Below are 72,089 nucleotides of genomic sequence, written 5' to 3' on the forward strand. Positions count from 1 at the left end.
ATTTTGCAATGGTGGTTTCAGTACAAACTATATTCTTATCCTCCTTAGGCTATTAAATACAGTTATCTGTGAAGTTTCTTCTGGACCTGGCATTAAGTTTTTTCATTTGGAATTCTTTTTTACTCTGATTCTTTTATTCTTTTTCATCAAAATTGGATATTCTTATTTATATTTTCTGTTTATTTTCTACCATTTGAATGAAATCTAGGGAGAAAGGGGATGTAAATATATGTGGCTAACTCATGCTTACTTTTTCCAAATATTTCATTTAAAAATTTATTTACTTTTGAATTAAAATCTCAATTCAGCCTTTAAAAACTAAGGATTTGAGTATCTGCCCTACCTATCTTAAGGGGCTAGTATGACTAATATAAGCATATACATAAGCAAGTATTATTATAGATTTAAGTTAGTATTCACATTAAACTAATCTAGAGATAAACCCTTCATATTTCAGCAGTTGTGACTTAAGCTGCATTCTCAATTTATAAATAAAAGTATAAATTGTATCAGCATGAGATGTTCACGGTTTTTCATAGAAGATGTGTGGCTTACATGATACCCACAGAAAGTCTTCCAGTGAAGATATATTACCATGACTGTCCCCAGAGCTTATGAAGTAAATTCCCCCAAAGCCATGCACATAGCAAGGATAAAAATAAAGGTTATCTATGTTTATTACTTGGCTGTCACTATCGAGTCCCACAGTTTTTCATACTTCATGTTCAAATTTCTCAAAAAAACAAAATTAGAATTCAAATATTGAAAGAGGCATAGACTAATTTAGTAAATTAGTATACTTATACATATTTATATGGATTTATACACACACACACACACACACACACACACAGAGAGAGAAAGAGAGATAGACATTTATACACTGTAGGAGCGGGAAAAAAAATCTTCCTCTACTTATTTAAAGTTCTCCAGTAGGAACGCTGCAAAATAGATGGGCCAAAGACAGATTAACAAAAGAAACACAGAAGATTATTAACATGTGCATTGCATGGGTAACTCAGGGGAACCTAGAGATTAGTAAAGGAAAGGATCTTTTAGAAGTTAGGCTTACATAATGTTTTAGGTTAAAGGAAAGAGGGTTTGGGGCTTCTTGACCAGGGAGGTATGTTATGTGAGGGTAATTAGAAAAAGCTTTGTAAACAAGGGTCGCTTAGTAAGGTTTGTTATGCAGATTTAAGTTAGTACTCTCTCCACTAACAAGTTGTGTCTTCCTCTTCCTGGTAGGGAGGAGAGAGACACCTCTACGGATGGAAATTTCCTTTTTAAATGTACATTTTCTATACAAGAGGAAAATCTGTACTCTGTTTTTAGAGCTTTTCCTAGTATGCTGGTTGCTAAGGGCCTTTAGCTCAAAATAATTCACATGCTAAAGAGGCATATTTTGGAGTTGACTATTCTGGCTTATATCAATGCATAATTTGCTAATATTTATGCACATCTATGCTGAGATATCTATTAAGTAAAATTTATCTATTTATATACCTACTTGTCAATATACCTTAGGAGGGAAAAAGAAAGGAAACACATCAATATTTAACAGAGCTGACTTTAAATATTGATTTGATGGGATTCAAGACATGCTACCCCAAAATATGGCACCTTCACATTTGAGAAAACCACAGAAGCAGCAAGGTCTCTCTGATTTTCTCCCTGCCTTTCTTCCCTGAAGCAGGTCATAAAACCTAGGAAGAATTCTCTGACCTTCTCCTGAAGCAGGTCATAAAACCCAGGAAGAATTCTCTGACATTCTCCTGAAGGAAGTCATAAGACCTTCATTTGGGAAGTGCCCTCCCTATACCCAAAGGAAAGGAACAGAGAAGAATTTCAACAAACAGGCCTTGCTTGGTTTCCTATCATTTATTATCCTTGAACATGTTTTTTGTTTTTTATCCAATTATATTTCCCCAGTACTACATACTTCATCATCAAACCTAGCATAAAAAACATACATGTCTACCCATGTCTTCAGGTCTTCATTTTCTTATAAACGTTCATGTGTCATGTAAAACTTACATTAAATAGATATGTATAGTTTTCTCTTGTTAATTTGTCTTTTGCTAAAGGTGCCTCAGCCATAAACCTAAGATGATTAGGAAAGATACTTGGTTTTTCCAACAGGTTATTCTACAGGTGGTTTATATTTTGTACTGTATACTATATATGTGTGTGTGTGTGTGTGTGTCTGTGTGTGTGTGTGTATTTCAATTCTTCAAGATTTCTGTAATGATTATACATTTTATATTCATAAAATAATATATAATTTATTTTTAAACTGAAATTCAGCTGATATAGGACTATCATGCCACAGAGATAAAGAGCTCTTATTATTACTGTATTGGGACACAACAAATTTTGAAAGATCTGCTCTTTTAGTTTACTAAATATTGACTTTAGCAAATCAATCACTTGTCTAAAAGATTTTATTTGGTTTGAAGTAAGTAGGAATAACCTTATAAAGAATGAATCATTCTTCTCTCAGTTTCAGAGTTAGTTTTAAGATATGGTAAATGATAAGTAAAGGGACTGCTTTCATTCCTTTTACCAAGAATGCATGGCTCAGAACATGAGAAAAGTTAGAAATAATTTTTGATTGCTCAGTTCTCTGGGACCCAATGTTTTTTAAAAATAAGTAACAATGGATACTGAAAGACTTTTTATTTCCACGGCGCTTTAACATGATTTATTCAAATTTGATATGAGGAGTGGACAAAGATAAACTTTTCACTAGCATTAGAAAAATAAAGAATAATAATTACTTAAGCTTCTAATCTTTAACATTTGTCTATAGAAATTAACTACTTCTTCACATGTGTTGTGAAACAGCCATTGAGCAGTGCTCACATTTCAAACATTTTGCACGTGTATAGGCTTCACATCAGAGCCAAGCATAGTGAATGTATGAATCGAATTGAATAATCCTTGATGAATACTTATTTTGCATAATCCAAAATATAGCTGCTGTTGTTGTTTTCAAGAGGAAAAAACATTTTTTTCTACTTTAAAATCCATTGACTGTAAGAAGAGAAGACACAACAATAAAACAACTTCCAGAACTAAAATCAGAATAATGGCAAATTCATACTTTAGTATTTTACTGTAGCATTTAGTATTTAGTATCTTACTTTATATAATACTGTAAAAAAATATTTCAATTAAGTTATTATACTTAAAAGATTAGAATTATATATATTTCCTGAAAAGCATTGAGTAAATTTACTTATTTCCACTAGCTGTTAACACCATTATTGTTATTGTTAATTCATTTTGTTTGTTTGCCAAATGTGTCAAGATTTTTTAAATTCTATCCTGAAAAATAAAAATGATTAAATATAATTAATTCTGCCACAGTAAAAGGCAATGAGATGGCATGTAATAAACAATTTTGCTGAGCTTTATTTCCCATTCCTGGGTGATAACCTCTAAATCTTTGGAATTTTTCAAGTGGTAGCAGTATCTTTTGTTACTCATGGTGGATCCCTAGGACCACACCTGATAGTTTATGCTAAAGAGCTGACACTGAATGGAGGTTGGTTACCCAGAAAGACCATTCATGGGAATGGAAGGCTGGGGCTTTCAGCTTCATGATATCAGCCTACCTTTCAGAAGGGGAGGGAGGCTGAAAATTAAGTAGAACCACATGGCAAATGATTTAATCACGACTACATATCAAAGCTGCAATAAAATCTCTGGACAAAGAACCTTGGATAGCCTCCCCTGGTTGTCAATTCTCTGCATATTGTTGTAAGTTTATGTGCCAGGAGGGTAATATGACCCGCGAATTATGGAAGGATCATTTTGGGGATGTTGCCAGACCTCACCTTATGTGTCTATCCCTTTGGCCTGTTTTTATTTGTATCATTTTGTTCTAATAATAATGTGATCATAAGCAGAGTACTTTCCTACATTTTGTCAAATCTGAGGGAATAGTGAAACATCCCGAATCTGTAGCTAGCTTGTGAGAAGTGAGAATGGTCTAGAGACATCCAAACTTGTGGGTGCTATCTAAAGTAAGGGCAAGCACGTGTAGGACTATGTCCTTAACTGTGAAGGACAGTAGTCTAACTCCTTGTAGTTAGTGTTAGAACCTATTGCAAATGGAAATTCAATATCCATTTGAGACAAGAGAAATTCTCTTCCCAATTCTCCCTTTTGCCAAATTACTATGACTCATCTAAGTTTCCATTTCAATTTTTTGGTATAAGAGGAATGCCTGCTTTCTTTAGCAAATAGGTTAGATTGCCTGATCTGATTTACTAATGGCTACAATCTTTATTCCAGACAAGAGCTAAGATAGAAACTCATGTTTGTCTACTTCTTAATATATTCCATTATCAGGATTTCACTGGATGCCCAGCCTCAAGATGACATCAAAATTACTCTTTCTATAATCTGATATTTTCCATCTTTTTTTCAATTAAAGTCGATGTCAATAGAAAACAAAAATGAAGGGAAGGTAAAATAAACATATTGAAAAAAAACAGAAGAAAGGAAGAAAAATAAATGAGATAAATATTTATGTACGACTAGTATATTGTCTCTGAAAACAACTCTAAAAGTAAGCCCACAAATTATTTGAAACAATGCAACATCACCTGAGGAAAAAGTGTTGCTTTCTAATTATTCTATTTTGCAAAGTATTTGTTTTGATATTTAAATTCAAATGTGAGTAAGTTCAGTCTCAATGCATTATTTCATTCTTTAAAAGTTATTGGTAAATGAAATGTGCAGAAGCTGGGTGGTGGTTACAATTCACTATATATATATTCATATATATTTATATATTCAAATATTCATATTTTTATATATTCATATTTTATCTATATCCATATTATAAATTCATATATATATTCATATAGAGAAAGAGGACATGGTATCAAATGCAGGCTATGTCAGTTATGTTTGGTCATCACTAAAGCAAAAATCTGAGATATTGTTAACCTTTAAGGCAACAGTGGGGAATTTAAAGAGAACAAAAATATGGTTTAAAAAAACAGTGCTAATTGCATATTAAAGAAATAATGCTTTTTTTCTGATAAAATGTAGCTCAACAGAAAAATGTTCTATATAAAAGCAGAAAGAAATTAATGATGCCAAAGTTATTTATATCCATTTGCCTTGAGTAGTAGGTAGCAAAATGGAATTGCCTAAGTCTCTCTTTTTTAAAAAAAGATGATTCTGTGATGTGGCTAAATAATCTGCCATACAAGCTCCTAGATTTCCAGATATTCATGCAAACCATTGTGTAATATGTGTTAAAATATTAATAAAATAAAATTATAGATGAATAAACTATAAATGTTGTGTATCATTCTATCATTTAATAAAACTTTAGATGTATTTTATGTGACTGTTGAGTTTGTTCTGTTTTGTCAATTTCTTCATGCATTTAAATATTTTATTCTTCTATTAGTCTGTTCAGGGTGCCATGAAAAAATACCAACAGACTGAGTTGCTTAACCAACAGAAATTTCCTTTCTCACAACTTTGGAAGCTAGAAGTCGCAGATTAACGTGCCATCAGGGTTGGGAACTGGTGAAGGCTCTCTTTCTGGTTTGCATATGGCCACCTTCTTACGATGTCCTCACATGGCATTTTCTATGTGCACTAGTGGAGCAAGAAAGGTTTCTGGAATCTCTCCTCTTCTTATAACAACATGAATCATGTTGAATTTGGGTCCCATCTTTATGATCACATTTTACCTTAATGACCTTTCCAAAGGCCCTATCTCCAAATACCATCACATTAGGGATAAGGGTTTCAACTTACACAGTCGGAGGGGACAGAATTCAGTCCACAGTAATATTACACAATAAAATGATTTATTGTCTCATAATCCCAGGATCTATTCAGGAAACTTTTTAATTAAAATTAGATCTGAGAGAGTTGCTTGCTTGTAGATAAATTTGGGAAATAAGACTCTTCAAAAGTCATTTTCTCAGTATACAATGCTGAAAATATAGTGACTTATTTTTTTGCATAATATGAACACTTGCATTTCCATTATATCCCTGAAAGAGGGGAACATGAATACTATTTCATATCTAACAGAGAATAAAAATTGCCCATCAATCATATTTTGGTAATTTTACCAATATGACAAATCAAATAGCAATAAAGCCAGAACCAAGTACCTCACTCCTTATTGTTACTAGAAACAGTCTGCAATTTTGCCACCATTTTTAAAGCAAGATAGAATAGAAGTCAAGGGAATTCAACTAAATTGGAAGAGTTAGGAGGAAAGAAAGATAGTGAATAACTGATCTTATTTATGTTAATGATTTTGACAGTACTATTATCCCTAAAGTAAAAGTCTACTCCTCCCAATTAGAAAATTATGAGATTTTCTATTTATTTATTTATTTATTTAATTTTTGAGATGGAGCCTCACTCTTGCCCAAGCTGGAGTGCAGTGGCACGATCTTGGCTCACTGCAACCTCCACCTCCCAGGTTCAAGCAATTCTCCTGTCTCTGCCTCCTGAGCAGCTGGAATTACAGGCATGTGCCACCATGCCCAGCTAATTTTTGTATTTTTAGTAGAGTGAGGTTTCAGAATGTTGGCCAGGCTGGTCTCAAACTCCTGACCTCAGGTGATACACCCACCTTGGCCTCCCAAAGTGCTGGGATTACAGGAATGAGCCACCGTGCCAGACTGAAAATTATGAGATTTTCAATAGCCTATTTTCTCAGGTTTATAACGGGGGATAAAGAACATCTTAGTTGAGAAGATAAACTACAAGGAGGGCATAGAACCTAAATTTAATTATTTTTATATAGTGCATGGAAAAATAGATCTAAGTGATCCCAAAGCAGATGTCAGTACTAAGAAGCAGCAAAATAAAGTGCCATTTGAAAATTACCCTTGACTTTATATTACTAGGCAAGTATCTAATTAAGTTCATGTATGTTAAATAGATGAGTTAAAAATCATTCTCATTTTGCATAATAAAATAACAAAGCTAGAGATAGAGTGCTTTGGATTGTATTCTTCCTCATAAGAAACCTTTATACTAACTCAGAAATCAAGCACTTCTATGAAAATCCTTTGTAGAAAGTATAACATGAATGGATTACCATTTATTTTCAGCATAGCCTAGAAATTGAACAGGTGGTAGACTTACTACCACTGTGATTCAGACAGCTGCATTGACTTTCAGCAATTTAAGGCACAGGATAGTGCAATTTAAAGAAGGTTGTGTCACATACAGGAGTTATTGTACAACACATGCATGGTGATGTATATTTTGTAGGAAATCATGAGCTATGGCCACTAAAGTCAATGTCCTATTATTTGGAAATTCTTCCATAAAAAATGTTTTGCACACCAGTGATGCATTTGGCTTAACTTGTTGGGATGTTAGGCTTTGGACCCTTCAACTTCTGTTGCTTGGTACCAAAGCCCACATTTGGATGAAGTAGACAATAATACTTTAAATTTTTCACCTAAGATTTTTTAAATCAGCAACTTGAAGTATTAAGGTGCCTCCAAATATTCATATCCTGATGCCTAGAATCCCAGATTTTCAATTTCTCTACCTTGGTAAAGCAGCTGCTGATCATATAATCTATCTTACTGACACAGGCACACTACCTTGGGAGTAATTCAAACACTGATTAAGAGTAATCAAACACTGATTAAAACATCAGGACCCTGACTCCTGAAATGTAGTCATTTTATATAGCTAGTTGCTGTAAGCAGAGTATTTAGTAATCAGTGGTTTTCATTGCTGTGAAGGGTAGAAATTATTAAGAATTTTAACTTCTGCTTATATCATTCTCTTTCATTTAAGTAGTTTTAAGTCTAAAATTAAGTTTTTAAATCTTTTGTGTGAGGAAACCCACTTACTTTGGAGGAGATTATTTTATATTCACTGTCCATATATTCTGAAGAAGTTTTTGCACAATGATTTTTAAGACAAGGTCTGCTAACATGCTGCTTTTAATTTATCACATAAAAGTGAAGAACACTTGTTAATAAATCTATAATTAACTGTCTTTAGGTGTCCATGGTCTCAAACATTAGTAGGGTTTTGATACAAGCTTGGTAATTATTCACTTGTTAGTGTCTTTGTTTCAACCTCTTGATATTGTATAAATTCATCTTGCCACCACAGTGATCAACCTACAAAACCCATAATTCCCAGAAAATTGTATTGTTTTTAGTAAAATATACTACAAATACAAATAAGAATGTATTTGGATATATCAAAGAAAATACAAGATATTTTAATTATGTATGCCTTGACTGATTCTCCAAGAGGTTTACAGTTAAATGTATTGCAGGAATTTTAGTGAAAATATCAACTTGTTTGGTTGTCTTAATATTGATAATAGTGTTGGAGGTAATGGGGAATTGAAAACAAAATATAAGAAGGGCTCTGACTGACCTTTTGAACATTTGGTAAGACCAACTGCTTCTGGGTAATGAATTACTTGATTAGAACACTATGTTTTGTAGCAATAAGCCTATGGCTACAGCTATTTTTTTGAAAGTCAACTATTTGTCCAGAAAAAAGATGTGAATGATTTCAATGAGTATATTTTACAGCATTCCCTAGGTCCCCAAGTAGCACTGTTGGCAGAAGTGTCTGTAGGAGAAGAGGCAAATCCATAGCAAGAATTAGTATCTATACGAGTCAGAACAACCTTCTCCTTCCTTCCTGATTAAAAAAGTCTTGATATGACAAGCTGCTTTCAAGTGCTTGGCTAGTCCTCACTAAGAATAGTTATACACTGATGACTCATAGTATTTTCCTGTTGTTGGTTGGTTGGACACACAGCAGTGGCAGGAAATAAATTAGCCCCAATCAGGAGAAGCCCATCTTGCTTAGCTCAAGGAAGATTTCTGAGCCCCTTCTCAGCAATGAGCACTGTCTAGAGACAAGATACATGGGACACTGGTATTCTATACTTTATACTCATTGTGAAAGATACATTCACATGTCTCTTCTTTAAACTTCTTTGGCATATTCTAATCACATTCTTCCCATATTTTGTCTACCTCCCCAAACCATGAGCCACTGCCCCAAATTTAATACAGACTTGCACCTCTGGCCATCTCTTCATCTAAGCAAAGTAGCCAAGATGTAGTAGAAAATATCTACCCATTTCAAGAATTTCCTTTTACCATCTTTCAGTATCATCTCAAATTGCCATGGAAATAATAAAACAATACACTTTCATATCTGTAAGAATATCTTGCAGATATTTTCTTCCCCAGTGATGTACTTAGAGAAAACTCAGTAGGAGACCATAGGTGTGGATGAAGATAAATAAATCAATGTGTATGTGTGTGTGTGCACACTGGAAGTGAGGTAAGGCATTTAAAATCTGATCTTTAATTCAATTTCAAGTAAGCAATACAGTATTATTAACTACAGTGATCATGCTGTCCATTAGACCTCTAGAACTTATTGATCTTATAACTGTAAGTTTTGTACCCTTGACCAGCATCCCCCCATCTTCCCCATTCCCCTAGCTCCTGGCAACCACTGTTCTCCTCTCTGCTTATATGCTTTAGATTCTACACACAAGTGAGATAATACAGTATTTGTATTTCTGTGTCTGGCTTATTTCAATTAGCAAAATATCTTCCAGGTTCATCCAAGTTCTCGCAAATAGCAGGATTTCCTTGTTGTTGTTTTATGGCTGAATAACATTCAGCCGTGTGTGTATGTGTGTGTGTATGTGTGTGCATTTTTATATGTATACTACTTATTCTATTCATTCAGCCTTCAACAGACACTTAGGTTGCTTTCATGTCTTAGCTATTTTTAAAATTCTGCAATAAACCTGGATGTATAGTTCTCTCTTCAAGATACTGATTTTATTTCCTTTAGACATATACCCAGAAGTGGAATTGCTGGATCATATGGTAGTTCTATTTTTAACATTTGGGGAAACTCCATACTCTTTTCCACAATAGCTATCCCAAAGTACATTCCCACCAACAGTGTACAAGAGTTCTCTTTTCTTCAAACCCTCATGAATACTTGTTATTTTCTGACTTTTTGATAATAGTCATCTTAGCAGATATGAAGAGATATCTCCTCGTGGCTTTAATTTGCATTTCTCTGATGATTCATATTGTTGAGAATCTTTTCAACATTCACTAGCAATTTTCATGTCTTCTCTGGAAAAATGTCTATTCAGTGTAAGTCTCTTATTGTTAAGTGAGTGAGTTCTTAATATATTTTGGATATTAACTCCTTATCAGCTATATGTTTTGCAAATATTTTCTCCCATTTCATGTTTTGCATTTTCTTTTTGTGAATTGTATCCCTTGCTGTGCAGAAGCTTTTTAGTTTGGTATAGTCCCACCTGTTTATTTTGGTTTTTATTACCTATGCTTTTTGTGTGATATTCAAAATAATCATTGCCAAGACTAGTGTCAAGGAGATTTTTTTTTTTTTTTTACATTTTCTTCTATGAGTTTCACAGTTTCAGGTCATATGCTCATGTCAATAGATGCAGAGAAAGTATTGAAAAAATTCAACATTATTTCATAACAAAAACCCAACAAATTAGATATAGAGAGAATGTATCTGAACACAATAAAGACCACATATCACAAGTTCACAGTTACGATCATACTCAACTGTGAAAAATTGAAATATTTTCCTCTACAGTCAGGGACAAGATGATGGTAAGCACTCTCTCCACTTCTAGCAAGATGGTACTGCTGGAGGTCCGAGACAATGCACACAAGTGAATGAATAACAATAACAAAGTGAAAAAAAATCAAAATTTGTAAATAGGCAAGTGATTAGAATCATTCAAATAGATGTAAGCAATGTATGTATGCCTTAATGAGATAATAGGAAATTTTCCTGGAAAGCCAATAAGTAGCCAATCAAAATGTAGGCAAAAAAGAGCATTATGGGGATTGTGTGAGAGGGAAGGGAATCAGGCTTCCTGATAAGCAGTATCCAGTAGCCTTGTTGTTCCCAACAGAAAATCATCCAAAAGTATTGAACTTAAAGAGGTCAGAATTTTGGTTCAAATGAAGATTTGGAGAAGCAGAAGAAGATCGCTATGAAAAGAAATACATAAATTCTCTATCTTTAAAATTTGTAATAAAGACATACCTTTGATATAATCTATAAATATATTGACTTATGAGTAAAGATAAACGTAAAAACTGCAGCTAATTTAGAACTTTGTTTCTACTGATCTCTGAGATGTGTTTCTGTATAGGGTTGGGAAGGGGAAGCGATGCATCTTATAATGTTTTAATTAGATAGCATCTGTTTGAATTAAGTTCTTCATGGTACATACTACCTGTAGGTGAACACAGCTGTCTCTCCCCATGAAGAAACATCTGTGATGATATTGCTATTGTCTATCCTATGAAATACCTATAAAGAGACAAAATTATGTATAAAGATCATTTCAACACAATGTAAAGGTGATGAGAGAGTTTAAAAAATACAGCAGTAACACTAAATTCCAACCTGTTCTCTGGATGTCTCATCCATCCAGAATGAAACATCATCAACCTCAGATGAGGTTTACCTGACAAAATGTTACATATAAAAGTTAAATCTAATTTGTTAAACTCTCTTCATGAGAGAGTAACAAAATTCATGAGATTAAATATTCTACCCAGATATCTATTAGCTACTTACTCTTCACTATTAGGAAGCACCACCTCCTTTAATCTTCCTGTGGTTGTATCTTGTAGCAAGGTTTCTCTTATAGGTAGAAAGTGGTTTATATGGTATAAAACTAAAATGAGGTACTCTATTCATCAACATATGTCCCAAAATAGAACCTTGTTTCTGTTAAGTTCTGAGATATATGACAAAATGCTAAACTCAAAATTCATAACTATTTGGATTATATTCTCATATATTTGGTTTTTTTCATCAGTCTTTAAAATTATCAGAATTTTAGAACTATAAAAGTCTTTAAAACATATATATATATATATATGTACTCAGGTATGCCACAATACCAGGAAGTGGGTTTGAATATCACTTGTAACTTTTGCTCCTTTCACAGTATGGAAGATAGCTTTCCTTTAGCTAAAAATAAATAGTTTATTTAAAGTTTATTAGAAGTTGGTTAATGGGACCAATGAAGGAAAATTTGCACACGTAGATTATGCTATCAGGTTTTCTTTTTCACTAGTTCTTCAACATTCTTGGTGCCATTTTTGATACATATGTTTCATTGAAGGTTCTACTTAAACGTGATAAATACTACTAATAAAAAGAATTACTAATATCTTAGTACATTACACTGATTCTAGCCCTTAAGAAAAAAAAAACACATGACATAGAAACTATACAAGCTTAAATAACATTATTTTCTTCTGCATTTCTCAAAATTGGTAAAATAAGTTTTGTTTACCAAAATCCCTCTGAGATAGCATAAAAACAATTACATGGAAAACATTTTTGTCCAGGAAGATTATAATCAATCAATGACAGCAGCATAACTTTATAAAAATAGAAATGAGCTAGTTCTCAGCAGAACTGGTTTTGGCCATTAAACTTAACTCATGTAACCTTTCTGGGTTTCAGTTTTCTCATATGTAAATAGGCACAGTTACATTCACTTTCATTTCCCTTCTTGAGTGTGCTGAGAATAAAATGATTAGCATAACACCTATAAAAGTTTTTGAGAAAATTCAAAATTTGATGATAAAATTTAAGATAATGCTGCACAGTCAAGACATGATGGAAATGTCAACAGAGGCTGAGGCTTCTTTCCATTCAATGAAGAGGACCACAGAAAGATGATCATACCGAGGATGCACAACGGGAAATTTTGATGAAAAGCCCTTAAAAATACCCACTCTCCAAGACTACTAATATATTTTGTATGGGTAATGAAACCTGGCCAACAGAATCAGAGGTGATTAATCATTGTGTGTCCTTAATGTAAATGAAGAACAGAATGAGCAATAATAGCACTGCGTGGAGTAATTACTAAGAATATTAAAGAGGTAAGAATGGCTTGGCCTTACAAAAATTCAGTCAACAAATCTGAAGAAAAATATTCCCTCAATGCCCATTTACAATCATTTGACTAAAAGCAAGGAGATAAATACCTATTTATTGTGATTTGGAAGACAAGGAAAAGTCACAAAACAACTTTGATCATACAGTAAATAAAATTTTAATTATAATATAACTTCTTAATGATCTTTTATAAAGGAGTCATCTTTAATCCTCAAGGTATGCAAATATTTTAAAAGATATCTATGAAAGTATAGCCAGCTCATCTATAAATATAGACTTTCTTTTCATAAAAGTAAAAAGTGCAATTGCTATATTTTCCAGCTTATATTGAAGAGTTGCTCATTGAGGACTTCCTCTGGCATTTCTACAAAAAACATATATATTTAACCTTTTTCTAACATAACTGTTATTTCACTCTTTTCTGCAACAGAATAGCAATATCTGGGGGATAGTCATAATTATTAAATTTGATGGTTGGTACATACATGAAACATGTATATTTAATGAATTACATGTTGCCAAATTTTGATAAGCAAATTACATTAGGTATTTCGCTCAATTCAACGCATATTTTCTGAGTAGAAAACTCATGCAAAAACACTTAGAAAGGTACTAGATACAAAAATAAAAAGGCCAATCTCTGCCCTCAGAAGACTTTTCAAGAAGTATAATGCACATATACATACAAAGACTACAATAAAATAATGACAGGATAAAGTAACATTAGTAAAAACAGTTAGAGATTAAACCTCTATTGTGGGAGGAAGAGTTCCCCTAAATATGTGGTATTTGTAGTTGGATAAATAATAGCAATAACTTAGATTTTATTGGTAACAAAAAGACATTTGAAATTGACATGGACACATACACAATATTTGAGAATCAACAAGTAGTTCTATTTTGTTGCCTAAAAGAATTTGGGTGACATCGGAATAAAAAAGAGAAAAGTTTACTTTTAGAACACTAGGTGGAGAAGAGTCTAGAGGCATAACTTTTAGCTAGGAAGCTATCACAGTGGATTTGTTTAAAGATCCTGAGAATTTCTTGTAAGGAGATGGTGTAGAGAAATCGGCGGCTGACAATTTACTGACAATTTATTAACTGTAAGGTATAAAGAAAGACAATGCCTGCAAAACTGATGCCAATGTTTTCAGCCAGGTGTCAGAAACAGAAATGGGAAACAGATTTGAGATTGAAAAATGGTGGGAGTATACTGAAATTTAGCTTCCAGCAAGATAGCCATCTTTTGATAATTTCATGTATGTATGTATCACAATATTCCAAAATCTATTCCTCCATAAAAGCAAAAAATAAACTGGAAATCCTGCTTAAGTCAAAATTTTTGGAACTCTAGAAACTAAAACTTACAGCAGCCATGGGAACGCATAACCAAAAAAAGCCTCAATAAATAAATTAATCCATAAATAAATTATGAAAATCTCAGTAAGAAAAAAGAGTTTTGTGACATTTAACTTACCCTGTTCCCACTCCCACTCTCAGTTCATTGGTTACCTTGAAGATAACAATCATATTCCTCGTTCAGGTATTGGTGCACAAAGTTGCAGAACGAAATTTACCTGCCAAGAATTGTGCTAGTGTGTTTTGATCTATGTGTTGGCTCAATAGAGGATGTCCAAAGGATTGATCTTTGATCCACCTCAGAACAGTCTCAGTTGAGGCAGCTGCTCAGGACACATGTGTTTAAAGCCTTTAAGAGGCAAATGTATTAGCCATTATTGCCTGGGACAGTGGCTAATTGTGGGGAAAAAACAATAGACTAAACAAACATCTTGAAGGAAAGCTGGGGAATACAATTCCTTGGGGATTAGGGCTTTGAAAATCTCCAAAACGTTTACGGGACTCTAGAAAACCATGAACACATAAAGATACGCACATGCTTAGGAAAGGTCGGAAAATGCCCTAAGCTCTTATGTCTGGGTGGCATTTAAGCTTTGTGGAAATCAGAAGTAAAGGCTCAGACAGACTTGTAAACTACCTAGCAGTGTCTCAAAGGCATGTGTGACCATTCAAAAAGCCTATGTTCAGAAATTGGAACATGTTTTTCTCAGTCCCAGACACTTAAGGAAACTTCTGGCCAACCCTAGCTAACAACAGAGCTAATGAAACAGATTCTTCAACAGCCACACATATCAAAAAATATATATACTACAAAATAAGTTCAATAAAGTTACTAAAAAGGCACATCTACAAGAAGCAACAACTACAAACCCTGAAAGAAAGATGATGTTTTCCAAAAATTAGTACATTATAATATACATAATATTCTATTTTCAACAAAATTTATAAGAAACACACAAAAAGTAGTATGGTTTCTACATGGGAAAATTCAAAAACTATAAAAACCCTTCCTGAGAAAGATCAGATACTGCAGTTACTAAATTAAGACTTTAAACCAACTATTTTAAAAATGCTCAAAAGATGTGCAAATAACCCAAAATTACCATGAGGAAACTTTCTTACCAAGTAAGGAAAATGAATAAAGATACATAATTTATAAAAATGAATGAAACAAATTCTGGAGACAAAAACTACAAAACTGAAATGGAAAAGGAAAAACACTAGAGAGTTTCACTGGCCAATCTGAGCAGGCAGAAGAAAGAATAAAGCAAACCTAAAGATAGGTTAATTGAGATTATTTGATCTGAGAATATAAATTAAAAAAATGAGACAAAATAAATAGACACTAAGAGTCCTGGGACACTATGATGTGTTACCAATATCTACATAATAGAGTTCCAGCAGAAAAGAAGACGAAAAGGGGGACAGAAAGAATATTTGAATAAATAATAGCTGATAGCTTCCTAAATTTAATGAAAAACATTAATCTATACAGCTGAAAAGCACAATGAATTCCAAATAGAATAAACTCAAAGAGATCCACACCAGACATGTTATAATCAAACTTTTGGAGGACAAAGAAAAAAAGAAAATCTTAGAAGCATTGAGAGAGAATCAACTTGCCACATACAAGAGATTCTCAATGATAATAATAACTAATTTGTATCAGAAATTATAGAAGCTAGCAAGTAGGGGAATTATATTTAAATTGCTAAAGACAAAACTCTTAACCAAGAATTCTGTATTTGGTAAAACTCTTCTTGCAAAATGAAGGAGGCATTACAGATAAATAAAAATTGAGATAGTTTGTCATTAGTAGACCTTTCCTACTAGAAATGTTAAAGAATGTCCTTTAGGCTGAAATAAAAGAAAATTAATAATCTGAATACATACGAAGAAAAGAACACCAGTAATGGCAATTTCATAAGCAGATATGCATGTCAGGATTGATATATCTTTTGTTTGAAACTCCTCTTATTTCCTTATGATTTAAAAGGCAAGTACAAAAAACAGTATTATAAATCCGTGTAGATAAAAACACAGTGTATAAAGATAATATTTGTGACAACAACATATTGAGGGGAGAGGGCTATATTTTCATATACTAATGAAACTAAATTGTTACTAATGTGAAATGAATTATTATAAATTAAGATGTTAATTATAATTCTAAAAGCAAATACTAAGAAAATTACTCAAATATGTATAGTAAAAGAAATGCTAAGGCAATCAACATGGCACACTAGAAAATATCTATTTGACACAAAAGAAGTCAGTAATAGAGAATCTGAGGAATGACAAAGAATATAAGACATATAGAAAACAAATTACTAAATGGTGGAAGTCATTTGTTTCCAGTAACTATATTAAACAATAATATATTATACAATTAAAAAGAAGAGATTGAAAGGAAGGAACACACATACACATACACACACACACACACACAAACACACACACACCAACCTAATCCAACTATATGCCATCAACAAGAGACTCATTTCAGATTCAAAGATGCAAATAAGTTGAAAGTAAAAGTATAAAAAAAGATATTCCATGCAAACAGTAATACAAAACAATTTGGAAAGGCTATGCTAATGTGTAGCAATATAAACCTTAAGACAAAACTGTTGAGAGACAAAAGAAGACAGTAAATAATAATAAAAGTGTGTATCCATTAAGACAGTATAAAATTATAGGAACATATGCACATTTCAATGGAGCCCCAAAATACATGAAACAAAACGTAACTGAATTGAACGAAGAAATATATATTTAAATAAAGATTGTTGAAGACTTTAACATCCCACTTTTATTAGTGAATAAAACAAGATAAATCACCAAGGAAATAGAAAGCATAAAAACACTATACACCAATTAGATCTAACAGATGTCTATAGAACTATCCACCCAACAACAGATTACATGGTTTTCTTTAGTGCATGTGGCATATTCTTCAGAATAGACCATATTAGGCCATTAAACAAGCCTCAATAAATTAAAATTTGAAGTCATACAAAGCATATTCTTTGATCACGATGGAATAAATTTAGAATAATAAAAGAAAATTTGGAATATTTGCTGCTATGCGGAAATTAAACAACATAATATTAAATAATTAATAGCTCAAAACAATCTGTTGATTGTTTCTTTAGCTGTGAAGATGCTTTTCCATTTAATTTCCTTTTATTTATTTTTGTTTTTGTTGCATTTGCTTTTGGGTCTTAGTCATAACTTCTTTGCGTAGGTCAATGTCTAGAAGAGTTTTTCCCAGGTTTTCTTCTAGAATGTTTATGGTTTCAGGTCTTAGATTTAAGTCTTTAATCCATCTTCAGTTTATTTTTGTATATGGTGAGAGACAGGGATTTAGTTTCATTCTTTCTGCATGTGGTTATCCAATTTTCCCAGCACCATTTATTGAACAGGGTGTCCTTTCATGAATATGTGTTTTTGTATGCTTTGTCAAAGATCAGTTGACTGTAAGTATTTTACTCTATTTCTGCTATCTCTATCCTGTTCCATTGGTCTATGTATCTACTTTTACACCAGTACTATGCTGTTTTGGTTTCTACAGATTTGTTGTATAGGTTGAAGTTGAGTAATGTGATACCTTCAGATTTGTTCTTTTTGCTTAGAATATTTTGGCTATTCTGACTCTTTCTTGGTTCTATATGAATTTTGGATTGTGTTTTCTAATTCTTTGAAAACTGATGTTGGTATTTTGATAGCAATTGTATTAAATATGTCGATTGTTTCGGGTACTGTGGTTATTTCAATGATATTGGTTCTTCCAATACATGAGCACGGGATACATTAATTATCATTCATTTGTGTCATCTATGATTTCTTTCGGCAGTGTTTTGTAGTTCTTGTAGAGATTTTCACCTCTTTAGTTAAGTATGTTCCTAGGTATTTTATTTTATTTGCAGCTAATGTAAAAGAGACTGAATTCTTTGATTCTTAGCTTGGTCGTTATTGTTGTATAGCAGTTATACTAATTTCTACAAGACATTAAATGAAGAATTGGTACCAGTCCTACTTAAACTATACCAAAAGATTGAGAAAGAAATGAAATAACCAAAAAATAAAGAAAAAAAAAAACAACTATAGACCAACATTCCTAATGAATATAGATGCAAAAATCCTCAACAAAATAGTAGCAAACCAATCCAAAAAGATATCGAAAAGATAATCCACCATGATCATGTGGATTTCATCCCAGGGATGCAAAGGTGGTTCAAAATATGCAAGTCAATACATGTGATTCATCACATAAACAGAATTAAAAACAAAAACCATATGATCATCTTAATAGACATAAATAAGCCTTCAATAATATCCAGCATCCCTTTATAATAAAAACTCTCAACAAACCAAGCATAGAAAGAACATACATTAAAATAATAAAAGTCATACATGACAAACCTACAGCCAACATCATACTGAATAGGGAAAAGTTGAAAGCGTTACCCCTAAGAACTGGAACAAGACAAAGGAGGCCCACTTTCACCCCTTGTATTCAACATAGTATTGGATGTCCTAGCCAGAAAAATCAGGTAAGAGAAAGAAATAAAGGACATCCAAATTGGAAAAGGGAAGTCAAACTATCTCTGTTTGCCAATGATATAATGATATATATAGAAAATCCTAGAGACTCCTCTAACGGAATCCTATATTGGATAAATGAATTCAGTCAAGTCTAAGGTTATAAAACCAATGTTTGTTTTCAGTTGAGTTTAGATCAGTTGTTCTCTCATGTAAGGGGTAGAATGATTTTCATTGAATGTCAGACCTTAAGTATGGAATTTTGTAATCTCTGGGTGATTTTTTTTTCCTCTTACCTAGAGAGTTCACCTATATCTTTGCTCGAAAGATGGAACCACTAATCACCTTAATCTAATTTGGCATCATCATGACTAAAAGTTAGATTACATTTTGAATTAAGTCTCTACTCTTTGGTTCACCATGGCTCTAGAGCATAGACTTCAAGAGGTTCCAGCTGCGAACCTGGGTTGCTCTGTAACTCTGATCTGCATCCAAGCTGCACTGTGATTCAAGGGCCTTGAGTATCTATGGTCTTTGGTCTTAACCATGGCTACAAGATCTCTTTCTCCATGCTTCTTAGTATTAGACCATTTCTCAAGTGTTGCTGAGATTCTCAACTTTTTACTCTGTTCTCAGAATTGGAAAATATTATGAGGCAAATAGCTGCTGCAAAATGTCCTACCAAATTCCAGCACAACTCCCATTTTCTTGAAATTGTATTTCCTCAAGTCCTAGTTGCCTTACAAGCTCTCTGTTACCTTCAAGTACAAAGGAGATTTTAATTTTCTCTCACACAAAAGTCCACATGTCACTGCAAGTTTATTGTCCTTTGGCTATGATTAAAACACTGATATTAATAGCGTATGCTTCTTATGTATGTTTGCTTATAATACCATTGCATATATGCAACTCTTACTATTTCAAATAAATTATTTTTCCTAAGGCAGCCTTCTTACATAATCCATTTATATATCAGCCTAACCTAAACCTGAGACAATAGTCAGGACTTAATCATTGTTTATAGCTTGATTCACTGATGTAAAAGAACTGACACCTGTGTTGTTGAATTTGCTCTTCTTGCATTCTTCTTTGTATAATAACTTCAGGGAAGTTGGTATAACTTACAATAGGGAGATAATACCTTATAGATGTAGAAAAATAAAACCTAGAGCAAAGATAATATGCTCTATACATTGTAATTCCTAGAGCAAAATATAAGCATAATAAAATGAAGAAAACATTTGACTCCTATAACTCTGATTTTTCTGAAAATAGCTTCAATATTACTCCTCATAATTTGTCAGTATTGCCAATTTTAAAATACCTAGGTATTTATTAGCCAGCCCAGGCTGCAAAAACAAAAGACTGTGGACTGGGTAGCTTAAAAAACAGAAATTTGTTTTCTCTCAATTACAGATGCCAGAAGGTAAAGATCAAGGCTCTGACCAATTCAGTTTCTGGCAAGGGTATTTTTCCTGGCTTACAGACAGCCTGCTTTTTACTGTGTTCTCACATGGCCTTTCCTTTGTGCATGTGCATGAAAAGAAAGAGAAAGGGCTCTCTGGTATCTCTTCTTACAAAAATACTAATCCTATCAGATCAGGGCCCCTCCCTTATGACTTCATTTAACCTTAATTACTTCATACAGCACCCATCTTTAAATATAGCATCACCATCGGTTAGGGTTCAACATATAAATTTTGAGGAAACACCAACATTAAGTCCATAACAAAGTATATAATTAGAATGCTAATTTGACTTCATTTTGTTCATGCAGATTTTTATTTAGAATTTAAATGAGAAAAGTCAAAAGTAAAGGGAATTCCTATAAATGTACAAATGAATACGTCTTAGGGCTATATATTAATTATGTGGTGATCTTCTAAGACATCAGAGATCTAAGCCAGGGCAGAATTCAAAATTCTTCTTTGTATTTTATGCACGCTTATGCTTTCTAATCAAGAATTATTTCTAGCTAAAAGTCTTCAGTTTCTCCAATAAACATCATAGAAGTTTCTTTAAATATAAGACCACTTTCCACAAAGAAAAATGTGTAATAACCTTAGAATATTTATTTCATACCAAAAAGGCAAATAGTCTATATAATTTACCACCACAATTATCTGGAATAAGTTATTATTGCTATGATTTTATAGTTGAGAAGCACGATATTTGGAGAGGTTCAAGTGACTTGCCAAAGGAGTTATAACTAATAATTTGTTGGGGAGGGGTTTTAAGCCTACAAGATATACTCCACTCTGATGATAGTTTCTTTTGCTGTGCACAAGCTCTTTAATTAGATCCCATTTGTCAATTTTGGCTTTTGTTGACATTGCTTTTGGTGTTTTAGTCATGAAGTCTTTGCCTGTGCCTATGTCCTGAATGGTATTGCCTAGGTTTTCTTCTAGGGTTTTTAAAGTTTTAGGTCTTATGTTTAAGTATGTAATCCATCTTGAGTTAATTTTTGTATAAGGTGTAAGGAAGGGGTCCAGTTTCAGTTTTCTGCATATGGCTAGCCAGTTTTCCCAATGGCATTTTTGCAATCTATCTATCTGACAAAGGGCTAATATCCAGAACCTACAAGGAACATAAACAAATGTACAAGAAAAAAACAACCCTATCAAAAAGTGGGCAAAGGAAATGAACAGACACTTCTCAAAAGAAGACATTTATGTGGCCAAGAAACATATGACAAAAAACTCATCATCACTGGTCATTAGAGAAATACAAATCAAAACCACAATGAGATACCATCTCATGCCAGTTAGAATGGCAATCATTAAAAAGTCAGGAAACAACAGATGCTGGAGAGGATGGGGAGAAATAGGAACACTTTTGCACTGTTGGTGGGAGTGTAAATTAGTTCAATCATTGTGGAAGACAGTGTGGCAATTCCTCAAAGATCTAGAACCAGCAATAACATTTAACCCGTCAATCCCCCTACTGGGTATATAAGTCATTCTACTATAAAGACACATGCATACTATGTTTATTGCAGCACTAGTCACCATAGCAAAGACTTGGGAACCAACCTAAATGCCCATCAATGATAGGCTGGATAAAGAAAATGTGACACATATACACCATGGAATACTATGCAGCCATAAAAAAGGATGAGTTCATGTCCTTTGCAGGGACATGGATGAAGCTGGAAACCATCATTCTCAGCAAACTAACACAAGAACAGAAAATCAAACACTGCATGTTCTCACTCATAAGTGAGAGTTGAACAATGAGAAGACATGGACAGAGGGAAGGGAATATCACACACCAGAGCACGTTGCAGGGTGCGAGGCTAGGGGAGGGATAGCATTAGGAGACATACCTAATGTAGATGACAGATTGATGGGTGCAGCAAACCACCATGGCACATGTATACCTATGTAACAAACCTGCATGTTCTGCACATGTATCCCAGAACTTAAAGTATAATAAAAAAGTGGTAAGAAAAAAAAGAAAGATATACTCCAGAAACCTCACTTGATATACTTTCTTATGGCGCAAATTCATAAAATTTAATTCACACTATGGCAAAGAATCATAAAAAGTCAATAAAATTTTACTTTTCATGTTGTGTAGATGCCTCACCTCTAGATAAACTGTTACTCTTATGTACAATTTTATTTTTCAAATGTATTTCTTTTTGGAAAACATAGATGGCTGTTACTTTTAGTATGACAGTCTCTTCTTTTTGATTGAAATTTTAGAGCATTTACATTTATTATTCATATGTTGGGGTTTAGATATTTAATCTTGCTATTTGTATTTATTTTGTCTCATTTATTCTTTTTAAAAATGTTTCAACTTATATTTCAGATACAAAATGGGATCCATCTCACATCTGTCAGAAAGGCTGTTAATAAAAAGTCAAAAACAACAACAACAACAACAACAACAACAGATGCTGGTGAGGCTGCAGAGAAAAGGAAATGCTAATACACTGTTGGCGAGAATGTAAATTAGTTCAGCTACTGCAGAAACCAGTCTGGAGATTTCTCAAATAACTTAAAACGAGATACCATTTGATCAGGCGATCTCATTACTGGGTACATATCCAAGAGAAAATAAATCATTCATTTGTTCTTTTTACTCCTTCTCTCTTCTTTTTAGATTTTTTTAATGATTCATTTTATCGTCTTTATTGACATATTAGCTATACCTGTTTATTAATAAGTGGCTGCTTTCCAAGTTTACAGGATACATCTTTACCTTATCACACTCTGTGTTAGAATAACATTATATCATTTCCCAATTTCACATTATAAATGAGAATCTTTTAACAGTAAACTTACATGTACCTTCTCTCAAAATGGTATTTTCATATGTATTTTCCTTCTATACAGGTTAAAATCTGTATAATGCATCGTTATTTTGCTTAATCTTTTAAAGAAATTTCAAAAATAAGGTTATGTATCATATACTTTTATTGTTAATAGTTCTAGTGATATTCCTTCCTTTGTGAAGATATAGGTTTCCTTTTGTTATTCACTTGGTTACAACATTTCTTACAAAGGGCTTGTGCTAGTAATAAATTTATTCAGCATTTTTATGTCTGAAAAGGTATCTTTTTTTTTCTTCACAGATATTTTTAAACTTTTACTGCAAATAAAATTTTAGGTTGACAGTTTTCATCTTTAGCTCTTTAAACATTTTGTTTCAGTGTCGCTTCTGATGAGATATATTCTGTCATTCTTATTTCTAAGCTTTGTTATACAATATGCTTCTTTTTCTGGTTGCTTTTTAAAACCTCTTGTCATTATTGTTTTGAACAGTTTTCATTATGATGTATCATGATAAAGTTTATGAATCTTTCATGTGCTAGAAGTTTTTTGTACTTTGGTAAAATTTTTATTTAACTTGAAACATTTTTGGCCATTAAATTTTCAAATATATGTTCTACAACCCCCTTTCTTTGGACACTTGAATTACATGTATATTAGTTCCATGTGTACTGAAGTATTTCATAGTTCTCTGATGCCTTATTAATTTTTCATTTTAGACAGTTTCTGCTGCTATGTCTTTAAGTTCAATAATCTTGTCTGCCATAATGTCTAATCTGCAAATAATTCTCCCTTAGGCGTCAGTATTTTTCCTATCAGACATTGTGTTTTTCATCTCCAGAAGTTTGAGTCTTTTAAAAACATATCTATCTTGTTTCTCCTTAATGTATTTATGCTTTTCTCTACATTCATGAATATATGAACTTTTATTTATGACTACTTAATGTATTATTTAACAAATTCTGTCATCTGTGTAATTTGGGGGTATTTATATTTTTCCACATTATTAAAAATACATATTTTTTCATGCCAGATAATTGTTTATTGGATGCCAGGCATTTTGAATTTTAAAAGTCTGGTTGCTGTTTTCTTTTGAGTGCATGTTCTTTTAATTAGAGTTTTGTTCTGGGAGGAAGATATATTCCCTGAGAAGAAATTTTGCATACTCCCACTTCACTGCCCCAGTCTTGCTTTTGAGCTTGGTTAGGTGGTGTTGGAGCAGGCTTTAGTCTGTGGCTAATGCGTCCCCACATTGACGAAATACCAATCTTAATACTGAATCCAATGCCCTGTGTATTTCAAAATTTCTCCACTCTGCTGTTGAATCTTGGACTATTTCCAGCGCTATGGAAACCCTGTTTATTGTTCTGCCTTCTCCTTTCTACTGGATCTTTTACCAGCCTCAGGCAGTTTCCTTACATGTGTGTTTATTAATGTGCAGCTGGAAATTTTAGGAGATCTTCATTAAAGATGTCTCCAATGTCCCCCCACCTTCTTTTAAGCCTTCTAATCCCAGGTACATCCTCCTAAAAATTCTAGCCACTTTAGCCTACCAAGTATTTATCTTTTTCCTCAATTCAGAAAATGTGCCAGGTTTTGTTTAGATTTACTGTGACTGCGGGGCATGTACCGCAACCTGGAAACACTCTCCGATCAGTAAGTTCGGATAATTTAGAATTCACCTTATTTGTTTCTCAACCCTCAGGGATCTCTGTATTGTGCTGCCTGCTGTCCGCTGCCTGCTGTCCACTGCCTGAAAATTTTTTTTTTTTTCAAACATTCTCCCAACGTTTCTTAGTTGTTTTAGGCTGGGAGGTATACCTGGTGTCTGGTACTCTGTCATTGTCACAAATAGAAGTCTCTGCCATCTAATTTTGTGTTGTCCTTTTATTATCTTTTCCTTAGCCCTTAGTTCTTTGTCCCCATTTCTCGAGGCTTCTATGATATTGATCAAGGTCTTTCCTCATTTATCTATGGAACACACAGAATTGAGTTAATCATAATATCAGTTCACAATAAATCATCGTTTTTTAAATTCATGTTTTATCATTTTATTTCATATATGCTTTTCTCCTCCTGTCTGATTCCCACTGCCCTAGCCCTCTCCCTCATAGATATTTTCTTTAATAAAGTTTGATACAGTTCCTTATATATGCATGCATGGATTGTGTATTTGTGGGTGTTTACGTTTAATAGATATGTCACCTAAATATTATTCTATTTTTTTACTTCTTTTTACTCAAACTTGTTTTGATGATCTGCCCATTTAGCTGCATTTTATTGTACTCAATTACTGCATAATATATACATAGCATAATTTCTCTACATATTTCTAATCATATCTCCTTAATCATGGACAGTGACTTTCTACTAGTCTCTTGTGAGGACAAACAATACCTAAATTTACAATATATGAGTGTCCCTTTTTGTTATGCAAAAAAAGTCCCTCTGGGAAATATGCCAGCAAATGTGATAGTCTGATAGGATATACAAATATGAATATCTTTAAACTCTGCCAGATTGCTTTCCTGAATGGTTTCTAAGATTCAATTCTTTGCTAGCAGTCTCCAGGAATACTCTTCTCTGTATATATTATATTTATACAGCCTCCCAATAATAATGTTTTAATGGCACAAATAGATATTTTATTACATAATTTGCTGTTTTCTGATTTCTATCATATCTTAGTCTTTTAATCTTATGTGATTGACTATTGATATAATTTGACCATATTGCCGCCCTTCCTTTTTTTTTCTTGGTCTCTTGTTGTTGTCGTGCACAAGTTCTTTGTGTATTCTAAATGTTAATCTCTTGTCAAATTTTGTAAAGGAAAACTCTTTCTCCCCTGCTTATCAACTACTATTGGATTATTTGTTAAAAACAAATCCTTAACTTTAATATAGTTAAATCTAAAGATCATTGAAGTTAAGATATTTCACTCACACTAGGTCAAAAATATATCATCGGACAAGCACTGCAATCTTACCAGGTGCTATGTAGTTACGAATTTGTTTTTTGTTTGTATTTTTGTTTTGTTTTGTTTAGAATCTCTTTGTGATATTATTTTGAGAATGTGACTTTATTTAATTACAGAAATTTTTAGGTTATTTTCTCTTCTTATATTGACTTCTTTCATTCTCTCCTATTGTGACATCATTTCATTCTGTTCTCCCAAATCCAATGTTTTCATTTTCCACATTTTTATTCCGGTCTGTTGCAGAGTTAATAACTTCCCTTTTTTTCCTCCATTCATTAATTCTCTGTCTTGTTCTAACTAGCTGACTATTATTCTTACCCATTTTTCTTTTAATTTCAATGACTAGCTATTTATTCATTTTGAAAATAAATTCATCCATTCTCATTTATGTTATATAATTTTTATTATTTTATTTATATTTTTGAACATTTTTAAGTACACTCATTTTAAATTCCCCAAGACTGTGATCCCCTGTATTTCTTGGAGAGTAAATTTTCACACAGTTGAATCTATTGGCGTTCCATTATAATGTTTAAAGTAAAAGTGGAAATTTTTCTAATGTGGTTTAGTCCATCATGTTAACGGGAATTCACAAAGTATCTTAATAAAGGGGAAGTTTTAACAATTGACTTGCCTTAAAGTTACCTCTGATTGGAAAAAGCTTTAATGGATTTCTATTAAATACATTAAAATTCAAAACAAGAGAAAACTTTAAAACTAAGGGTTTTCCCAGATGAACATAAACATTCGTCTGTTTCCTATCAACATTTCCCTATTATGCTTTCCTAGAATAGCCAAGGTAACTGCTTACTGTATATCCTTCCAGTTGTGTTCTATGCAAATAAACATACAAAAAAAACACACATAGAAGGCCCACCCAACCTGCCTTCTTTAGGTATATAAGTCCTGTCATATATATGTCTGCAACTTCTTCAACTTATTACAAATATCGAAATTCTGCCAAAAATTATACAAATGTACATGTTAATGAAAATTGCATAATAATACCTGTTTCTCTAAATCCTTGCTATATTGGTTTTTCCACATCTAATTCAATTTTTTTCACATATCACCTATAAAATAGGAGAAAATAGTATGCTTTTCTATTAATCAAAGTCTTCTGATATAGTTCTATTTAAAGCATCAATCTTTATCTAGTTGCAAAGCTAATATTTAAATTGGAGATAATGTTTTAACAACATTTTAATTTTACAGATTAGAAAAACAAAGATCATATAGTTCAATTCTAGAGGTGAGACTCATATTTTCTGATATATTTTTCAAGACCTGTGGTGTCAAGTATGGTCTCAAATTGCCTTTTTAAAAAATCTTTTAATCTCTGCTTTTCAGGTCTTCCCTCAAAATCAGAATTGTAAAGTTGAAGACAAATCGTGCAACTTTCCTCCCTTTACTGTCTACATAACAATCCATGCAACCACATTATACTCTTTTATCTAAGAAAGTAAATCATTATCCTAGTCTCTTTTGCTTCCTTAGCCTGTTTCTTTCTTTACAAACTCTTGTTTTGAATACACTTCTCTAATCAATGGTACCTTAGTGTACCTTAATCTTATCTCTACTTAAAGATGTTTGCTGTGCTTTTATACCTACAAATGCATTTAGACTATTTTCAACCAACAGCTTTAACAGTAAATGTTTTCCTTAATAAATGTTCTTGGATGTGATATCTCTTGGTGCCTCTTGAGGAAAGGAAATAGCATGAAGTACCATTAGTTAGGATGAGAAGCCAAACGGAATTAACATCTGGCCTGATGAAATGCTAATTTCAAAAATCTGTATCCAACAGCCAATTCTGACCAGAAACACACAGTACTGCAATAATTGCATAAATTCATTGCAGACTAAACAATGTCTAAATATTCAATATTGGGGTTGGTGGATCCTTGATGACTGGAAGACAGCCACTACACTACGTTTACTTCAAAGGATCTCAGGAAGTTAAAATGAGTTTTTTGTTAACCCAAGGAATCTTACAGAAATCTAGAGCTACTCACATCAAAATATTTTCTTAGGGAAAGTTTGGTCTCTGATGATAAATTTAACTTGCAACTACTTGGAGATTTTTCAGAGTAGATCCTTTTCCCTTGAATGGAAAGAGAACTACTCACATAGAGAACATTTTCATTAATTTTATGATTCGCCATATTGTAAGTATTTTGATAATGTTATAAACGCTCTCTTGGGTCATGCCAAAAGAATTCTATGAGATAGGTGATATTTATTTACATTTATTTTTCTCACTGGGAAACTACCACAGTGAGGAAAGAAAATGACAACAACTTGTCTATATTCCATAGCTAGATTTCAATATATGATAACATATGGTAAAATATTAATGACAATACTTAGGTGGTGGATATATGGATATTAAGTTACTTTTCTGCTACAATACTTTTATTTAAATGTTGGGGAAAATATTGCATAATAATACCTAGAAAACTTGGAATTTCTATCACCCCTGACTGCTTCTGAAAATAACTGCTCTACCCTACCTGTGCTCACCAGTTTTGAAGAAATATCACCAGAATATAACTTTTATCTTCTTATGGAAAGAGAATACCTATTGGGAACAGAAGATCTGAGTCCAAGTCTCTGCTGTTTCCACCTTTTATCTTTTTAAATCTTGATTACTAATCAAAAAAATCAAACACAGAGCACTTGCAACATTGCCTGTAATAACATTTGTGAATTAGTATAATAGTTGTATTTAAGTACCATAAAAACCAAGTTTTAGAACAAATATGATGCAGAGAAAGAATCAGTTTCTTAGTTTCATTACTATTTTCTGAGCACAAGACTATCAAGTTGGATAAACGGTGACTCCTTTTCAGTAGGAACCTGCAGGCCTTTTTTCAGAATGGCGAAAAAGACTTCCAGATTTAAACACTGTAAGGGAATGAGGACACAAGTCTCAATAAAAGGGGTCAGGAAACTTAGGGAAGGGAAGTACTGTGGGCGATCGGAGAATTCAGCCCGAGAAAAGAGAGAGTTGTGTAATCCAGGCTTTTTTTTTGGAAAATTAGTTTGTGGACTTTGGGAAGGGTCATTTTGAACACGGATACTGCCTGATGCTCCTTAAGCATCCTATGTAGCGGAGAAATGCAGAAATAGACTTCAGGGAGGTGTAAGACTTGAATGTACTTGGAATGTGGCTCACATGGCAAACTGATATGGATTTAAACTTTCAGTAAGCACTCAGTTGCATGCTGAGATTGTTCCTGTACCCTACACTAGTGGGCAGATAGTTATTACAATTACGATCCTCAGAAAAATCAGGAAAGAGTGAAAACACAGAAAATCTGCCAGCAGAATGGCAAAGATTGCTTCCTGAAGAATTTGATTATTCTTGCCCTAATCAGGTAGCTTCATTAGCAACAGCAACAGTAAACTAGGAATCATAAAAGCAAAAAGAAACTTGCCACTTCATGGGAAGTGCTATTCTCTATGACTTCTACATGTGAAATGTACATGGGAAGTTGACATTTTTACCCACGTTATACTCCTTAATAGCATCAACTATAGATTTTTTAGTCAATCACATTTTCTTTATTTTGGGATGGTCATAGAGAAGATTTCCATAAAAGGGTCTACTATCTCCACAGACCACCTCTTCGAATAACTTGTTTCTTGACCAGTGATCTCAAGTATCTGCTCTTTGACAGAAATAAGAGTATCAGAAATCAGGGCCAAGATGAAGTCAACACTTCTCAACAAAATATACTCATGTAAAATGGGTACTCCTGATGGTTAATGACCAAGTGATATTATATTTCTTAGGAGGTCTGAATGTGAAATTATCTAGGATACTTAGTTGATGGCATTGAAGCAAGATAAAATAAGTAGAAAGAGTTGCACAGGTGGAAGAAATAAATAATACTATTAGAAGACTGCTAGAGTTTTAACTACTATATGGAAGGAGCAAAATTTTAACCACTGCACAAGTAGACTGGAAGAAGCAAAACAAGTAACAAGAAGACAGAGAGAAGAGCTAAGATAAACAAAGAGAGCAGAGCTGCAGTTAGAAAAGGAAAGCAGCAGATAACCCTGAGGCCCAAAGATTGCTAGGAAGATAGAATGGCATCTAGAGAACTCAACAGCTGCTAGCCATTGAGAAACAAACAGAAGCCAGCAGGTAGCCAAGAAGAAAGAAGGATGAAAGCCTCTCAGATGGCCTTTCCCTCTGCTTTGGTCATTCTCTTTGGCTCATTTGGCCTAGAGGAAAATTACTATAAATATAAAGAGACAGGTACTATGGGCTTAGAACAAAGTAAAAATTTATATTTCCCAAGTCAAAGTAAAGTTACACATACCGAATATGAAAGTTGTTTTAATAGATACTTTCAAGAAAAAGCAGTGCCAAAATATTATAATAATCTATATCACTGAATCATATAATAATTTCAAATAGGATCTAGAGATTATATGTTCATTAATGACATGTAATAACTATTTTCTATTTCAGGGCATCTATGACCTGGGCCTGTGATAACAACTTTACATATAGTTTCATGTAATCTCAGTTATAACCAATCATGTGGGAATGCTATTAGTCCCCTACTCTGCTTAAGTAAACTAAGTGCTACTATGTAAACAGGCCACTGTTTGTACCAGTAAAGTCAATAACACATATTTTATTACAGAGACCAAAAGTGGTTTTTTTCTTCATAAAAGTGAAAATGGGCATAGTGCAAGATTCCTTTCAATTATCACTAAATACTAAGGAGAATACATTTCAATTTCTATATTTAACATTAGACCAAGATGGTTTTATGTTTTTTTGTTTTTGTTTTTGTTTTTTTGACGGAGTCTTGCTCTGTCACCAGGCTGGAGTGCAGTGGTGCGATCTTGGCTCACTGCAACCTCCGCCTCCTGGGTTCAAGCAATTCTCCTACCTCAGCCTCCTGAGTAGCTGGGACTACAGGTGCGTGCCACCATACCTGACTCATTTTTTTGAATTTTTAGTGGAGACCGGGTTTTACAGTGCTGGTCAGGATGGTCTTGCTCTCTTGACCTTGTGATCCGACCAAGATGGTTTTAATGTTTCCCTCAGATTGACTAAACTTTAAACATATTTCTTCGTGACTATAGGCCCGGACCTTTTTTCTTAGAAAATTTTAGAAATCTTTCAAAGGTAAATGCTTTCCTCACCGCTTTGAGAATTAAATCTTTTCCCAGCCTTTTTGCTAGTTTTACAACCAGTAATATCTTTCTCAAGGACCAGGGAGCCATTCTTTGAAATGTAATCCTCGAAAAAAAATAAATAATGCCCTTATCTCCCAGTTTCTGTGAGAAAGTAGGAGCCCAACTTCAATTAGCAAACACTGGAGGACTCTCACGTTGCCAGAAGTCCAACATGCTTCAGTACATTTTCACTAGTTCACCCAGTGCTTTAAAAAACTCATGTTTTGTTTCTGCAGACTTGAGTTTAATCTCTGTCCCTACTGCAATAGTCTTGAATAAAATTTTTCTTGCCTGCTTAATTTGTCCAATGGATTTTTCTTTGACACATTACACACTGAACTTAAAATTGAATGAAGCCACCAGACATCTCTTAACAATTTAATAAGCTCAAGCATCAAACTGATATCTATTTTCTAATTATTTATTTGCTTTTCCACTAGAATTTAAACTTTGAATATACAATTTAATTCTACAGGATGCATTCAAGCAAGCTTTGGAAAGAAATAATGATATTAAAATTAGTGTTTTTCAGACTTTTTGTAAACCTTTTGTAAAATGAGAAGTGATGTGCCATCTCAAGATCAGTGTTTTGATTTTTTATTTTTTTCCTTTTTTTTATTATTATACTTTAAGTTTTGGGGTACATGTGCACAACATGCAGGTTAGTTACATATGTATACATGTGCCATGCTGGTGTGCTGCACCCATTAACTCGTCATTTAGCATTAGGTATATCTCCTAATGCTATCCCTCCCACTTCCCCCCATCCCACAACAGGCCCTGGAGTGTGATGTTCCCCTTCCTGTGTCCATGTGTTCTCATTGTTCAGTTCCCATCTATGAGTGAGAACATGCGGTGTTTGGTTTTTTGTTCTTGTGATAGTTTACTGAGAATGATGATTTCCAATTTCATCCATGTCCCTACAAAGGATATGAACTCATCATTTTTTATGGCTGCATAGTATTCCATGGTGTATATGTGCCACATTTTCTTAATCCAGTCTATCATTGTTGGACATTTGGCTTGGTTCCAAGTCTTTGCTATTGTGAATAATGCCGCAATAAACATACGTGTGCATGTGTCTTTATAGCAGCATGATTTACAGTCCTTTGGGTATATACCCAGTAATGGGATGGCTGGGTCAAATGGTATTTCTAGTTCTAGATCCCTGAGGAATCGCCACACTGACTTCCACAATGGTTGAACTAGTTTACAGTCCCACCAACAGTGTAAAAGTGTTCCTATTTCTCCACATCCTCTCCAGCACCTGTTGTTTCCTGACTTTTTAATGATTGCCATTCTAACTGGTATGAGATGGTATCTCATTGTGGTTTTGATTTGCATTTCTCTGATGGCCAGTGATGGTGAGCATTTTTTCATGTGTCTTTTGGCTGCATAAATGTCTTCTTTTGAGAAGTGTCTGTTCATATCCTTTGCCCACTTTTTGATGGGGTTGCTTGTTTTTATCTTGTAAATTTGTTGGAGTTCACTGTAGATTCTGGATATTAGCCCTTTGTCAGATGAGTAGGTTGCGAAAATTTTCTCCCATTTTGTAGGTTGCCTGTTCACTCTGATGGTAGTTTCTTTTGCTGTGCAGAAGCTCTTTAGTTTAATTAGATCCCATTTGTCAATTTTGGCTTTTGTTGCCATTGCTTTTGGTGTTTTAGACATGAAGTCCTTGCCCATGCCTATGTCCTGAATGGTATTGCCTAGGTTTTCTTCTAGGGTTTTTATGGTTTTAGGTCTAACGTTTAAGTCTTTAATCCATCTTGAATTGATTTTTGTATAAGGTGTAAGGAAGGGATCCAGTTTCAGCTTTCTACATATGGCTAGCCAGTTTTCCCAGCACCATTCATTAAGTAGGGAATCCTTTCCCCATTGCTTGTTTTTCTCAGGTCTGTCAAATATCAGATAGTTGTAGATATATGACGTTATTTCTGAGGGCTCTGTTCTGTTCCATTGGTCTATATCTCTGTTTTGGTACCAGTACCATGCTGTTTTGGTTACTGTAGCCTTGTAGTATAGTTTGAAGTCAGGTAGCGTGATGCCTCCAGCTTTGTTCTTTTGACTTAGGACTGACTTGGTGATGCGGGCTCTTTTTTGGTTCCATATGAACTTTAAAGTAGTTTTTTCCAATTCTGTGAAGAAAGCCATTGGTAGCTTGATGGGGATGGCATTGAATCTATAAATAACCTTGGGCAGTATGGCCATTTTCACGATATTGATTCTTCCTACCCATGACCATGGAAAGCTGCATTGCATCACTGAGGTTAGGGAGTATGTTGAGTCTGTTAGGATGAGAATTTATCGCACTCAGTTTCTGCTAAATTTGAGTGGGTCAAGATATAGGTTTTCTATTGCTTTCCTATAAGCAGGTATTAATTTCATCCATTTGTTCTGCATTGCAGCTATATTTGTACAATGCCAACTATGTCCTAAAAAAGTAAGGTAAATCCATGCATAGATTCTCCTAAATGTCCAACTGTTGCATGCTATATAAATAACCATCTGAATATTTTGTCTGTGCTATGAGCACAGTGTGATATGCACGAGGGTAATTCTGTGTGGCTTCGTTCCCAGAAAACTTACTATCAAAATGAGTCTCTCTTAAGACTCTTTTAGAGAAAGCAACTTAAAATAAAACTTAAAATCAATAAAGATTCCCAGATACGCTTTGGTTACCAGAATCAAGAGAAAGCAAATAACATTTTAAGTGATGAGAAAAACATGCATTTGGAGTCTGTATTGATTTGCTTAAACTGTGTTTTAGCTTGGTGTATGCATACAGACTTATTTTAAATGTAGATTGTTCAAATTGTCCATATTAAAACATTAAAAATAAGTTTAGTAACTTTTTCACTGCTTTAATATATCCATCAAGACCCCATGTTTCCTACATTTATTTTATGTCATCTTTTTAATCAAAGGAATGTAGCATCTTCTATCATGGTACTAATATTGCCTCGTCATGTAGTTTGTATTGAAATTATAATGATACAACAAGATCTCTCCTAGGGGACTCTTAGTTCCTGTTTTCACAGATGTTCCTGCCGCTTGTGAAAACAGGTTTGGATATGGTAGCTTGGCAAAGCTAGAGCAGCAATAAAGTGATGATGAGTTCAAAATGGCAATGGAAAGTATGAAAATGGGAAATTAATGCTTTTCCATTCAGAAACTTTGTTTATAATTGAACTGTGTTATTTTCCAGGTGAATGTCGTTTCCTTGGGTTTCCAGGGAACCTGTGTCTAATGATTATTACTGCTCGTTGAAAATGGCAACTCATTAAGATCACTATCTTCTGGCAATCTTACCTTATAAGGCATTTCTTCATGTTATCGAGCAGATTGAAAAATAAAGAAATTTTTTCTGGTTGGATTTGTTAATATAAAACAATAAAGTGAAAGAGTCACATTGAAATATCTTATTTACAAGAAGACACTGGGGATGGGATATAATGAATACATATTTAAAATATGAAGAATATAATTTACAAAAATGTAGCAGCATTTGAAGATACGAACAAATAGTAGTCATGCAAATTAATACAAACTAGCAAAGCATGAATAAAATTTAAGATTCAGGATATGTTCAGGTTTGTGGTAGAAATGGTTATTAAATACATATTTTTCTATTTGTGTATTTGTTATGAAATGATTGAACATAGGCTGGGCATGGTGGCTCATGCCTGTAATCCCAGGACTTTGGGAGGCCAATGCAGATGGATCATGAGGTCAAGAGATCAAGAGTTTCCTGGCCAAGGGGGTGAAACCCCGTCTCTACTAAAAATACAAAAATTAGCTGGGCATGGTGGCATGCGCCAGTTTTCCCAGCTACTCGGGAGCCTGAGGCAGGAGAATCACTTGAACCCAGGAGGTGGAAATTTCAGTGAGCCAAGATCCCAATACTGTACTCCAGCCTGGTGTCAGAGTGAGACTCTATCCCTCTACCTCCTCCAACAAAAAAAGTAATCATTGAACATTAGACAGGATTACAGGATTCATTTTACATTTGATATACCTCTGGATCCATGAGCTACACATAAATAATGGAGAAAAAGTAAGTATGAATATATTTTAAAAATACAGATTACTCATATTTTTCATATTGGCAGTGAGGTCATCTACAATATCACATTATCAGTTCTTTAGGATTACAGCTTTATATCTTCTGGAAAAAGAATTCTGAGTACTTTTATTGGAAAATATCACCATGCCTTTTGTACTGAAAGTATAGCACATTCACTGTAAATACACATACACACACACACACACACACATAGTCACATGCTTTTGACAACAGCAGTTAATAGTTCATAAATAATTGAGAAAAAGTCATATCTAATTCATAATATTGTAATTTTAATATAGCATAACACTGGTTCAAAATTTACATAGTATTGTTTTCATTCAAAATATTATCTAATCATTTTATTTTCTTCACGATTTGAAAACTTCTCTGAGCATCAAAATCTACTAAATATATATATATAATTTCATTTATTTTCAACATAGTTGTCTATTTAAGTGGCACCAGAAATTATACTAGTTCATATTTTAAAAAAATAGTGATATATATATCAACCTCTCTTAAGGAACTCCTCACGTCTGTCAAGACTTGCTAACATCCATAGGGATTCTCAACCAGTTTACAGTTTCTGCATTGATTTTGGACCCATAAAATTGAAGAAATCCCAGACTGTGTCCAAGGCTCCACTAGGTGCTAAATATGCCTGCCATGACCACTTGAACCGCTCCCTTCATATACTATAAAGCACTTGTTTGTCTTGCCAGCATGTTTGTGAAATTGATCGTGTGCAAGCAATTCAATTAACTCAATATGTACATACCCATTATCAACTTTTTTTTAAAGCCCTTATTTTTCAATTTGCACTTTCAACAAACATCCTTGATGCTTTTGCATTATTTTTACATTATTTAATCTTATTAAAATCTAAGGTCCTTGCTTAGGAGCTAAAATCTTCAATAAGTTTTCTGAATTCACCTTTACAAGCATATCTTTGACTGTACTTATAGGTAGTAGTAAAGGATTAGCAAGCCCTCAGCATGAATTCCTAACCAAAATATATGTATTTTTTCTCATAATTTAAAAAATAAATTGAAAGTAGAAATGATTGTGACTATAAATATGCTGTGTAAACAATTACATTAAAAACAAGAGATCAATGGATTCAACGTCATGCTTAGTTGAAAATACACAAAATGAATTTTTCAGTTAGTATTGGATTCCAAGTTCTAAAAACTGCATTTCAAATCATCATTTTCTTTGTAATCCGAGCAATGAATATAGACAAAAGATCAATCTCAGCCAAATTCAGCTAGTAACTAATTAGTGGCCTGACTGTGAATGAGCAGATGTTTCAAAGCTGTTTGTTAACAGAATTGTACGGTAAGTGAGCATTGTTCTACCAACCATATGATAGATATGATTTCTTTTAGAGCCAATTGAAATATTGTGAAGAATAAGCAATGTAGGAGCCATGATGATCTTTACCATCCTAATTCCTCCTCTTGGCAGAAAAGAAAACTCCTCCTTAAAACATCAAGGCCAAACTGGTAGGTATGAAATGTACCCAGGGACTTGATTTCTGCTCCACATGTGCAGAAATGCAGAAGGAATTATATCTAAGCTGACGGCTCACATTGACCAAATGGAGTCCAACCAAGAAGAAGAAAATACATTGACACTGTCCATCTATGACTCTGGTGCTGGTTCAGGTACTTGTAGAATAAGAAAGCATCAGGTTTTCTTAAGAAACTCTAATAACTGGAGAGTAATTGAAGATAACAGCATTTAGCAAGCTTCAGGGAACCTTCCTACACCTGTGTTACCAGGCAGTAGAAAATATCTCGATTCTAGAATGGATCTTTTTACCTGGAACAACTCTACGCTTTGTGAAGAAAGGTTTGATTTGACATGCAGAACAGTCTACAAGGCAAAAGGTGTTAGACAACTATTTAACATAAGAATAATTTATCTGGGGACTCACCTAAGGTATAACACATTATTTTAGACCTTTGTGAACACATCTTCATAGCAGTTCCATAAAAGTATCTTCTCATTATTATAAACATCAGCACAAAAACAATAGAATTTTGAAATTCACCTGTTAATTTAATATCATATGACTGTCTGTAAAATTAAAGAAGACAGATTTTGATGGATTTCAGTTCCTGTCTTCAACCTTCATACCTGCTTATAGGACATGTTGTGGTCAAAACAATGATAATAAAAAAGATTTCTTATTTAGAAATAATCAAAGGAAAGCACAACATGCTCCCCTTGGAGGGAAAAACACAGTCTTATAAGATACTTGTAACGTTTTAAAGTGTTTTCTCACATTTCTGCTGTTGCAACAATATTGACTGTCTAATTATGCTTCACAACTAACTTGGGATGCAGGGTATGTAAACATTGTTATTCTCATTTTATAAATTAGGCAACTAGAAGTGATGTGAATTATTTAAGGTTTACATTTAGTTGATAGCAGAACAGTGTTGCTCAGGTTGCTATGCTTTGCAGTTGTAAGAAAGAATTCCTTCACTAGGAAGCGAGGAATTATAATAAATTTTAAAATCAAGACACAATGATTCCAACCATAGGTCATCATGTAAAAAAATCATTTCTGTGTCAGCAAGCCTGAACAATAAGTTATTAGTTATTACTGTATATGCTTGTGGGACATATATACATACCAGTAGATTGAGAAATCCCTAGTTATTTTCTCGATATCATTGAGGAGTAAATGTTTTTAATCATAGCTAACACAGAACTATGTTTATATCGATGGCTTGATTTGTAAGTAATCGTCACACAAAGGATATGATTTAAATTTCACTTAGAGTCTTACAAAAATATGTTATCCTTAGCAAGAAATAACAGCATACCATACATTACCCAAAAGTCTTGTGTCCTCCACAAGACTTTTCATGTGGTAGGACCTAACCTGAGTCATCTAGTTTGTATGTAATCACATGCTCTGAAAGAATGCCAAATGTTGTTATTCACTAATGCCATGAGGAATTACTGACTGAACCACAGCAAACAATGCCCACACTTTTTGGAATCCAGATGAAAATGACACTATTCTTACACTCTAGAAATTTCCATTTTCTAATAAGATAACACATGTACAAAAATAATTACAGCACATTAAGATGTGTGTTCTTAGAGACACGGGCCATTGCTTACACAGAACAGTGAAAGCGAATAAGTATAGCCATTCATGAGCTACTTCTCAAAAGAAAAGATCTCTGTCTTTGACCTTAAAAAGTAACAAGAGTTTTGCCAGGCAGCAGAGAGACAATGTGAGCAGAGAAAATACATAAAGACATAAAATAGGCTGGGCATGGTGACTCAGCCTGTATTCCCAGCATTTTGGGAAGCCGGGGCATGTGGATCACCTGAGGTCGGGAGTTCAAGACCAGCCTGAACAACATGGAGAGACCCCCGTCTCTACTAAAAATAGAAAATTAGTCGGGCATCGTGGCACACACCTGTAATCCCAGCTACTAGGGAGGCTGAGGCAGGAGAATTGCTTGAACCTGGGAGGCGGAAGTTGCATTGAGCCGAGATCGCGCCATTGCACTCCAGCCTAGGCAACAAGAGCAAAACTCTGTCTCAAAAGAAAAGAAAAAAAGACATAAAATACAGGGGCTTTTGTTTTTCAGAAAATAGAAATAGCTGTATGTTAGTAGTACACAGAACATAAGCCAAAAGTAGGGAGTCTAGAGGAATAAACAGGAGTTAACAATTTTGAAAAGAAAAGATTTTGGTAATTTAAAACATTTGTACATTTTCATAGAGATTTAGAATTTTTTTAAAGATTAATTTTAATTATTAGGAAAATTGAAATGATCAGAACTGAATTTTACCAAATTACATGTATCAGTGAAGAAAGAGACTCAAGGAAGTTTAAGTAATTCCCCTGGAACCTGAGATTGAAATGTACTGCTAAATGATGCTATCATATGCCCCTTCCCTATTTGAGATATTATAAAAAGGATACGTTGAGGGCATAAATTAAGAATGGCAAGAGGAATGGATGTAGAATTGTGAGATTTGTCTGGATCAGTTAAACACAGTAGATGCAGAGGGAAATATTTAGTGTGAACCTGATGCCAAGAATAAATAGAAGGTGTTTAATCAAGAGGGATTATATAAGAAAATGATGAGTGTGAGGAATATTTTTTTCAGGTACATGTTGCTCAGTCATGTAGGTACAAATGCTAAATAAGCATTGAAATAAATGGAAGGTGAAACAGATGTATTTGTTGACAATGTTAGGCATAGTATAATAAACTCACATGTCATAAGGCTTGAGACCAAACAAGTTCTTAAAAGATTGGATAATGAAAGAAAAGAAGGGGACTAGGGATGGACTCTATTAGTTTTCTAGGGCTGCTGTAACAAAGTACTAGAAACAGAACGGCTTAAACAACAGAAATTTATTGTCACACAGTTCTGGAGGCTGGAAATTCACATATACAGGGGAAAACACACACACACACACACACACACACGCACACACGAAACTAGCTAGCTCCCACAATTGCGTAAGCCAATTCCTTAAAATTACTCTTTGTTTTTTCGAAGTCGAACAGCAGGTTGAAAATTCCAGCAGGAGTTTATGTTGCAGCCTTGAGTCTAAATGCAATCTGGAAGCTGAACTCTCTCCTCTTCTAAGAACCTCAGAGTTTTCCATTAAGGCCTTCAACTGATTGTATGAGGCCCACAGACATTATGGAGGGTAATCTGCTTCATTCGAATTCCACAAATGTAAATGTTAATCACATCTAAAACAGAAAATCTTCACAACAACATCTTGACTGGTGCTTCACCAAGCAACTAGGCACTATAGCTGAGCCAAGCTGACCCACAAAATTAATTCTCACAACTGAGAACAACAAAACTGAAGGAATAGGCAGAAGATGATTTTGTTAAAAAAAAAAAGGCTGAGAAGTATGAGTTATAATTATAAAAGGTAATGAGAGTCACAGGGTGAAAGCCCAAGAAATCAAGATGTAAGGATTTTTTTGGTCAGCTATAGAAGTATAGAGAGAAATTCTAGATTTTTAAAAAAGAAATCTGGATTTTTAAAAAATGTTCATTATCTAAAGAAAGTATTGATTTTGAAACTTCAAAACAATGGTATAAAATCTAGACAGGAATGAATAAAAAAGAAAATTTTGTTTCCTGCTGTATAACTAAACAGATAGCCTGAATAAACCTGGTAAAAGCAATAAAAAATGTTAAAATGTATTAAAACAAGTCATACTAAAACTTCTGCTGGACTAAGAAAAAAAATTAAAATAAATATTCAGAGGCCTTAAAACCAAGTAAAATAAGTTCAGATAAAGAAGCTTGTCCTGAGGTGGGTTTTTGACCTTGGGGTTCTTACAAACTCTAGTTACGAATGAAATTCTTATTAATGATGTCATAGGACAGAGAGACAAAGGTGAGTGTAAAATCTAACAGGAGATTCCATGCAACACAGTGCTTCCAAAATACGAACCAGAAACAAACTAAACATATAGTGATATGGTTTGGTTTTTCATCCCCGCCCAAATCTCACTTTGTAGCTCCCGTAATTCCCACGTGTTGTGGGACGGGCCCAGTGGGAGATGACTGAATCATGGGTGCAGGTCTTTCTTGTGCTGTTCTCATGAGAGTGAATGGGTCTCACAAGATCTGAAGGCTTTAAAAATGGGAGTTCGTCTGCACAAGCTCTCTCTTTGCCCGCTACCATCCATGTAAGATGTGAATTGCTCCTCTTTGCCTTCTACCATGATTGTGAGGTCTCCCCAGTCATGTAGAACTGTAAGGATATGTCTTTGTCAGCAGCACGAAAATGGACTAATACATATAGGAAAAAGATAATGACTACTTTGACCCTGGGTCTGGGGAAAAAGGAAATAAGGAAAAAAATTGTCCATTGAAATCTGAACGCATAATCTGAATTTCTAAGGAAACACTGTATTGGCCTATTATGTAACCTGAAACTCCTTAAGGTGAAAAAGGGATCTGAGATTTTGGATGCCCTCAAGTATTTGGCAAATTCAAATACAAATCTGTTTTGGAGAAGACTACCTTTTTAACACAGTCATCAAAGAACTGCCACAAATGAAATTCCAAGGAATTTGAGACCACAAAAAATAACTGAAAAACATAGGAATAGAATGCAGAATGAACAAGAGCCAGCAGTAACTGCAAGAAAGAGAAACAAACCAACAGACGTTAAATATTGAAATAATCACAAAATAGAAAATAATTACATTTAATTTGTTGAAAATGTAAAAAAAATAATAAAAAATAAAAAAATAAGAAATGCTAAAAGCAACCAAGAACAAAGGAAGCTCTCCCTCAACCAAATGCCAATTTAACTGATGTTTTTCTTAACTGCAACCATGGAATCCAGAAGATAGTTGATTAATATTTTCAAAGAGCTGAGAAGAAAAACTGCCAATCTCAAATTATTTTTCCATTATGAATATCTTTCCAAAAAAGGCCAAAATATGCATTTTTATAGATATAATAACTGACAGATTTTTATCCCAACAGAACTTTATTAATGAGATTGTTAATTAGTGTACTTCAGGGAGGAAATAATATAATTTCACAATTAATATACAAGATGAGATACCAAGTATAGAATTTTGTAACTACATGTAAATTTAAACTAATATTGATTGTTTAACCCATAAGCATAATATCAAATTTGTGGTATTAAAAACAAGCAAGATAAATCCAAAATATGGAACAACAAAAGTATATAAATCAGGTCCAGGGAGATAATAGGTGTTTTTGCATCTTTATATTGTTTGATATTTAAACTGTTAACTTTGGACTTTACTAAGTTATGTATGTTAAAATATTCAGAAAAGTAATAAAATGCCATAGAATATATAGGTAGAAAAAATGCAACAGAGAAAACACCTTAATAAATTCAAAGGAGTTAGTATATAAGAAAGCAAAGAAAAACCTTCATTTGAAAAAATGTCGATTTGAAGAGACAGATATAATTAAGTTGCCAGAGGTTTTTTTTTTTAATAATGGAAGACAGTATACTTATAAATTTAGGAAATGAAATGACCTTACTATCATGACTCATTCAACAGTTATTCCACAAATGTTCACTGCATCCTAAGCATGTACTTAGGATTACCAGACACCTTGCTAGACACTAGATATAACACTGGTCGAATGACAGTCCTTGTCCTAAAGGCATTTATAATGGGAGCATCTCATTAAGGATTTGGCCTTTTTAATGAGTTTGGAGAGTATCCTAGCAACAGGTAGGTATCAGAGAGTTTTAAGCAAGGGGATGACATAATTAAATTTGTATTGTAGGAATTCACTCTGAATTCAGGACAGATAACATATAATAGATTCCCAAGACTTGGGAAGCTTTGTGCCCAAGAAATGCTGATTACCTGAACAAGGTAGTAACACTGAGCATTGAAAGAAATGGACAGATTTAAATTTGAATATGTAATAATTAACTTTTTTTTGAGATGGAGTCTTGTTCTTGTCACCTAGGCTGGAGTGCAATGGCATGATCTCAGCTCACGGCAACCTCTGCCTCCCAGGTTCAAGCGATTCTCCTGCCTCAGCCTCCTAAGTAGCTGGGATTACAGGTGCCCGCCACCATGCCTGGCTAATTTTTGTATTTTTAGTAGAGACAAGGTTTCACCATTTTGGTCATGCTAGTCTCGAACTCCTGACCTCGTGATCCGCCCGCCTCAGCCTCCCAAAGTGCTGGGATTACAAGTGTGAGCCACCGTGCCCAGCCAATAATTAATATTTTTATTATCAATAAGAAAACTGCAATACTCCACTGAGTGGGTATTATATAAGCAAGTGCCTGCAATATAATGGAATTCATCATCATATATACAATTACGAGTTTATATGAGTTTAGAACACAGGCTCAGAAATAAAATGTGCTTGTAAGCCTCAAGTTTAATAGATGGTGCAAGTAAATTCCCCAAATATTTTTCTAATGGCATCCTGCCCAATGAATGATGCAACTTATAATAATTAAGGAGGTATTAGAGGGAAATGATGTTCTATGAACAAACTTTTTTTTTTTAAGTGTGACTTCACTTTTGACTTTTAACTTTGGAATAATGATGGGAAAAGCTAAAAGTTTCAAGTATTCAGAGTGTTATAAGTTTTCTGCTTTAGAACATTTTTTTGAAATGCTTTATCTGAAGCTGCAGTTAATGATGTCCTCAGCTCTGCAAATTAAGCCGATACTCTGACATCAATGAAAGGAGGCAGTGAGAGAGATGGAAATGTGCGGATATTGAATCTCAAGGACTACAAACCTTTTTTTTGCCTCAATGTTTCATCTCCAGAGTTTCATATTTTGAAGAGTCGGCCCAAAATATGAAAGGATAGATGAAGGGGATATTGCCTGTGTGACTCAAGAGTGTGGTAACCAAGCTTCCTTGACTCTCATGACAGAAATTCCCTGAAGCTGGGAAGCCAGTCTCTCCTTTTTTTTGAAGTTAGTTTTGCCGAAAGCTATAGTTGAAAGTACACGGGGAAACTAATATGGATAATTAAATTATTAATTATGCATTCATAATTAAAGAAAAATTATCAAACAAAATAATCAAAGAATAGAGCAATATATTCAACATTTGTCTAAATTAATGCTGGCTTGTAAAGCTAAAACTCATTAGTATTCATTTTTACCATTCCTGAAAGAAGCTAAACAATCAGAGCTGTGCTAAGGGAAACTAAATTCTATTATGTGTGTTCATTTAAATACTTCCCCACATTCCTCTTCTTTTCTTTTTTTTTTTAATTCTGATCATTTTTTAAAAGAAAAAATGTCTTTCTCAGCTATTTGTCTGCCAATTCATTATCGGTGTTCCCAAATATGATTTTTTCTGGATTGTCCGATAAAAGTTAAGACACTCAGTGTTTTACAGGCCTTCCATGGAGAGGCTTTTACAAGTTACTATTGGACAAATGGAAAAAGCCATGACAACCTGATTAATTGTAAAATCCTGGTTAAATTGAAATTTGTTAAAGAGAGCCCAATTATTCTACTTTGGAAGAAAGAGAAAATTATAAAAATATCAGAGATTTAGCTGAAAAACAAATTTCTAAGTTATAGTTTTTATCTGTCAAGAAACAGTACAGTTTCTACCTTCAATTTCTGCACATATTTCTCCATCTAGTGAGACTTTAAATTTATAATGCTATCATTTATGAAAGATAAAAATGGACAAATCGGTCGAATGTGATGGCTCATCCCTGTAATCCCAGCACTTTGGGATTAGGTCAGGAGTTCGAGACCACCCTGGCCAACATAGTGAAACCTGGTCGCTACTAAAAATGCAAAAATTAGCTGGGTGCGGTGGTCTGTGTGTGTAATCCCAGCTACTCAGGAGGCTGAGGCAGGAGAATTGCTAGAACCTGGGAGGCAGAGGTTGCAGTGAGCCGAGATTGTGCCACTGCACTCCAGCCTGGGCAACAAGAGCGAAACTCCCCCTCAAAAAAAAAAAAATTGTGAAAGATCATATAATAAACTATTTTTTTTCCTTTGCCGTACTTACTAATGGTAACTGGAGAAAAATGTTTTTCCATTTTACTTGGCTTATATTGAAATCCCGCTTGGTAACTTGATAAAACCTCACAAACTCCAAACTGATCATTTGCTGAATAGATTTTAATAGGTCATTATTATGTGTTTCATTAATTTCCACTCTCATTACATCTGATGCTAATTTTTTGAAGGTTTCCGCCATGCTTTATGCTTTTATTACACATTATAGAGCACTAGAAATGTGAAAAGCACATTTACCAAGCACTGTGAGAACCCCAAATGGGAAGCCTAAATACATACTGCAGTTGAAATGTTTGAAAAATTCAAATGAAGGTGCATGATTAGGTTGGGGTTATAGTATTTTTGGCTACTAATTATTAAAAAAAAAAATGGCTTGGCGTGGTGGTTCTTGCCTGTAATCCCAGCACTATGGGAGGCCGAGGTGGGTGGATCACGAGGTCAGAAGTTCAAGACCAGCCTGACCAACATGGTGAAACCCCGTCTCTGCTAAAAATACAAAAATTAGCCGGGCATGGTGGTGTGTGCCTGTAATCCCAGCTGCTCAGGAGGCTGAGGCAGGAGAATCACTTGAACCCAGGAGGCGGAGGTTGCAGTGAGCCGAGATCTCACCATTGCACTCCAGCCTGGGCGACAGAATGAGACTCTGTCTCAAAAAAGAGAAAAGACTTATTGGGAGGTAATGTTTGAGCACATAATTTAAAGCTAAGCTAGAAAAATCAAATAAAATGGAAAATCAAGTAACCTGAAGACAAACTAAGAACAAGAGAGGGGCATACAAAGAAAAGAAAGTAATCTGAGTAAAGGTAGAGTCACAGAGATGTAGGAGGTGTGAGGGACATAGGTTCATGGGAAAAGTAAGAAACAAAATTGGAAGAGTAGATTTGTTATCAATTTTGGAGAGAAATGAATGCTACTCTGTGAAGTTTAGATTTTCCCTACAGTCACAGAGTAGATCTTGAAGAGTTTTAAACAGAGAAGTGACAGGACCAAATATATGTTAGAAAAAGATAAAACTGGGTACACTGTCTTGGAAGGTTAATGGATAGAAAAAGAAAACTGGCAATATTGCCTTCAGAGAAGGTGATTCTGAAATTTGAAATTGTATCTGACAAGCAAAGACCTTGTATGCCTACTTGTATGTCGTCTTTTGAAAAGTGTCTGTTCATGTTCTTTGACCAACTGTTAATTTTTTTTTTGCATGTTTATTTGTTGAAGTTGCTTATAGATTCCGGATATTAGTTCTTTGTTGGATATATAGTTTGTAAATATATTAACCCATTCTGTAGGTTGTCTTTTTACTCTGCTGACAGTTTCTTTTGCTGTATAGAAGTGCTTTCATAGAATTAGGTGCCACTTGTCTATTTTTATTTTTGTTGCAATTGCTTTTGAGGACTTAGTCAAAAATTCTCTGTCTAGGCTGATATCCAGAAGGGTATTTTCTAGGTTTTCTTTTAGCTTGAGGTCTTACATTTAAGCTTGAATCAATCTTGATGTAATTTTTTCTTTTTTTTTTTTTGAAATAAGTTATCACTCTGTCACCCCTGCTGGAGTGCAGTGGCATGATCATGCTCACTGCAACCTCAGCCTCCTGGGCTCAAGTGATCCTCCCACCTCAGTCTCCAAAGTAGCTGGGGATTATAGGTATACACCACCACACTTGGCTGATTTTTGTATTATTTGTAGAGATGGAATTTCATGATGTTGCTCAGGCTGGTTTGACACTACTGGTCTCAAGTGATCCTCCTGGCTTGGCCTCCCAAAGTGCTGGGATTATAGGTGTGAACCACCATGACCAGACAAGTTAATTTTTGTACATGGTGAAAGGTCTGAGTGTAGTTTCATTCTTCTGCCTATGGGTAGCCAGTTTTCCTAGCACCATTTTTTAAAAATAGGAAAACCATTTCCCATTGCTTATTTTTCTCAACCTTGTGAAAGATCTGTGGCTTATAGATATGTGTGTGTGTATGTGTGTGTGTGTGTGTGTGTGTGTGTGTTTTCTGGGTTCTCTATTGATATGGTTAGGATTTGTGTCCCCACCCAAATCTCATCTTGAATTGTAACCTCCATCATCCCCACGTTTCAAGGGCGAGACCAGGTGGAGGTAATGGAATCATGGGGATGTTTTTTTCCCATGCTGTTCTCATGATAGTGAATAAGTTCTTACTAAGTTCCCATGAGATATGATGGTTTTATGAGGGGCTCTTTACCCTTTGCTTTGCACTTCTGTCTGCTGCCTTGTGAAGAAGGTGGCTTATGCCATGATCGTAAGTTTCCTGAGGCCTCTGTAGCCATGCAGAACTGTGAGTCCATTAAACCAGTTTCCTTTATAAATTACCCAGTCCTTAGGAAGTTCTCTTTCACAGTATGAAATTAGACTAATACAGCAAATTGGTGCCACAGAGAGTGGGGTGCTGCTATAAAGATAAAATGTGGAAGTGACTTTGGAACTGGGTAACAGAAAGAAGTTTTAAAAGTTTGGAGGTCTCAGAAGAAGACAGGACAATGTGGGAAAGTTTGGAACTTCCTTGAGATTTGTTTAATGACTTTGACCAAAACGCTGATAGTGATATGGACATTGAAGTCCAAACTGAGATGGTCTCAGATGGAGATGAGAAACTTGTTAGGAGCTAGAATAATGGTGACTCTTGTTACGTTTTAGCAAAGAGACTGGGGGCATTGTGCCCCTGCCCTAGAAATCTGTGAAACTTTGAACTTGAAAGTGATGATTTAGGGTATCTTACCGAAGAATTTTCTAAGCAGCAAAGCTTTCAAGAGGTGCCTTGGGTGCTCTTAAAAGCATTCAGTTTCATTCATTCACAAAGAGATTATCTGGAATTTAAATTTGTATTTAAAAGGGAAGCAGAGCATAAAATTTTGGAAAATTTGCAACCTGAACAATACAACAGAAAAAGAAAAATCCATTTTCTGAGGAGAAATTCAAGCTGTCTGAAGAAATTTGCATAAGTAACAAGGAACCAAATGTAAGAAGGAACCAAAATGTAAATTTGCATAAGTAACTAGGAACCAAAAGTAACAAGGAACCAAGACAATAGGGAAAATGTCTCCAGGGATCTCAAAGATCTTCATGGCAGCCCCTCTCATTACAGGCCCAGAAGCTGAGGAGGAAAAAAATGGTTTCATGGGGTGGGCCCAGGGCCTTGGTGCTTTGTGCAGTCTGGTATGCAGTGACTTGGTGCCCTGCATACCAGCTTTGGCTAAAAGGGCTCAACATACAGCTCAGGCCATTGTTTCAGCGGGTGCAAGCCCCAAACCTTGGTAACTTAAAAGTGATGATGGGCCTGTGGGTGCACAGAATTCAAGAACTGAGGATTCAGAACTCCCACCTAGATTTCAGAGAATGTACGGAAACACCAGGATGTCCAGGCAGAAGTTTTCTACATGGTGGGAGCCCTCCTGAAGAACCTCTGCTAGGGTATGACAGAAGGGAAACGTGGGGTTGGATCCCACACACAGAGTCCCCACTGGGGCACCACCTAGAGTAGCTGTGAGAAGAGGACCATCATCCTTCAGACCCCAGGATGGCAGATCCACCAACACCTTGCACCATGCTCCTGGAAAAGCAACAGACACTCAATGCCAGCCCATGAAAGCAGCCAGAAGAAGGGATATACTCTGCAAAGCAACATGGTGGAATTCCCTAAGGCTGTGAGAGCCCACCTCTTGCATCAGCATGACCTGGATATGAGACATAAAGGAGATCATTTCAAAACTAAGATTTGACTGTCCTGTTGGATTGTGGACTTGTGCGGGGCCTGTAGCCCCCTTTTTTAGACCAATTTCTCCCATTTGGAACTGATGTATTTACCAAATGCCTGTACTTTCATGGCATCTAGGAAGTAACTAACCTGCTTCTGATTTTATAGCCTCATTGACAGAAGGGACTTGCCTTGTCCCAAATGAGACTTTGTACTTGGACTTTTGTGTTAATGCTGGAATGAATTAAGACTTTCTTGACCTGCAACAAAAGGTGCATGCACAGCCTTGCCAGATGTCACTGTTAAGGTGAGGGCATTGATTGGAAAAGAATGGGACCCTGCAATGTGGAATGGGGATTTGTGAGAGGACTCCAACAAAGCTGAGGACACCGCATTTGTAAACTCTGATGAACTTTATTTTGCCAGAAGAAACAGCTTCCCTAACAACATCCCCTCCCCAGCCCATGCTGTCATCAGCCTTTCCACCTTTGTCTGAGGAGATAAACCCTCTGCTGCCTGAGGCAACAGAGATGGCCTCCCTGAAGGAAGTTGCCAGGAAAGATAATGTTGATTCTCCTTAGGGGCCACCCCCAACACCCCTTTTTGCATCTAGACCTGTAACTAAAGTCCTGGTGGGTCCCTAGAGGTGAGGTTGACAGTGACCCATGAGGAGGTGCACTACACTTGAAAATAACTGGTTGAGTTTTCTTATTTATATAAGCAGACATCTCGAGAACAGGCATGGGAATGGATATTAAGGGTATGAGATAATGGTGAAAGAAACATAGAGCTGGATTAGGTTGAATTTATTGATTTGGACCCACTAAGTAATGACTCTGCATTTAATGTTGCAGCTCAGGGAGTTAAAAAGAATTCTAGTAGTTTATTTGCTTGGTTAGCAGAAATATGGATTAAAAGATGGCCCACTGTGAGTGAGCTGGAAATGCCTGATCTTCCTTGGTTTTATGTAGAGGAAGGAATCCAAAGGCTTAGGGAGATTGGGATGGTGGAGTGGATTAGTCACTTTAGACCTACCCATCCCAGCTGGGAGGATCTAGGAGATATACCTTTGACCAGTGCCTTTGTGAAATATATTTGTGAGGGCAGCACCTCCATCTTTTAAGGGCCCTGTAATTGTTCTTCTCTGTATGTCAGATCTAATAGTGGGAACTGCAGTCACTCAACTACAAAATTTAAATACAATGGAAATAATTGGGTCCTGAGGTGGCAGGGACCAAGTGGCAACACTCAACCATCAAAGGTAAGGTGGGCATACCTACAGTAATTGACAGCAGAAGTAAAGCAGCAATCAAAATAGTCTGACTTGTGTAGAGCTCTGGCATTGGCTAATAAATCACTGTGTTCCTAGAATTGAAATTGACAGGAAGCCTACTGCATTCCTACTTAATTTATATAAGCAGAAAACTTCTAGGCCGAATGGACAAAAGACTTATTTGAAATATAAAACCAGAGAATCATGGTCCCTTAATCAATTTCCAGACTTGAGCCAGTTTACAGACCCAGAACCCCTTGAATGAAGGGGAGGCTGGATCCCCTTGAGGAAGGACCCCAGTACACTACCGACAATGTATGCTGTTAATCTTCCTCCCACCCTTCCCCAAGAAGACCTCTGGCCTTTTACCAGGGTAACTGTGTATTGGAAAAAGGGAAATGATCAGACATTTCAGGGACTACTGGACACTGGCTCTGAGCTGACATTTATTCCAGGGGACCCAAAACATCACTGTGGTCCTCCCATTAAAGTAGGAGCTTATAGAGGTCAGGTAAGTAATGGAGTTCTCAGGTCATACTTACAGTAAGTCCTTGAACTCATCCTGTGGTCATTTCCCCAGTGCCAGAATGTATAATTGGCATAGACATATTAGCAGATGGCAGAACTTCCACATTGGCTTCCTGACTGGTAGGTGAGGACTATTATGGTGGGAAAGGTCAAATGTAAGACATTACTGCCTCTACCTAGAAAAACAGTAAATAAAAAACAATGTCGCATCCCTGGAGAGACTGCAGAGATAAGTGCCACCATCAACGACTTGAAAGACACGGGGTGGTTATTCCCACCACATCCCCATTCAACTTTCCCATTTTGCCTGTGAAGAAGATAGATGGATCTTAGAAAGTGAAAGTGGATTATTTTAAGTTTAACCAAGTGGTGACTCCAATTGCACCTGCTATACCAAATGTGGTTTCATTTCTTGAGCAAATAATCAATACCAGCTACAACCACACGACCAGCTGCAGAAATGAGGACTATAATTTTCATGAGTATTTCCTTTCTTTTGTTAAAAACATGTTTGTGCATGTGTACACTTGTACTACAAAAATATCTTCATTTTATTTCCTTTCTCCTTTATTATGTGACATAAGATTTATTGACTTCATATCAACATTTAAATATTGTTAACTTTGCTTAATAGTATTTGAGTTGGGGATTGGTATGTTTCTAGTTGTACAAAGGACAGTTGTATTATGTTAGGTGTAATTATGGCCTTATTATTTTCTTTATTTGAAGATCATATATGATCTCAGGAGACGCGTATGGGTTCAAGTTGACAAGGAGTGGACTTGTGATGATTAATACTGCATGTCAACTTGATTGGAATGAAGGATGCAAAGTATTGATCCTGGGTATGTCTGTAACGGTGTTGCCAAAGGTGATTAACATTTGAGTCAGTGGACTAAAAAGGCAGACCCACCCTTAATCTGGATGGGCACCACCTAATCAGCTGCCAGCGTGGCTAGAATACAAAGTAGGTGAGAAATGTGACTAGACTAGACTGGCCTAGCCTCCCAGCCTATATCTTCCTCCTGTGCTAGATGCTTGCTGCCCTTGAACATCGACCTCCAAGTTCTTCAGTTTTGGGACTGAGACTGGCTTTCCTTGCTTCTCAGCGTGCAGACTACCTATTGTGGGACCCAGTGATTGTGTAAATTAATACTTAATAAACTCCCCTATATAATATGCCTTATTAGATCTGTCCCTCTAGAAAACCCTGACTAGGCTGGGCATGGTGGCTCACCTGTAATCCCAACACTTTGGTAGGCCAAGGCATGTGAATCACCTGAGGTCAGGAGTTCAAGACCAGCCAGACCAATATGGTGAAACCCCATCTCTACTAAAAATACAAAAATTAGCCAGGTGGTATGTACCTGTAGTCCCAGCTACTTGGGAGGCTGAGACAGGAGAATTGCTTGAACCTGGGAATTGGAGGTTGCAGTGAGCCAAGATCGTGCCACTGCACTCCAGCCTGAGTGACAGAGTGAGACTCTGTCTCAAAATAATAATAATAATAAAAAATTTTAAAAAGGAGAACCCTAATACACTAGGTCCTTGGTCTATATATGTGTTTTGTGGGAATTATTGTTCTTTCATTTCTATGTTTAGAACATCAGTAAACAGCTCTTGTAAGGTCAGTCCATTGCTAACAAATCCTCTTAGCTAGGGCTTGTCTGGGAAAGATTTTATTTCACCATCACTTATTTAGGAAACTTAGTTTGGCAGACATGAAATTATTTTTAGAAGTTCTTTTCCTTAAGAATGATAAAAATAGCCTTCCAATCTCTTCTACCTTGTAAGGTTTCTGTTGAGATGTCTGCTGTTAGCCTGATCAGTTTCTCATCATAGATGGTATGGCCCTTTCTCTAGCTGCTTTTAAGATTTTTTTCTCACACTGACCTTGGAAAGACGGATTACTATGTGCACTGGGGATTGTTATCTTGTATAATATGTTACAGGGGTTATCAGAATTTTTTATATTTGCATGTTGACTTCTCTAGGAAGACAGAGGGAAATTTTCATGGATTATCTTCTCTAATATGTTTTCCAAGATGCTTACTTTCTCTTCTCCTATCTTAGGAATGCCAGTTCATCACAGGTTTTGTTGCTTTACATAATTGCAGGTAGCTTGGAGGTTTTGTTCATCATTTTAATTTCTTCATTTTTCTCTGAGTTGATTTGAAGGAACAGTCTTCACACTCTGAAATTCTTCCCTATGTTTGGTCTAGTCTGTTGTTAAGGCTTGCAAATGTACTTTGAAATTCTTGTAGTGAATTTTCAATTTCAGAAGTTCAATTTGGTTGTTCTTAATATAGCTGTTCCATCTTTCGAATCTTGTATTATTTCTCTCGCTTCCTCAGATTGAATTTCAACATATAACTTAGATCTCATTGAGCTTCTTCACTATCCAGATTCAGAATTCTGTGTCTATCATTTCAGACCTTTCAATCTGGTTAGGGTCTACAGCTAGGGAGCTATTGCAACCACTTGGAAGTAACAAAACACTCACTTTTTGAATTGTCAGAGTTCTTTTACTTATTCCTCCTCATCTGAGGGAGCTGGCATGCCTTTTTGTTTTTGAACATGCTGTCACTGGATAGGGATTTTTGTTTTTACATTCTTTTTTCCCTTGAGGAATTGACTGTGATATATGTTGTATATAGTCAATTGGCTTTATTTCTGGGTGCTTTTAGCGGGCCAAAGATCTGTGTGAATTCCTTGGTTGTAGATAGGTTCCTGTGGTGGGTTTCCCAGGTGGTGTGTGTTGAAGCAATGCATTTTTGTTTGGTGGTATAATTTAGGGTACAGTCCAGTAGGTTGAACTTAAGAGTATGAGCCAGCATACAGGCTCTTAGCCCCTTAGGTCAGGTTTGGGACCAAGGCCAGTCCTTGTGCCAAAGGACCCCAAAAAGGCTTTCCAGCTTTCTCACTCTTCAACAATGGTGTCTGTTGCCTCTCTATCAACTTCCAGTGCTTTCTCTCAAAACATCTATTTCAAGTGTGATGGTTTACAGATATTTTGGATGGTCTTAGCGGAAGAGTCTCTGAGCTGTGTCTAGTGGGCCATCTTGCCTCAAAGTTACTATCCCTCTCTACTGTAGTTATTAACCACTTTTGTTGCTTGCTATAAGGCAACATGCCTTTGAAGAAAAAGTTGCATCTTAAACTAATACTGAAGATAAGTTTATCTTTTCACTTGTCTCTGAATTAATCAGAAAATTAGTATCAAATAAAAGTGAGCTTAATCATAAATTCTTATAAAAAATCAATTTTATCACCAGACTGAGCAAGATAAAAAAGAATACAGCAGCAGAGGGGAGAAATTTCACGTGAAAAGAAGTTAATTAACTAAAAATCTCTAATTATAAGCATTTTAGCTTACAAAAAGTTCAAAGACAGAAAAGTAGTATGGTATAAAGCAACGGGGGAATCTACCCCAATATAATAGATTAAAGAAAGAAGACATTCAGGAATGAGAGGTCATGAACATGAATAGAGTTTGTCCACACATTCTTATAGCAGTGGTTAGGTTTAAATGGGGAAAAAAAATTTTTTTAAATATATAAGCCGGGCATGATGGCTCACACCTGTAATCCCAGCACCTTGGGAGGCCAAGGTGGGCAGATCACCTGAGGTCAGGAGTTCAAGACCAGCCTGGCCAATGTGGTAAAACCCTGTCTCTATTAAAAATACAAAATTAGCGCGCTGTGGTGGTAAAAGCCTATAATCCCAGCTACTTGAGAGGCTTAGGCTGGAGAATCACTTGAACTCGGGAGGCGGAGGTTGCAATGAGTTGAGATTGCAACATTGCACTCCAGCCTGGGTGGCAAGAGCGAAACTCCGTCTCAAAACAAACAAACAAAAAATATATATATAGAGAGAGAGTTAGTTTTAGTTCTGCTACTAACTTGTTACATAACCAAGAAAACGTCACCTAATACATCCCAATTTAAAATTGGAATATCTAGATTCAATGAACTTTTAAATTTTTGTTTTTTAATTTTCATTTTGAAAATGATTTATGGTTATATCATGGCGTCAGGGGGTCCATCATTGATTTCTACTCGCCTATTAAAAGGACCAGCTGACATTTTTTTTTTCTTTTAGCTAACTTTTGTAAGCTTGAAAAGAGGAAATAATTACGGTACTTTAATAATTTTTTTTCCAAATAAAATAGGGGAAGTATTAGAAAATTACCAAAGTATCTACCTCAGAAAATTAAAAACATTTTAAAAATTTAAGGTGCCTTAGACTCATACATGTGGAAACATATCTACAGTCTGATATGTTGCCTTATTATTTTCTAGAAAAATCGTAGAGATTGAACTCTAATTAATACTTGTCTTATATAGATAATCTTAAAGTGACATTAGCTCTTATCTGTGCCTTTATCTTTTGTCTTTTGGCCATAATTTCTCTATCTTTAAAATAAAATTTGAATGAATGTTGCTCAAACATTCCTTCCAGTTGTATGATCCCATGGAACTATAAAATACTTTTAAAAGCATTACTATTTCCCTTTTCAGTATGCGATCTCTATAAGTTGCTCTTACAAACTATCAGTAGTCACGATTTCAAAATGACACCCTTGGATACAGAAATAAAGGAATGAGACAACATGTCATATTTAGAAATCATTTTAGAGAACATTTACTACTTAAGATTGTCTAGATTATTCTGTGGAAACAATCCTGATATCTCAGTGGCTTATGATAGATTTCTTTCTCATTCACACATGTCTAATGTGGTTTGGAAGGTGAAATTTGCTATATCACTGGAGACCTAGGCCAATAGAGGGACCACCACGTGAGACTGCATCATGTGGAATGCACTACCTCCTTGGTCCCTGTGGCAAAGTATGAGCACTCCTGGTTTTCCCACTCTGGTTTGTGGGGGCTTGGTTTTGTTGCTCCTTGGTTTTCTATGTTTCTGCCTGGAAATGAACCCTGTCACCTCAACTGAGAATTAGTCACATGGAATGTCTAACAACAAGGGCCTGGGAAGATAAAAAGAGCAATGAAAAGTGGGCATTAGCCACGCCTCCCACTGAACCCTGAAGTCTTAGAAAAAATAAGCTATTGCATGACATATTAACTCCAATACCTCCTTTAAAGCAGCAAGCCAACCCCAGAGAGATGAATTGAGTTAATCAGCCATATAGTCAGGTAGAGGCAAAGACGGAATAGACAAAACTAAATGGTCCTAACCTTTCCCTTCATTTCAAAATCTAAAGCTTTTCATCTTAATGGCTGTGATAATATTTTATAAGACCAAAAGAGAGAAGGTCAATGGTAGACACTGTGTATCTATCCAGTTCCATGCCTTTGAAGGTGAAACTTTGACCCTAGAAACTTCTCAGGTGCATTTTAGATCTAGTCTTATTTGGGTATGACATTTACTTTCAAGGTCATTGACTGAATTTGAGGCAAGCAAAATCCAGTTAAGGTGAAGAAGGATGTAATTTCATTACCCCCTTTTATATGTTAAATGTATAGCAGAGTTATCTTTTTAACACAAGCCTATTACTCATTTTCAATGGTAAATGACTAAGTTCACTACAGATACTTAAGTGCTAGCCAGGCGACAGTCCCAGCAGTTTCTCTTGAATATCATCATATTAAAAGGACTATTGCTCTTCCTGACCCTGCCATAATATCGCTGTGCTCTCTAAAGGTTATTGATAAATGCTTTTGGCCACAGAGGACGCTCTCCTGCTTCATCTCCCTTGTGATCCTTTTTATATTATTTTCTGAACAGAGATGATAAAGAAAAAAAAATTACCACTCTTGAGATTCTTTTGCCTTTTACACATTTCTTCTACTGTCCAAATCTCTAGTTTTTTTAATTCTTTATGTATGACCACTGTTTGATCTGTCCAAGAATTTTAGGCAGTAATGCTCAAAATGTTTGATCTCTTAAACTATGTCTAGCTCTATCAATTTTGTCATCTGTCTGTTCATAGTCTCAGTAAATCGTATTATTAATTATTAAGTACTAGAGCTCTGCATTTTATTCTCTCAGTGCTTAACTGCCTTGCCTAAACCCTTCCCCATAGACCTGGTGCCTTAGGGATCTAATTATTGATTTATGCTGTCCTCTGTTTAGCCAAAATATTTCACCATATACCTCCTCAAAGCAAGGGGCTAATGAACAGTTCATAGTCCAGAAGCCTTTTCCTATCTCATCTTCCCATCCAACTTTTTCTGTTACTGTCTTATCTAATGAACTAACATGCATTAAAATCAATGCACAAATGGTTGAAGTTAGAATAATGCATTGTTGATCAAGCAGCTTTTGCACTTTAGTATAAACTTCGTTGTTAATAAAGAAAGGTGAATATTATAAATTTCTGGACAATTCAACCTGTTAGTGAGGGGAAAACGTTTTTCCTGAATTAACTTTGAGTTTGTATTTCAATGATTTTCCATTGTGGTTTTCTTCACTGTATAAATCCTATCCCTCTTGGTTACTCTGTGAAGGGAGATCATGATGGTACCTCCCACTGCACTGGTGTCAGCTGTGTCATTTTCACATTCTGACGAAGCAGCTCCATGAAGACCTGGCACATAGGTTAATGGCGGGCTGTTTCTTGAACAGGATGAAGGATATTTTCGATTTCATCTATGGAAGAGGGCTATCTTAAAGAAGGAAACATGTAAAATGAAGACTTTCACAGAAAATATTCATCTCCATTTGTAAACTATGTCCTTGGATCTGATTTTCTGAGGAGTTGAAACCCTTTTACAGATGATTAAGAAACGAATTTAAGGGGAGGGACCAAGATGGCCAATTAGAAGCAGCTCCAGTCAGTGGCTACCACCAAGAAGAATGAAAACTGCAAGTGAATCCTGCACCCTCAGCTGAGGTATCCAGGTTCCCTCCTCGGGACTGACTAGGTGGTTGGCACGACCCACAGAGAGCAAGGAAAATCAGGGTGGAATAATGGCCCACCCAGGAGCCACATGGAATAAGAAGAACTCCTGCCCCAGCCAATGGAGGCAGTGAGTGAATGTGCTAACCCACCAGGGAGATCCACGCTTTTGCCATGGATCTGTGCAACCCGTGGATCAGGAGATCCCCTCGTGAGCTCACACAACCAGGGCACTGGGTCCCAAGAGCAAAACTGTGCAGACTCTCAGTGGCCGCTCGGGTTATAATTAGCAACAGCTGGCTGCAGACTGCCTAAGATGACTGAGTTCCCCAGGGGAGGGGTGGCCGCCATCACTGTGGCTCCAGTCGGCCGTTTTCCCCTGCCAGTGCCAGGGAGACTGGGCAATTTGGACTGGGAGGAATTCCCCACAGCGCAGCGCAGTGGCTGTGGCACATCATGGTCAGAATGCTTCTTTAGATGGGCCTGGATCCATCCCTCCTAATGGGACAGAATCTCCTTGCAGGAATTTAAGCAACTCCAGCCAGGGATTTAGGGACAGAACTCTGATCTCCCAGGGAAGGAACCACTGGGGAGAGAAGGAGCCACTGGGGAGGGAAGGAGCCACTGGGGAGAAGAGCGGCCACAGTCCCGAGCTCAGGGGACTTAGTCTTTCCCAAGTCCAAGCAGTCCAGACAAGTGGGATTGCCCCCAGCGCAGTGCACCCACTCTGCCAAGAAGCCAGACTGCTTCTTCAAGTGGGTTCCTGATCCTGTGCTGCCTGACTGGGTGAGACCTCCCAACAGAGGTCACCAGACACCTCATAAAGGAGAGTTCTGGTGGCATCAGATCACTGCCCCTCTAGGAGGGAGCTCCCAGAGGAAGGAGCAGGCAGACATCTTTGCTCTTCTGCAGACTCCAATGGTGACAACTCCAATTGCGGGGTGGGGGACACAGGTGAAAATGGTCTTGAGTGAACCCCCCATCCACCACAGGCACCCTATAGAAGAGGGGCCTGACTATTGCAAAAAGAAACAAACAGCAACAACAACAAGAAGACTAACAACAACAAAAACAAAAACACCAAAAGAACCCATCTGAAGTTCAGCAGCCTCAAAGATTGAAGGAAGATACATAAACCCACAAACATGAGAAAAAATCAACACAAAAATAGTGAAAATTCGAAAGCCCAGAGCACCTTTTCTCCTCCAAATGATTGTAACACCTCTCCAGGAAGGGCACAGAACTGGGCTGAGACGGAGATGGATGAATTACCGAAGTAAGCTTCAGAAGGTGGGTAATAATGAACTTTGCTGAGTTAAAGGAGCATGTTTTAACCCAATGCAAAGCAACTAAGAACCATGATAAAACATTACAGGAGCTGTTAACCAGAATAACCACTTTAGAGAGGAACATAAATGACCCAGTGGAGCTGAAAAACACAACAGAAGAACTTCACAATGCAACCACAGGTATGAATAGCTGAATAGACCTAGTAGAGGAGAGAGTCTCAGAGCTTGAAGACTATCTTGCTGGAATAAAACAGGAAGACAAGATTAGATAAAACAGAATGAAAAGTGACAAACAAAACCTCTGAGAACTATGGGATTATGTAAACACACGAAGTCTATGACTGATTGGGGTACCTGAAAGAGACAGGGAGAACAAAACCAAGTTGGAAAATACATTTCAGGATATCATTCAGGAGAACTTCCCCAACCTAGCAAGACAGGCCAACATTCAAATTCAGAAAATTCAGAGTAAGGCCAGTTCACCTACAAAGGAAGCCCATCAGACTAACAGCAGACCTCTCAGCAGAAACCCTACAAGCCAGAAGAGCTTAGGGGCCAATATTCAATATTCTTAAAGAATTTCCAACTCAGAATTTTATATCTGACCAAACTAAGCTTCACAAGCAAAGGAGAAATAAAATCCTTTCCAGATAAGAAAATGCTGAGGGAATTTGATACCACCAGGCCTGCCTTGAAAGAGCTCCTGATGTAATCACTAAATATGGAAAGGAAAAACCAGCCACTTCAAAATACACTGAAATACACAGACCAGTGACACTATGAAGCAACTACATTAACAAATCTCCAAAATAACCAGCCAGCATCATCATTACAGGATCAAATTCATACATAACAATATTAACCTTAAATATGGTTAATAAATAAATGGGCTGAATGCCACAATAAAAAGACACAGAATGGCAAGTTGGATAAAGAGTCAAGACCCACTGGTGTGCTATATTCAAGAGACCCATCTCATGTGCTAAGATAGACATAGGCTCAAAATAAAACGATGAAGGAAAATTTACCAAGTAAATGGAAAGCAGAAAAAAGCAGGGGTTGCAATTCTGGTTTCTGACAAAACAGACTTTAAACCAACAAAGATCAAAAAAGACAAGGAAGGACATTGCATAATGATAAAGGGTTCAATTCAAAAAGAAGAACTAACTATCCTAAAAATATACACACCCAATATAGGAGCACCAAGATTCATAAAACACATTTTTAGAGACCTACCAAGAGACTTACTCTCCCACACAATAATATTGGGAGACTTTAATACCTCACTGTCAATATTAGATTACCGAGAAAGAAAATTAACAAGGATATTCAGGAATTGAATTCAGCTCAGAATAAAGTGGACCTGATAGATATCGACAGAACTCTCCCCAAAACAACAGAATATACATTCTCACAAAAACAACTCCACCCAAAGACAACAGAATATACATTCTTCTCGGCACCACATGGCACTTACACTAAAATTGATCACGTAATTGGAAGAAAAACACTCCTCAGCAAATGCACAAGAACTAGAATCATAACAAACAGTCTCTCAGACCACAATTAAACTAGAACTCAATATTAAGAAACTCACTCAATATCACACAAGTACATGGAAATTGAACAACCATATCCCGAATGACCCCTGGGTAAATAATGAAATTAGGGCAGTAATCAAGATGTTTTTTGAAAATAAGGAGAACAAAGAGACAATGTACCAGAATCTCTGGGATACAACTAAAGCAGTGTTAAGAGGGAAATTTATAATACTAAGTGCCCACATCAAAAAGCTAGAAAGATCTCAAATTGACATCCTAACATCGCAACTAAAAGAACTAGAGGACCAAGAGCAAACAAACCTCAAAGCTAGCAGAAGACAAGAAATAACCAATATCAGAGCAGAACTGAAAGAGATAGAGACACAGAAAACACTTAAAAAAATCATTGAATCCAGGAGCTGGTTTTTTGAAAAAAATAATAAAATAGACTGCTCTGTAGATTAATAAAGAAGAAGAGAGAAGAATCAAATAGACAAGGTAACAAATGATAAAGAGGATATCACCATTGGCCACACAGAAATACAAACGACCATAAGACAATACTATAAACACCTCTACACAACTAAAAAAAAAAAAAAAAAAAAACTAGAAGAAATGGATAAATTCCTGAAACATACACCCTGAGAATTCTGAACCAGGAAGAAGGTGAATCCCTGAAGAAACCAATAATGAGTTCTGAAATTGAAGCAGTAATAAATAGCCTACCAACCAAAGCAGGGACCAGACAGATTTACAGCTGAATTATATCAAAGGTACAAAGAGGAGCTGGTTCCATTTCTTCTAAAACTATTCCCAACAATTGAAAAGAAGGAACTCCTCTCTAGCTCATTTTATAAGGCCAGCATCATCCTGATACCAAAACCTGGCAGAGATACAAGAAAAAAACAAAACTGAGGTAAATATCCCTGCTGAACATTGATGCAAAAATCCTTTATTAAGTACTGGCAAACCAAATCCAGCGGCACATCAAAAAGCTTATCCACCATGATCAAGTCAGGTTCATCCCTGAGATGTAAGGCTGATTCAATACACACAAATCAATAAATGTAATTCATCACATAAACAGAACATGATTATCTCAATAGACACAGAAAAGTCCTTCAATAAAATTCAACATCCCTTCATGTTAAAAACTCTCAATAAACTAGGAATTAAAGGAACATGCCTCAAAATAATAAGAGCCATTTATGACAAACCCACAGCCAATATCATACTAAATGGGATAAAGCTGGAAACACGCCCCTTGAAAACAAGAACAAGACAAGGATGCTCTCTCACACCACTCCTATTCAACAAGTATTGGAAGTTCTGACCAGGGCAATCAGGCAAGAGAAAGAAATAAAGCGTATTCAAATAGGAAGAGAGTAAGTCAAATTGTCTTTGTTTGTAGATGACATAATCCTGTATCTAGAAAACCCCATCTTCTCAGCCCAAAAGCTTCATGATAAGCAACTTCAGTAAAATCTCAAGATACAAAATCAATGTGCAAAAGTCACAAGCATTCCTATGTACCAACAACCGATAAGCAGAGAGCCAAATCATGAATGAACTCCCAAGTCATAATTGCTATGAAAAGAATAAAATATATAGGAATACAGCTAACAAGGGAAGTGAAGGACCTCTTCAAAGAGAACTATAAACCATGGCTCGAGGAAATCAAAGAGGACACAAACAAGTAGAAAAACTTCCCCTGCTCACTGATACAAATAATCAGTATTGTGAAAATGACCATCCTGCCCAAAGTAATTTACAGATTCAATGCTATTTCTATCAAAGTACCATTGACATTCTTCACAAAATTAATTAGAAAAAACTATTTTAAAATTCATATGGAACCAAAAAAGAGCCCATATAGCCAAGACAGTCCTAAGCACAAAGAACAAAGCTGCTGAAGGCCTCTCACTACCTAAATTCAAACTATACTATAAAGCTACATTAACAAAAACAGCATGGTACTGGTACAAAAAACAGACACATAGACCAATGGAACAGAATAGAGAACTCAGAAATACGACCACACTTCCACAGCCATCTGATCTTCAACAAACCTGACAAAAACAAGCAATGGGGAAAGGATTGGTGCTGGGAGAACCAGCTAGCCATATGCAGAAAATTGAAACTGGACCCCTTCCTTACAGCTTATACAAAAGTTAACTCAATATGGATTAAAGATTTAAATGTAAAATCCACAACTGTGAAATCCCTAGAAGAAAATCTAGGCAATACCATTTAGGACAAAGGTATGAGCAAAGATTTCATGACAAAAACACCAAAAGCAATGACAGCAAAAGCAAAAATTGACAAACGGACTCTAATTAAACTAAAGAGCTTCTGCAGAGCAAAAGAATCTATCATCAGAGTAAACAGACAACCTACAAAATGGGAGAAAATATTTGAAAACTGTGCATCTGACAAAGGTCTAATACCCAACATCTAAAAGGAACTTAAACAAATTTACAAGAAAGAAAACGAAAAACCTAATTAAAAAATGGGAAAGGACAGACACTTCTCAAAATAAAACATTTATGCGGCCAAAAAACATATGAAAATAAGCTCAACATCACTGAGAACTGCAAATCAAACTACAATGGGATATTATCTCATCATGGTCAGAATGGCTATTATTAAAAAGTAACAACAGATGCAGGTAAGGCTGTGGAGAGACAGGAACATTTTACACGGTTGGTGGGAATGTAAATTAGTTCAACCATTGTGGAAGACAGTGTGACAATTCTTCAAAGACCTAGAACCAGAAATACTATTTGATCAGCAATGCATTACTGGGTATATACCCAAAGGAATATAAATCATTCGATTGCAAAGATACATGCATACATATGTTTATTGCAGCACTATTCATAATAGCAGAGAAATGGAATCAACTCAAATGCCCATAAATGATAGGCTGGATAAAGAAAATATTGTACATATACACCATGGAATACTATGCAGCCATCAAAAAGAATGAGATCATGTCATTTGCAGGGACATGGATGGAGTGGGAAGCCATTACCGTCAGCAAACTAACACAGGAACAGAAAACCAAACACTGCATGTTCTCACTCATAAGTGAGAGCTGAACCATGAGAACACATGGACACAGGGAGGGGAGCAACACACACTGGGACCTGTGGGGGCTACAGGGGGAAGGAGAGCAACAATAAAAATAGCTAATGCATGCTAGCCTTAATACTTAGGTGACGGGTTAATGGGAGCAGTAAACCACCATAGCCCACGTTTATCTATGTAACAAACCTGCATATCCTGCACATACACCCTGGAACTTAAAATATTTTCAAAAAGAAATGAATTTATGAAAGCTTCCACCAGGTGTCATGACCAACAGCTGGGTAAGGGGAGGTATTTAAGGCCAGTCTAAGCTGAAGACGAGAGACCTGTATTTTCTAAGCCAAATGATCTAATTGTGTGTTACAGCTCAGTGTTCATTTCTCTTGTGCCTGCTCTGACTCTTTAGTAACACATTGTTTAAGTGATCCTTTCTAATTTATCTCAGCTATAGATTGCTTGGGGAAAATATTTAAGCAATCACTTAGAAGGCACATCAAAGGAGCAAGAGTAACCCTTGAGGCCCATGTGGTAGTGGCAACATTAATAATAATAGCTAAAATATTTCAGACATTCTTTTTAAGTTCTACCCTGTATTTTCTCAACAATGATGTCTGTTAGTATTATTATTAAGTCTTAATAGATGAGAAACTCAGGCACAGAAAATAAAGTAACTTATTCAAAGTCAAATAAATAGTAATCAGTAGAGGCTAGAGCCTCAAAGGGAAGTAGTTGTTTGGCAGTGCTAGACTCAACTTTCCTTTTCTGTATGATGATTGTCTCTCCTGTGCTGGTCCTGGGTATCATGCTTTATTTTATCGAGGAAGGCAGTGGGCTTTAACACATCAAAACACTGTAACTTACCAAGCTTGGTTTTGTGGCTCCTCTATTTCCCTCTAATGGCAATACAATAAGTTATTTACCTCATCTCAGTGATCAGATAATTAGGATAAATTACAGAGCTATCACTATATTGTTGAAATCTGCTTAATGTTATTTCCAAGAATGCCTTACTTTTTCTAATTGTGTTTTCTCTCAAATATCTCAGGCTGTTGGAAAAATTCTACTTTTACTTATTCATGCAACTAGTTTTCACTCCTTTCTTGTAAAGGATGCCCTCTCTATGGTAATGAAAAGTGTTTGCTTGGCTTACCTAGGCAGCCACTTTCAAAGATCAGTCTTTCTTAAGAAAATGATTAGATGAATTAATAAATTCTAATGTTCTGTCAAATAGTCCAGCCAATGTTAATGGCGTTGTCTTTAGAAGGATGGATAACACATAAATGAATGAGCAGCAATTTATCAGACATTTGAAGAACTAATGCATATCTATCTAACATCTTCCTAGTCTGTTAGAAGTAAAAGGGTTTTCCACCCAGGCCTTCCTGAGACATGGCAGGGAATAGAGAGAGTGAAAGAGAGAAACAATTCAAAGACAGACATTCCGGTACTATTCCAGAGGTGGTAATAAGGCACGAAACAAGAACAAGAGCAGCCTGTCTACCATGTAGGCTGATTTTAACAGAGAAGCTGAAAAATAAAAACAAAAGAAAGAAGAAATGAAAGCCTTGATTACTTTCTAGTGTTCCCATGTATACTTTTCAAAGAAATCTTCATCCTAAAACAGCAATCAGTATGGGATCAAGTGAATATAATACTACAGAGGAATCAATGTTAACCATCCTTAGATCAGTACCTTAAAAAGTCTGGGTGTTCTAAAAAATACTATGTGGATAATTACTGTCCTTTTAAGACTACCATTTGAATATGTATAATTTCCTCATTATGTTCCTGAATTGCCATGATTTGTAGAAAAGGACATGACGGTTATCTGAGAGAGGAAAAGATTTAGTCCTTTGTTTTGATCCTTAAAAATTGAGTTTTTAACTGAACAAATTGAGTAGTTTGAGGATGTCTTTTTGTGTTGCATACGTCATCGCAAGTATTTTTATTGCAGAATAATCTTGGCTCAGGAACTGATCATGAAAAGAAGAACTGACTACATTCAAAAGAAAGATAGTGAATTTTCAGGAGGAATTGTTTCAAGTTTGGAAATCCCAAGGGAAGAGTTAAAGAACTTGGCAATTGTTTTACCTGGTTTAATATCCTGGTTTATTTTTGTTGTTTCTTTTAAAAAGAAATCAGGGGCTCTCTTAAGTCTCTTAAATCTCTATGACTATATTGCACATTTGGGACAGGTTGTTGAATTTGCATCAGTCACTGATGGGAAGTTCTAAGGTCAAAAGTCATAGGCAATGTTTGTGGTATGTATTTCTTACTCCAATCTCTGCTGAAATAAGTGACATTTTGGAGAAATGTTGTCTGGCAACAGAGTCTTTATTTTGATTAGCTCTGGAAAGAGAGAGACTGATGACAGTCAAGGTTGCTACTTTCCCCCATGGCATCCCCTCCTCTTTATGTGTCCATTACAAGCCAATGAGATTTAAAAACATAAATATATGTCTATCCATTATGCTTTATTGTTTATAGTTTCTTCAATTTTTTTTAATTTTCATTATTTGGCCTTGTAAGTTAAATTACATGCAACTATGAACTAGGCAGTGTTTATGAAGTTTTAAGACCACATTGCTGTAGAGAGTCATGTCAGATGTCTACTGAAACAAAATGAAATTTACGATTTTCAGGTATGGATAATAGAGATGAATGATCGGGAATAAAAATCTATCTATCTATCTATCTATCTATCTATCTATCTATCTATCTATCAAATCTCCATAGATCTTTGTGGGCAAGCATAAACAGCAGGAAAATAATCTGAAGACAAAAGATTATCTAAATTTTGATTTCAGCATATGGCTTCAGAAGCTGCTCATCCACAACTGGCCTTTAGTTTTCTGCTTCAGCAACTCTGTACTCCCTATTTTCTTTTTTTGAAAGCTTTTCTCAATATACTTGAACTTATTCCTCCCTTCTCAGCTTTCAGGTGTCAACTTACATATCACCTCCCCAGAGGCTTTCCCTAAATAGCATCATATTCTAATTAGCTTTCCACTCCCTTTTACTCTCTATCACAGCAAACATCCTTTTGTTACCAGCACAGCAATGCTTGTCATTTGTCATTATTTTGTTTCCCTGCTTTTTTAAAAATATAATTGTCTCTATCTCCCTCCCACTAAAATATAAAGTTTAGGAGAATGGGCTCCTGCTTGTTAACTTTCACATCTGAAACTTTGTACCTTATAAAACGTCCCACAGATAATTGTTGAATGAAGAAGCTTGGGATTATATGCTAATATGAAATGAATCAAGTAATAAATATAATTCCATATATCAAAAAGCAAAACCTCTATAAGAAAAGTTTCCCACACAAATAAGATGCTGTTGTAGATATTTTCTATATATTCCAGAAACACGATCTGTGAGCCAATTTTCTTGATGTTTTCTCTGAAGGTAGATGGCCATGAAGGGTCACAGAATTCTGTCTGAGAATTCTTTTGTATCCACTGTTTGTGGATCAGAGACCAAGGAACCTGAACCTGCAGAGCTCCATTTTTATGAATCTTATTTCTAATATGAGGGCTGAAGAGAAAGAGAAGAAGGGCCTCTATATGTTTTCTATTTGTAATATTGCATCACAATACGTAGACTGATATTTTAAGCTTCTAATTGTTGTTTGTGCTATTTTTGAAACTCTCACACAGGCTAAAGGATAAATTAGCAATTAGAGAAACTAAGAGCTCTATATTTTTGTCTGTGATTCAAGCTAACCATCCCTTTACTCAGAGATCATGACTCAACTGTAGAATCATTGAGGGGTGAGTTTAAGGATGTCCCAGCATGACTTGGTTCCTAATTTCTAGGTTATTCTTACTAGACCAATTTCTTTCTTCTTCAGAGATGCAGGGAGTATGCAAATGGAATATGTGAATTGAATCTTAATAATGAATTTTTTTCCTTCATTTTTTCTTTTGGGTGACTTTAGTTTTCTGGCATCAGATATAGAATATGTTTTATTCAATAGTTTGCAGTTATAATATAGTGTATGGAATCTGATCATTTTATACCTGTTACTGCCCTTCAAACAGTAGAAACAGTTTTGAATATCTTATTTTTATTGGGCAAGTAAAAGTTCTGATGTTGGTTTTTATCTTCTTGACCCACTGTAGAAGTTGTTCTATGATTTTTCTCAGGATAGGAAGATATGTGGGTAAATCCAGCAATATTCAATGCTGATCACAGACTTGGCAACAAGGGAAATGGAAAATAGAACAATCCTAAGGTCAAGTTACCATGGTTATGCCTTCTAAATATATGCTAGTACTCATTTTCCTACTTCCAAATTTACACAGTTTTTGTTTCAAGGACTTTGTAGTTCTAGTGGTTATATATTATTAGTTTTTCACTGTGTTACAGATAGAAACATGCTAGTGAGAAGGAAACAGGGTAGTCACATATTCATCATTCTTATTTGCCCTTTTTAGATATTCTTGTCAAACTTAACAACATCTGTCACTAAAGACGGAATTTCTTATCTTCCTAATTTTGGTCAATGTCTTTGAGAGAAGTAAGGTTTGATTGTAACATTCTTTCTAAGAAGTATTTATATGATACCTCTTCAGTCACTCTTAGCATTTGTCACATCTAAGCTTGCCACATGCTCTTGTCTCTCTGAATTTTTATTCAAATAACTTGATGCTGCTAAGAGTCTTTATGTGACTAGTTCAAAATCTCTCATTTTGAAATAAAAGACGTTTGCACTGTACTAAAACCACATTGCTATATGTCCGATCTCTATTAAAATAAAATTTAAGATTTTAATGTATGGATAGATGTGAATTATGAGAAACAATCCTCAGATTTCTGTGAATACTATAAATCCACATTAATAATATAATTAATCCACTTTAAAAATAAATGATCTTAATTGTTTTGGATAAGAATAGTTGAAATTTGAAATTTAGAAATCTTTATATCTTCTTGTTCAGCAACAATATTTGAACTCATCTTTCAATATCAGCTCCTTTTCCAAGACATAAATTTGCCTTTTTTCTCTTCTGAGGTAATTCTTAATTGTTCATTAGCTTCCTCCATATAAAGTTTCCAAAAACTGAGAGAATGACATACAACTTACATATGTACAATGATTAAAAATCACTTAGATATTACATCAATCCATACTGCATATTTTAGCATAATTGGTTATTGTCTTGTGATTCAACACATTACATCCTAAACTCTATCATATTATTTTTAGGCTGAAAACTACCCCACATATTAATTGGACAACTACCAGGCTACTAGGCCTAGTACTTTGCCTTTTTGCTCTGTACAAAAGATTGATTTATTTTAACTTACTATTTTTAGTGAACTTTTCTACCTTTTTTTTTTCTACTACAACTTGATCTAGAAATGCCCACTCTACTATTGCAAAAGTACACCTCAATTATATTTGGTCTTATTTTCATGTATGTTATATTATGCCCTGAGCCAAAATCTACAATATAACTATTCTGCTGTCAATTTATATTTTTAAGAAAATATTTAATATACATATTGATAATCCAAAACTTCCATTTTTTCCCCTCTCAAAAACATTAACAAATAATACAAAAAAGGAGCTTAGCACTTAAGCAGAGTAAATAAAGGGGACCATGTGTAGTCTGAAAAATCTCAGCAGATGAATTTAATGCTTCCTTTTTGGTTGAGAACTATGGCTTCAAAACATTCTAGTACACAGGAATCCTGGTTAATTTGCATTTTTAAAAGTTTTCTTCAACTTTCAATTGATTGTCTTTAAATTTATCCTAAGCATTAATGTGACCTAGTGAAGGAGGACAAAAGTCCTAAGTTTTTAAGTGAATGATTAGGTGGTTTTGCTTTTTTGTTGTAACTATGTGAAAAAACCATCAGTCTTAAAACAACTAAAAGGTGACAGTTTTGAAACATTGCAAAGTGAAAATCTTTACATCTACTGCCCCATTTTTACCTTTTATATATTCCCTCTAAGTGATTCCGAGATGATATATGAACACTCACTTGTCTGTTATTGTTAATAACAAAATTGGAGGAACTCACAGGCTGTTTAAAGGAAGGAGAAAGGTAAGGAGGTGGCACGAAGAAAGAATCAGCAGTTATAAACAGAGGGAAATAGTTTACAAGTTTCACACACACAAAAAGTCATCCACTTCATATCACAGTCAGTTAGGTTTCCCAATAACACTGGAGGTTTGCTAGTTCAGACATCTTAGCTTCTGATGACACGACTGGACAGATAAAAATGTCACTCAGTTTATTGTTAATAGTCTACAAATCACTACACAATAGTGTCCAAGTTTCAAAAGTCTCTCTTTCATGGTTTTTAAACATCATTATTCTTAAAGAAGTTTCTATATATTTTTCTGAGATAATGACAGTGCTGTCAAGTTTTAGAGAAATCTCTGTATTATTTCAAAGATGGTAATTTCTAAGTTTCTATAAAAGGGTTTTTTATTGCATTATGCAAGAACATCTCATTATTGCTTTACATTTGCCTCCAGCAAATTTTTCTATCTCCCTTCTTTTAAATATGTTGAATCGCCTGTCAATGTTGGTAATATATTTTTTGAAGAAAAATTTTGCTTGCTCTAGTTCAGTTGTTCTTAGAAGAGTTTTCCTTTTTAATAAACGAAGCTCTAATATTTTTCTTTTAAAACTTTGCTGCAAATGAGACAGCAAGCTGACCTTCGTAGAGTGCTTTTTCTCTCATTTCTTTTTCCTGTCATCATCTTCAGCTGCTCATATCTTGATAGTCCAAACTGCCTGTGGCTTACATTTCATAATTTAGAAAAGAAAAAGTGAGTAAACTCTTAAAAGTGAGTACCTGGGCCCCCAACAACAGCTCTTGTTTTCAATCAGTGACACATTCATTTAATACCATCCCATAATGCAAGTATTAATCAGCAAGTTCTTGACATATACGGAGACTGTATTGTGATATATAGAAATTGCTTTATTATCCCCCCATATGCATACTTACACATAAATTAACCTATCTTCATTTGTAACAGGTATCATTGGTTGCGTTCATAAAAGCTTTTTTTTTTTTTTTTTTTTTTTTGAGACGGAATCTCGCTTTGTCGCCCAGGCTGGAGTGCAGTGGCGCGATCTCGGCTCACTGCAAGCTCCGCCTCCCAGGTTCACGCCATTCTCCTGCCTCAGCCTCCCGAGTAGCTGGGACTGCAGGCGCCCGCCACCGCGCCCAGCTAATTTTTTTTGTATTTTTAGTAGAGACGGGGTTTCACCGTGGTCTCAATCTCCTGACTTCGTGATCCGCCCGCCTGGGCCTCCCAAAGTGCTGGGATTAGGCTGGAGTGCAATGGCGCGATCTCGGCTCGCTGCAAGCTCCGCCTTCCAGGTTCAGGCTATTCTTCTGCCTCAGCCTCCTGAGTAGCTGGGATTACAGGTGCCTGCCACCATGCCTGGCTAATTTTGTTTTTGTATTTTTTTTAGTAGAGACGGGGTTTCACCTTGTTAGCCAGGATGGTCTCGATCTCCTAACCTCTTGATCCGTCCACCTCGGCCTCCCAAAGTGCTGGGATTACAGGCGTGAGCCACCGTGCCTGGCCAAGGTTTTTGCCATTTCACGATAACCCATACATTCTAGTCTACAAGTTTGGTCCAATACCTCAATTTCATTTCATAGAATCTTGCATTTATACTTTGTCCATTCCCATCCACAACCCTTAAATTATGTCACTGTTGTGCATGTACTAGCATAATGCTCATAACTTTCTCCAAACCAAATTTTTTATCAATGTTCCCTGGCTCTATGGCCAGTCTTCTCTAACAAGCAGCACCCCAGGATCACTGTGGGAATTTCTGGAAAACCTACCATTGCCACACCTTTTACATATAGTATAGATGACCTATCTTTGGCAATTAACTCAACTGTAATAGCTTTCATTTCTGTAGCCTTACTTTTCTTGGTTAGTACAGTGTATGTAGGCAACAGCACATAATATTGTTAACTTGATTAATTTATTAAATTACTTCCCGACATTACTTTCGGAGTAAAATCTGACAGTTTTAAACTTTTGTATCATTTATAATTGTTCAATTCATATTCTAAACACTTTTGCAAAAGTTACCAGAGATGGGAAAGGTAAACTAAAAAATGTCTTAAAGCTTTTTAAGGTGTCAAGTTCGTTTATGATGTTATAAAAATCTTTTAAAATTGTACGGTTTTATAAAATTCTCAAATGTCTAGAGAAGAAGTCCTCACTACTTAGCTTCTAGCATGGTAATAACATAGATATGATGGGTACTGAAATGGCTCAAAAGAACACTGTAGGGGAACAACTGTTATTTGGATCCACTTTTCATATATAAAAGAAGATAAAGAAAATTTTTGCTAGAAGACAGTGACTCTAACTCAAACGGTTTTGATTGATATACTAATATAGAATATTTATTGGAATAATTGCCACAGATTAATATATTCCATTATATGACAGAACTTTAAGGATCCTTCAGATTCTCACAAGAACCTTGAAAGGTATAGACAAGGAATTGATGGTCAAGAATGATAGTAACCATCTAAGGCCAAAGAGGTAACAAGTGGTGCAGCTACTTGTCCTATTTGTTCTATTCTTGATCCCATTTTCTTCCCACTATGTTAAAATAACTGAAGTTATTCAAGTAAAATTTTGGCTTGATAAAGAACAGGTATTTTGACTTCTATTGGATTTTGTGAACAATTAAAATAAAAATTTGCAACATTCCACAAAAATACCAAATCAAATATTCTGAACTGTAATAAATATGTGACTTCCTTGACAGATTTGATTATGCTTCCTCCTTCTATCACTCATACTAATAACTTTCCAATTAGTTAAAAAAA

Source organism: Pan troglodytes, chromosome 12 (genome assembly GCF_028858775.2).
Source record: "Pan troglodytes isolate AG18354 chromosome 12, NHGRI_mPanTro3-v2.0_pri, whole genome shotgun sequence".
In the NCBI taxonomy this organism is placed as follows: Eukaryota; Metazoa; Chordata; class Mammalia; order Primates; family Hominidae; genus Pan; species Pan troglodytes.